The following is a 72,089-nucleotide window of genomic DNA, read 5'->3' as shown; positions in this document are numbered from 1 at the left end:
TTGCTGGGCAGCTCTCCCAGCTCTTCTTTACCCTGGGATGTCTTCCTTCTTCTTCATCCCTCGCTGACTGCCCCGCATGCTTAGTGCACAGCTGCTTATATCCCCTTCTGGGGCTCTGCCCCCAGATCAAAAATGAACCAGTTAAGGGGGCTGCAATTTCAGTTCCCAGTTAAGTCCGCTCCTGCCCCACACTTTGGAGTAGAGGGGGAGTGGACTCTCCTCCTGGCTCCTCCCCTGCCCATCTCTGATTGGTGGGTTTTTACTATATACCAACACCAGGTTTTAAGTAAAGACCTTTAGGTGATTATCTGAGTAGAAATATGAATAGGAAGTAGAGGTTCAATAATATTAATATTCTATGTATACTACATATTTCCTTTTCCATTTTTCTTAGTCTCTGTCTCTCTTTCTTACCTGAAACCCAGAAAGGAAACACTTCAAAGGTAGTGGTGAATAATTTTTGTTTGTTTGCTGCTTTTAGTGAACACTATCTTTTGAATAAAAATCTTTTGTGTTTGAACCCCATCCCCCCAGAATAATGAACCTGAAATTACACCAAAAATGCTATCAGAAGTATAGAATCTCCTGAAGTAAAGTGGTGAATATTGCAGAGACTAATTTAAGAGTTATCACCTTTCCTGAAAAAAGCTCTAATGAGAAACAAAGTAAAAGCACGATGACAGACAAAAACCATCATGGACTTGATCCAACAGTTCTTAAAGCAGTCTTTCAATGGAAATCTGCTTTATTGGGCCCAGACTGGCATAAACAAGAAATTAGGGCTTTGATCTCATGGCATATAGTATCAATAGAACTCCTACTTAGATAGAAACTTAAAATCCTGTTGCATGCCTGGTGACCATTTAGTCCTGTCTTCCCCTCCCCTTCCCTCCTCCCCGAATATAATATATATTTGTTGAAAAATCTCAGGGTCAGCCAAGCATGAAAGTTTTCAGGTATGCATGAAAGGTATGTAAGATTACCCACTGTTCAGTGGCCTCCTGACAGAAGACCATATGTGCATCTTTCTCACAATGGGGCTGTGGTAAGGAGGCTGTGGCAATTTCCTTGCTTTAGAAGGACTGTGTCAGAATTTGACGGTCTTGGTGCACTTGCATGTTAATTTTTGTTGTGTTCATCAGCATGCTGCCACTGAGTTGGCACTGAAATGAGTTCAAATGATGTATGTATGTATTTCTACTGTGCTCACACATTGTGTCCATACACTGAGCACCTTCAGAGCTTTCCCATTTTTTTTTTTTTTTTACTTGGATACCATCCTGGAGTGGATGGGGGCTTTGTGTCTTTGTAAATATTTAGAAAAAGTGAGCACTATTCAGAGCATGTCTTTTATTTTTCCATCCTAAAATAAACACTCTCCCAGTACAATTAAAATTTTAATTCATTTTTATTTGTTTGTTCTTATTTTTCCAACTCTGACTGAAATGAGGAGTTAGTTCGAAAAAACAATTCAGTGACGTTAGGGGGCCGGGCCTGAGAAGCACTACATACCTGATACTCCTGCTTCATTTTCCCTTTCAACAAAACTTCACAAACAGTTATATTACTGCTAAGCTCTGTAGCAACTTTCACCTGATTAATTAAAAGCACTACATTATCCTTGAGAATAGGCAGTGTTTCTCAGATATACAGAAAGAGGTCTACATGTATAGAATGTGGCACAAAAGTGACGGACTTTAACTTGGGGGTATCTTGTGGGAAGTTGTAAGGAAAAACTATCTGAGAATGACTGATTGGGATCGTTCCACATCCCAACATTCCCAGCACGCACATCTTACCACCCTTGCCTCACTCTGTGAAAATGGAATGTTACAGACACGCTGTAGGGGTATGTTGATCATAAAATTCCTTAATAAATCCTTTATTTCTAACAAAATAGTTTTGGTATAATCACTAATTTGACAGAACATTTTTAAATGATTTATAATTAAGAGCTAATGCCCATGGAATAGAACATTGTCACAGGTTAATGGTCTCCTGCTGCTGCATAAATGCAGAAACGTTTATTTTCCAAGCAGGAGGCGTTGATCCTCTGACAGTGTTCTGTTACAATGACATTATTTCTATTATAGAAAATGACTAGTGCAGATTTAACCATTTTATCTGATAGATGTCAGTGAAGCAGAGTGACAGTTACTAGCTGTACCGCATTTGACCTACCACACTGATGATGAGCTCAGGTACTTGAGCAAAAGGGCCTTGATAAGTACCTAGATAAATTACTAACATAGAAAACTGATCCTTTTATATACTTCAGCCAACTAGGAAACAGCTCCACCTTCCCTAAAAAGCATTAAAAAATATAACCACTCTTTTGAAAAGAGTTCCATAAAATCAAAAGGGATTCATTTGGATTCTTGTGAAACAAATTGGGGAAAAAAATAACAGGAAAATAAGGCGAAAACTCTGGCCAAAAGTTAATACAATTTTAAGGAGCAAAAATAATCAGAAGGGTAGTCTCTAAAATAGATTGAATGTATAATTTTTTTATTTTGTGCTGCCAAGAGGACTTACCCTACATTGGAACCTAGTTGTTCTAGGTGTTGTACAGGCACACAGAAGGAGGCAGTGCTTGGCCAAAAAAGCATGCCATCTAAATGAGAATACCAAGGATAGAAGCGTAGAGGTAAATTGTCTGCGACCAACAGAATAGCCATAGAGCCCAAATACCCTTGACTCAGTACAGATGTTACACTTATCACATGATAAGTGTTCAGGAAGTGCTCTACAGGCATAACTAACCAGATGTTCATGGCACATAGAGAACTTTAAAAATGGTGGATCCTACTCTTAAGTTAACCCTAGATGCATGTGACATCAAACAAAAGTGCTTTAGGTTAGAATGCTTTATTGAACATCTGTACCACATCCCATCACGAGTCAAGGTAGCTCGCATTCTGCCGGATCCCAGGGACCAATTGCTGGGTGGCTTGCTAGGCTTGGCTGATGCTTACTGGCTCTGGGTGAGCACTGGCCCAGCTTCACCCCCAGGCTATCACACAGAGGAGGCAGAAAAGTCTCTGTCTCTATCTCTTCCCTCCATGGCCTTGCAGAGGTGTGAGGGAATGGAGCTCCCTGCCACACAGACCACCCCTCCAACTTGCTGGCTTGGGTTTTCAGGGGCTGGCCAGATCCATGAAGTAGGAGTGCTCCATTCCCCGCCCCCACACCTAGTTCCCAGTATGGTGAAAAGTGATGCAGCCCCAGGCTGTCAGGCCTAGGGGAATGGAGCCCTTCTGCCACTCAGAACTGGCCCAGCCCCTCCCCCCACAAAGACCTAAGCCAGCAAGCTGTGGGGGGGGAGGGCATTGTGGTGAAAAGCAGTGCAGCCCCGAGCTGCAGTTCCTGGCTACAGCTGAAGGAATAGAGCCCCCCTGCTCTGCAGACCTGCCCCAGCCTACTTCAAAACTCAAACCAGCCAGCAAGCTGCGGGGGAGGGAGTACCACGCAGCAGGAGGGCTCCGTTCTCTGGCTGTCTCCAGCTGCTGGTGTGATAAAAAGCAGCACACTCCTGAGCTGCAGCTCCTGGCTGCTGCTGCTGGGGGAATAGAGACCCCTGCTGCATGGATCCTGCCAGCCTCCTCCCTCCCCCACCCCTGCAAAACCAGAGTCAGCAAGCTGGCAGGGGCCCATGCAGCAATGGGGCTTTATTTCCCCCTCCCATGCCCCCAGACACTGCTGACAGCCAGAAGTTGGCTGAGAGGGGCCACTCCCGCAGGCGCACACCCAACCTACTGGCCTCATTAGTGCAGGTTCATTCCTGCGCTAATCTAGGGCACTTTGAGTAAAGCGTGATACTTGCTTGGAGCGCTTCTGCCTCAGGCTTCTTGAATGTTTGTATTTAGCCCTAGTTTCTAGTCTACTACCCTATCTTCTTGGTCACATTGTCATACAAGTGATACTAGTGAACAGCTTAATGGATTCAGTCTAAATAGGGGTTTTAAAATGTCATTCTAATTTGTACAAGTGTATATAAGTACTTGTGCTGGTGGGGTAGGCCATGAAAAGCATAGTGTGTTTGGCATGGCAAGCATAAACAGAGAGGAAGGTATACATGCATTCTAATGTTATCTCTGTCACATTCATAAAAAAAAAAATCTGTGTTCAGAGGTTACCCACCGGAAAAGATTGATGCTGTTATAAAAACTCCCTGAAGGCAGAATCTCTAGCATACCCTATATAGTGAAATTCTTTGTCAAGTTATCCAGAAAAGATCAATGGACTAATGTCCTGATGACATTAGTCATCCAATACATTACTAACCTGCTGTTAGTATTGTAAATCCATATCCCAGGGAGATTTACTTTTTGGTGGGTAGTGATGGGTATGAAGCATTGTTCTAGAATGCACAAGTTCACTAGGAATAAGGAACTTCCTTTGTACTAAATTATTATTTTATTGTGCATATTATTTTATTGTCCTCCCAAGGAGTGCAATTTGATGTAGTGGAGAGGCTTGTATGCTACCACTGACCTCAAGAGCAATGCTATTTGGAATTTTATAGTCCTGGTAGGGTCACTGATGGTGAAATTTCCAGACTAACAGCTCCAAGGTTAAAAGAGGTTTCCAGACGTATAGCAATCCAAAAATAAAAATAAAAGTCCTCAATGGAAGAGCAAGCAGATGAAAAGAGAATACTTCACAATGTCTGCATAGTTAGATAAAGGCAGCAGCAGACTAGAAAATTTCAGTCATCTAGGTTTTGCTTGCCATTGAATTAAGATTTTCCTCCTGAGAAGTATTGTGTGCTTGCTGATGTGCATCGGCATACTCATATTAAAAGAAGACATGCAGGTATATTCCTTCAATAGCAAGTCCTATGGGGTGGATGGGTGAGTGGCGACAGGAGTAGGTACTAGTGATTACTGGAAGCCCGTAATCGTGGACCTGCATGATGGTAATGATTGTATGATATTTGTTTTGTACTTGGAATTAAGGCAGGTGTGCAATTCAGCAGCTGAAATCATGACTGAGCAGACCTATTTAGGATCCGCTCTGCTCTTCCCATATGGGGAGAAGGCTAGAAAAGGTGCCTTAAACATAGTCTGTCTCATTTCACCTGACTGGAAAAATGCATTGAGTGGGATCACTCTATCTATGGTCTAAATCAAGTAATGAAATGAGCACTACTGGAATGCACCCTGATGGACAACTCTAACGGTGACCAGCCAGAGTGAAGGACAGCAGTTGTAGCCAGAAAAATTGCATGATTTGATATTACAGATGATTAGGAGAGGGGAAGCTCACAGAGCATGATGGTGGTCACAACATTTTTGCAAATGAAAAGACAAAAAAAGAACAAACACATCAACAATGCTGCGTTTGGAGTCGAGACCAAGATTGTTACTTAGATACTGGAATGTCCAGCTGGTATCAGTGAGTTTCGCTTGACCCTTCATCTTCAATTGACCAACAGACAGTGTACAACAGTTATCAGTGTGTATGCCTTGACCCTTGATGTGGATGATGAACCAAAAAAAGAATTCTATTCTAAACTTGAGCAAGTCCTGTTATACATCCTGAAAGAAGATAAGATAATTATTCTTGTGATTTCAGTGCTAGAGTGAGCAGAGGCTCTGATGTATGGAAAGAAACACTTGGAAAGGAAGAAGTGGGGAAAGTCAATTCAAATAGAATTCTTCTCCAGAGCAAGTGTTCAGAACCTGACTTCATCATACACTCCTTATTCTGCCAAAACAACAAATGGAAGACATCATGGATACACTCCCACTCAAAACACTGGCACCTGACTCACTGTATCATAGTGCATACCCAGGACCATTGCAGTATCACCAGCATTATGATCAGCACATGTTTAATGAATCATTGTTTGACATGTTCCATCATGTCCATCTGTATTGCCCCAAAATGACATAACCAAAAGAAGCAACTAGGAAGAGGTTCAATATCAAGTACTTGAAAGACCTGCTAAAAGTGATTATCTCTGCAGTGCCTCAGTGAGAAACTCCCCGACTTCCCCAATGATCTTGACACCACTGATCACTGGGACAGCCTCAAGAAAGGCATCCCTGGGGTCTATGAAGACTCTTTAAGCTTCTCAACAAAGAAACATCAGGACTAGTTTGATAAGAATGATAGGGAAATTCAAGTCCTCATTGAAAAAATGGCAAAATGAAATGAACTCAAAACAGGAACAAAACATTTATCACTGCATTAATGCCAAAGCCCAGAGGAAAATTTGAGAGAAAAATAACAAGGGGTAGGAGGGCAAAGCAAAGAAGATTCAAAAGGTTGCCAACAGCCATAACATGAAGTTTCTTCTGTGCAGCCAAAGCTATATATGGGGAAGCACACAAGGAGCCATTTGTCTGCTATCCAAGGATGGAACAACACTCTTTAAAGACAACTCCACTATCACCACCCATTGGAAGGAACCTTTTCAAGAGCTCCTAGACCAATATTCTAATATTGAAGACAATACCATCAAAGCCATTCCATTATACCCCATTAAGGACTAACTTGCAGATCTACCAACCTATCAAGAGGCTTTGAAAGCCATTGAGCAGGTGAAGAACAAAGCATGTGGTCTTGATAGAACACCAGCTAAAATGTCTGAGCAAGATCAAAGAAACATTCTCATTAACTACTTATTGTTATTATGAAAATCTGGAAACATGACAAGATTCCTGGTGGCTTGAGAGATGCCAGGAATATTACCATATTCAAGAATGGAGATAGAGTGGGCTGCAGCAATTATGGTATTTTTACTGTTGCCCATAGCTGGGAAGATTTTTGCCTGCATTCTCCTCAATAGATTCAGTTTTCTCACTGAGGAGATTCTATCCAAGTCCCAGTGTGGTTTCAGACCACTCACAGGTACAATAGATATGATCTTTGTAACTAGAGCAGTACAGGAGAAGTGCTGTGAGCAACACTGAAATCTTTATGTGACTTTCATTGACCTACTAAGGCCTTTGATTCAATCAACAGAAGCCCTATGGAAGATCCTCATGAGATCTGGGTGCCTGCCAAAATTTGTTACTATTATCAGGCTTCTTCACAATGACACAACAGCAGCTGTTTTAAGCAATGGCTCGTGAGTGGACCCCCTCACCATTGGAACTAGAGTCAAGTAAGGATGCATGACTGCACTAACACCCTTTTCCATTTATATTGCAGCTATTCTGCATCTTATAGCTAACAGACTTCTTTCTGGATTCAGCATCCAGTATTGTATGGACATGGATCTCTTTAACATCAATTGGTTACATTCTAAATAAAAGATAACCCACACTTTCATTACTGATCTTCAGTATTCTGATGACTGTTGTGGAAGAGCTCCAGGTCACTCTTGATTTGCTTCTGTGAAGCATATAAAATGCTTGAAATTGCTGTCAGTTTCATTAAATGAAGACACTTTAGCACGTTAACCCCAATCAACCAGTTGCTCCTCCACATACTACAATTAGAGTGCAATCCTTGAAGAGTGTTAAGTATTTTTCCTACCTGGTAGTCACATTTCCCCAAAATTAAGGACCACTGGATTTCACTGGAACTACACTGAGTGGCTACTCTTTTAATCTTCCAGTTTCCCCTATGCACCCTCACCACTGCTGGTTGGTGGAGGGACCACATTGGTCCCTCTACTCATTCGTGGTAGCCAAGAGGTAAAAACTGTAGTTTTAAATGTGCTGTGTTTTTTGCCTCCCATCTGGTCAGCAGCAAACAGTGGGGCTGTCAGGACCTCTTTGCCAATTGGGGGGGGGGCACAAAAGGGAAACTGCAAGATTAAAGGAGCTGCTGTGCAGTGCATTTCTGATGCAAATTCCAGTGGTCCCTAGCAATGATATTCCACACCAGATAAAATCTGCTAGTGTTGCCTTTGGACCTCTCCAAAATTGTGTCTTTGAGCATGACATCAGGACGCAAACCAAACTTCTTTTCTACCAAGCTGTTATCATCTCTACCCTGTTGTATGTGTGTAAAACCTGGATGACGTAGTGAAAACCCCAGAAAGCCTTGGAATGTTCATAAATAAAGCACTTGACTTATGTATTTCCTTGTATGTTGCATGCACAAATCAATTAGTTTGATCTTTTGGTATGATGCATGGAAGTCCAGGTACAAATAACACATTTACAATTTTTCTTTAAAGGTCAGATTTCTAAATAACAAGAAGAAAATAGTCCATCTGACTTGGTGTCCTTGTCATGTCTTGCAACTGCTGCTACTCTTGCCCCTGAGAACATTTTGCTGTTCCTGTGGTCAGCTCCATAAACTGCTGTTGCTTCAGGCTTTTCCTAGCTTTTTTACATTTAGCATCCTGCATTAAACTCATCTTCCGCCTGATTTAGCCCCCCTTTTTAGGTCTTCCACACGAATTCTCAGCTGCTTAACCTCAGCCTCATGTTGTTTGACTAACTTGTTTGTATGCATCAGTTCTACCACTTTATCTTGATACTGCTTGCTTAGCTTGTTGTGAGCATGTTGCAGATCAAGGATCTCCTCCGTATTGTCTCCAGAGCAGCAGCTCCACTGGGAGATGTTCCTTCCTCTGTGCCAGACAGCACCCATCAGCAATGCTGTTACCATCAGCAATGTCTTTAGAAAATCACCCATATCAATTGGAAGGACAGACGAATGAACACGAGCATTCTGGCTCAAGCAAACACCACTAGCATTGAATCCCTGTTTATACAGCATCATGTCCATTGGACAGGGCACATTATAAAGATGTCTGCCAACCAGCTTCCAAAACAGGTCCTATACTCCAAACTCACTGATGGTCATTGCTACTGAGATGGGAAAGAGAAGAGATACAAGGACACAATGAAAGCCAATCTAAGAAAAGTGATATTAATATTAATACCTGGGCAACTAGAGCATGAAATCATCCCCAGTGATGCTGTGATTTATGACAAGACATTGATCATTTTAAGGAAACTCACCTCACTGTGGAGGTGGATAGATGAGAGAGACACAGGGAAAAAGCTGTGACCTGACATCACCAGAATCTAATCCTTCCTGGAACTGTTTGCCATATTTGCAGTTGAACATGCCAGTCTTGGTTTGGTCTCCTCAGTCATCTACAGATTCATCAATGACCTCCCCATTTACTGGAAAACTGTCATCCTCATATCAATGGACTGCTGCCACCACTGATTTTATTGTGCAATTAAGTGAACTAGATGCTCTCAGGCAAAGAGAAAAGACAGTGTCTCAGCTGGAAGAGTTAAACCATAGTTTTGCCTTAATGAACTTTCAATCCTTGACCTGATCTAACAAACACTCAAACATGTGTAACTTCTCTCACATTAGGAACTATACTTCAGTGGGACCATTAGCTGGAGCAAAGTTAAGTACAAAAAGAAGATTTGAGAAGGGAAAAGAAATGAGAAGAGGAAACAGGAGTATAAAGAGTGAAAATTGGGGTTACCATTGCAAGCTAATGTGGTTATTTGAGAGGAAACATGCTAACAAGTTGCATGCAGTTCTGGGCGTGTCTACATGTGCAGTTACGTTGTCTGAATAAACTATGGCACCTGCATAAACTGCCATTTGAACGTGTGTTTGGGAGCAATTTACTCCAGAGCAATAAGCACCACAGTTTATTCATATGTAGCATGTGGAGCTGGGGCAGAGCAGCTGCAGCTGGCAGGGAGCTCTGTGGGTCAGCCTGCCAACCCAGGGCTGCTTCCCACTGCTCAACATGCTGCAGTGGGGCACGGGGTTGGCTGGGGCACTTGTATTTACAAGTCCTGTCCTGCTGTGGAGTAAATTTGTTTATTCCACCTTAATAGGAACACACATTTAGACATCGAGACATTTACTGCAAAGCTAATTAATCAACTGCAGTAAACATCTCATGTAGATGCGCCCACTATGAACTTAGTTATACCATTCCAGAAGTGTAGTGGGAGTAACTGAACCATCTGAACCATCCCAGCTAACTGTCTGCTAGGATCATAGAAAAGCAGAGCTGAAAGGGACTCATGAGGTTATCATGAGTGTTGCCATGAAGTCTTGTTAAATGCCCATGTTATGAATAGTTCTAGTGCTGAATATCCTACCAGATGCAAGTGTCTAATGAATCCGCCTAGAACTGCTGGACATAAAGCACCTTCTCAGGCTCTGTTTGCTAGGAGACAATCTGTACATAAGTGCTGCTAGAACATACATCCATTTGTGTAGAATAGAAGTTAAATAACAGAGTGGGTCAGCTGAGTATAGTTTTTTATCTAGCTTTTTATCTCGATATAAGCAATATATTATTCCCATTGATATGAAGTGTAATCACCCTGCACCAAATTAATTGAAGTATGTCTCTACTAGAGGGAATAAGTGTGAAAAGAGCTTATGAGAGAGAGAGCAGGAAATGATCTTTACACTTCAGTCTCTCTGAGGGAATAACCAAATACCAAGATTGCTGACCAAGCTGCAGCTATAACAAGGTTTTATTAACTTTTCTGCTAATGTTCCCATTCTTTGTCTGCTAAGATCCCCTTCCTTCTTGCTACAGCAGCATTCCCAGGTGGGTGACAATGCAGTAAAGAGTGGTTTCTGCTCAACTAATAAATGTGGAAATAAGGAAAAGTGTTTCTTGAAGCTTAACAGTGGTGTCAGGAAATACACCCCTTGCAGGCTGTATGCATAATATCTATGGGAATGCTATAGAACTCAGGTTCACACCTGTCGTTATTCAAGTATATATTAAAGAAGAGAAAGGGGCTAGTTCATTCACAGGAGACCACAGTTCACAAGTAGAGATGTTGCCCCCTTTGTCTTCTGTAATTGCACACTGGAAGAGCTATAGTACAAGGGCTATACGCTCCATTTGATAACACACTGGTTTTTGATAACTCCAATTGATAACACACTCTTGATATATCCCAGTGGAACTGGAAGTACAATGCTCACTTTCAGTTTCTGAACTTTCAAGGGAGTTAGTCTGGGTCAGATCCAGAGAGGGCGCAATGTTTTTGTTGCATCTTCCTTTTGAACAGCATCACGGGAGCAGCAGCTAGGTACTTTTTTAATGTCCCCGAAGCAGGTAAGACTTCTTCACCCTTACCTTCCATGCTCAGTGGCATGTGCCCTTTTCTCTCATTTTCCCCTTCCCCTACCTGCTGCTGCTGCTGTTCCTGGTGTTTCTAGCTGCCCTCGGGTGGGGTGAGCTCCAGAGTTGTTCCTATCCTACTCCAGCTGGACTGCGCTGGGAGCTGGTTTCACCAAGGACAGCGGCAGTGGGTGGGTTCCTTCTCATTGCCCCATTGCCCTAGGTGTCCCTGATAAGCCCAAGAGTAGGTGCAGAGCCCTTTTGGCTGCTGCCATCATTGCTCATGGCAGAGCCTTATGCAGCCATTTCCCACAGTCCTGGCTGGAAATCCTTTCTCCCCGCACTCCAGCATATTCTGGGGACAGTGGCACCACAGGTGAGGAGGGGTGAATGGGAGGGAAGGGGACATGCTGCTTAGCATAGAGGGGAAGAAAGGAGGTGCCAAGGGAAGCCTGGTGTGGGAGAAAATCCTTACTTTAACAAAAAATCCTTCACTATTGTTGCTCCCAGTGTGGTCCAACCTAGTCGGTGAGAGGGAGGCTGTGAGCCGGGGTACCACAACCCCTGGAGCAGTAGTTGCTGCTCCTGCACCCCCACCTTTCAAAAATCCTAGATCCACCCATGGATTTAGACACACAGCTTGGAGATAGATGCTATTGGATGTTATGGGACTGAATCCTGGGCAAATGTGGGAGTTAGTTTATGCCTAGAAATATTATAGGTCCTATAGAAGAACAGCTTGCCGAGCTTAGATTGTATGTGCTGTGTTGCAGGCTGTGTGTGTGTGGGGCGGGGGGTTATATTTCATTCACTATATTTTAAATTACAGGAAAAATTTATCCTAGTCACTAGCACCAAATAATTGTCCATTAACACTTCACAACAGGAGATGAGCAAGTTCCAGGAGATAATGGATGGCCATAGGAAAGATGCAAACTGTGAGGAAGAAGATCATGAAGGAGAGAGGCTGGAACTAGCTCAATGAGTAAATAAAACTGGACATAGACCTCACCATCAGGAAAAAGTTCTGTAGAGTTAAGTGCATGCTAGTTTAGTGCTCTGTGGGAGATTTTGCATACACATCTGGCACTTCCATAGCAGATAACCTAAGCTGACACTGACCTTGGCAGCATTACAGAAGTAATATTTTCACCAGGATAAACTGTTGTTCATCAACATCTCCAATGGATTACTCATGCTTCCCTTCAGCAGGCACATTTTCTTTTCCATCCCATATTTTGTCAGCACATAAGCAACCCAAAGTTATGAAAATATCCCTTCTATTACTCAGAGTTGTTCTGAGAACAGTTGCGTGGGTCAATGATGTAGCACTTCATCCTTTTCTTGCATCACTTTTCCAAAATGTATTGCCAATGGCAGCATTGAATGATGTTGCACACTAGCATCCTTACCATTTGTGGGAGAGGCTTCTGAGCATGAAAAGAGGCACCATGCCTTGCAGTCTTTCATCCTTAGCACAATGATCTTCCTGGTTAGTGGTGTATCTGTGGTGTGGCAAGCATGTCAGTGCTTTCCTTATTTTGTGGCCTCATAGTTCAATTACATAAGAGGTCTTGGACTAGATGCTGATTCCTTCTGGAATCTCAGTATGATCAAGTTTTATCAGTCACTTTACCACCATTTATATCCATTCATCTACAACATCACAAGTCTGTACTAACGTGACCCCCACAGAGTGTTTGAAATGATAAGCCATCATTCAACTGCTAACCTGCCTGTGAAACAAGTATCTAGGGAAATGGGAGGGCTGTTTTTACACTAACCTCTCTCTTCCCCAAAAAACATCAGTCAAATATGTTTTCTCTCTCTTTGCCTGAGAAACAGGAATTGTCAGGCTTCCTGAGCCTGTGGTATTTAAAATATAAACAAATTAAAACAAAAAACAATAGGTTTTTTTTTTTTTAAAAAAAGAGCTATTCATTTATGTTTATGCTAAAAATGATTTTCCTCTCATTTTTATTAATTCTTTCTCTGTAGAAGGCTAATGACAGATATTTTAAGACAGACATGGATGGGGGAATATCACAGACTTTTCATAGCTTAAGTATGAAAGCTGACTACTTTGGTTCTTAGTTAAACCAGTGTGAATCTGGCTGACTTCATTCTAGGGGCCGGGTTCTATCATCCGTATTTATTTTGACCACTGCTTTACTCTGTGGTTAGTGCAATTAAAATCAATGTGCGTGTGTGTGTAGTAAATTATTAATCACTGTGATAGGTGGCAGAATTTGGCCCTGTGCCACTGAAGTTACTCCAGATACATACTGCTATAACAGAGCAGCATTTTGCCCCTGTATATCACTAATATACAAGTGATTTGTATTTAAATTGATGCTAGAGATAAATTAGAACCTCTTTATCCAAATACACAAAAGCAGTCCGTGAATGGCACATATAACCAGGCATTCATATCCACAATGATTATCATCCGCTTAGTATAGCATAAATCTTAAAGCAGTAGTAACCAGTGGAATACACTTATTTTCATTCCTGGGGATGATGTGATGTAACTCATTTGAGGCTTTGTTCTGCTTCTTGTGGTCTCTGAGGTTATCCCTCAGTTATAAAAATAAAAATAAAAATGGTCCAGCATTATGTACTGTTACACTGTATCGTAAATGTAAATGGAGGACTAAGAAAGAAACTGGAACAGCTCCCATTTCTGTGCTTAGGTCTGATGGGCTGAATTTGTTAAATTTTGCTTTTTACAGGTTGTGAAAGACTAGCATGGAGAAGCGGAGTGACCTGTCTGGAATCACCCGCTAGAGTCAGGAACAGAATGGAGGGCTTCCGAGTTTCAAGCCAGTGCCTTAGCTGCCAGCAATCACTGCCTCTGACAGGGTAGAAAGCACCAGAGGTAAAGGGAGAGCCAGTAGGTAAGCTGGAGTAGCCCTAAAATGAAGACATTATTGGGAGAGCACGGGAAGATGGGGAAATGAGGATCTCTGCCCGGCTCTCTCATATCTAACAGAAAGGGCTGGGACCCATAGAGTAGCGTGAAGTGGAAAAAGGGTTTACTTAGCTTCCTCATTTCACCGGGAATTCTGAGGACAGAAATCTTTAAGGATTAAAAGCAAGCAAAAAATGTATTCAAAGCAAAAAATTTAAGCATCAAAAGTTTTATTAAGCTTCTTTCATCAAATAGTTGCCTACCAGAACATGCAAAATTAATACCTGTTTTCTTTTAAAAAGGTCATATCTCACACTGTTGAAACAGGCTCTACCATGGCACCCAAGGTGTAGCCAGTAACCTAGTAGAATACATGCCCTATCATGCCTTATTCCTTAATTACATGTCTGTCACAGCACACTGGGCAGTTTTCCATTCCACCCTCTGCTGAGCTCCAAACCACATAGTAAAAGGAAGCATCCATGGCACTTTGCATTAAAGGCTTTGAGAAAGACCACAATGTTATTAAACTATTGTGCTGGAGCTGCAGTAACAACTTGGCATGTGGTTTACCCATGCTTCACACTTGGGTTGCTTGTGTCAGAGAACAGGGCTAACTGCCAACATGTGAGTTGTGGATAGTGGCTAAATATACCATCTCATGGCTAGTATACAGAGTTCAGCCCTTTGCTACAAGACTGGAAGCAGGATGCTTAGCTAGACTTCCCCTTTGGCTGACTGGCTCTGGAGTGAGCCATGCTTTTTTTTTTTTTTGTCTTAAATGGAGGGAAGCTAATTAGGATACTAAGCTCTGGAAGCTGGAAAATCAGCTAAAGAAAAGAACCGAGTCATGAAGTGAACCCCTTTACCCCAAATCAGTGTAGACAGGGGAACAGTAGAACAGTTTGGGAATGCCCTGCTGAGAATACAGGACAGTTTATTTTGTGTGAAAGCCACATGGAAAATCTTCCTGACTCAGCTGGAGCATAAAAACAACTTACCAAAACATTAGCTCAAGCAGGAGGTTTCAACTAATTGGAACTGTAGTTATTAAGTTGTTATTGGCTGAAGTAGTTCCTGGAACCACAGAAAAGTGAAATGAATGTGTTGGGAACTATAAGACAGGGGAGGTGGATGCTGTCTTCACCTCAACTCAGGAGAAATCATAGTTTCATAGCTTAGCATCTGTGTGTTACTGGGTGCATACACATGGATGAAGAACCCTCCCTACACATACATGCTGTGTTTGTACATGTGCATAGGTGTACATACAAAAATTGATATATACTGTTAAACCAGTGATCACCATCTTTATGATTAAAAAATAAAACTTTGATTTTCTTTCTTTACATGTAGGCTTCCTTTCTGTGAGCCTGCTCTTATGGCTAGGGCATCCTGGACCTGGGCTGCTCCTGGAAGAAAAGGAACGGTGGTCAAGTGTACTTATTTGATGTGTATCAATGCCATATACCCTAGGGGAAGTAGCTTTGAGGTGCAAACCAGAAGCCCAGTAATCAACTGTATCGTTGTGCTGGTCCCCTTCAAACTTGTGTGCCCTTCAAACCTAACCAAGGCCTCATATTCTATACCTTAGTGGAGATGAATGATAGTCACCTTAACACAGGAGTTGTGAGTAGGACCTGGGCCTCTAATATTACAGTTTTAAATCGTATCCTGTCACAAATGAATAAGACTTTGGAACGTCCATTTCAGTGGTCCCTGGACTTGTTATATCATTCAGTGAAAGGGATTCAACCCTTCCATAGTGATCATATTGCAGCTTCTGAGATGTGTGCTCAAAACTATAGGCACTGGTGGAAAAGCCCAGGCATTAAGTTAGCAGCCCAAAGAATATGAGTGAAGGTAAAATTGTCCCTGAATGCATGAAGTCAATCGAACCTCATATATATCAATTATGCCTTTAGTAGTCCAGGAAACGGAACTGATTGCAACAAAATCCTTAAATAAGTATTCATAATGTGGCACTCAAAGGGCAGAGCAGGACTTTCCAATCAACTCTTTCATTTACCAGCTTATATGTGTATTTTCTGCAGTGGGATGGTGAACAACTGATTACTATTCAGATCTTTGAGATAGAAGACTTTTAGGCTGAGTCCAGATGTGCAGGGGTGTGCACTTGCAGTGGTTAAAATAGTAGCAGCACAAATGTGTGCAGTGCTTTGTTGAAGGACAAATTGTCCTGCTTTAGGCAAACAGCCCTTGGCCAGCTCCTTCCGGTTCCCGGCACGCTGGAGGAGCTGGACAACAACTAAAGGAGAGGAGATGCTCTGTGACTTCTGTTGTGTACGCTGCACTGCATTTTTTTTCTCAATGCCTATTTTGCCATCAGGATTTCTTGTTAGCAAATTTTGGCTCCATGCTACAAATTAGCAGTGCCAGTTTTAACGTTCCCTGCATGGTGTTTGTTGCACCACAAACCACATGCTCCTGCTCATCTGGACATGGCCTTAGAGTGAAAACATAAGGTGCTTAGTAATAGACTTAGCCAAACCCTATGCTTTCTGAGAAATCCTCAGGCCTATTCACAACTTCACTCTTCCATCTGGAAAGAAAGATAATTTCATTGTTTTGAAACTACTGCAGAGCAAATTACTTCAGGATCTATATGGTATTCATAATCCCTTGAAATATTTTTCCTATATTTGTCTACAGCTACTGAGTGTGGGGGCTTTTCAACTGATTTTTTCCTGCCACCGGATAATATGTATTGCATTGGCATACTGTTAAGCTATCTGCATATACTTATTTAGCTGATTTATTCAGAAACACCACTTGTTACAGTATAATCAGAACTGATGACTTCGTTGTTATCTGAGTGTGTTTCAAAGGTTAGGACAGGTAAGAGAAAAGGCAGCAATGTCAAATCATTTATTGCGGTGTTTGGGGAGAGGCCAAACAAAACTAATTTGGATGCATCAAGGAGAAAGAAAGCGGCAATGTGTGAGTAAAAAATAAATACCCTCCCCCAAAAAAGTTAATTCATGGGCTGGTAGGATGAGGTCCTTGGTTCTTTTCAGTGAATTGCTCATAGTTTGGGCAAGTGACCATGTATACCTCTTATTTATCACATTTGAAACAGTTACTAATCATGGGAACATGCAGAAGACGTTGTGAAAAAGAGGCCATAAAATAGTAGCCCAGGATGAGAAATGGGCTTGGTCCTCAGTTATTTTTCTCAAATTTGGTAAGTGTTTGTGGGATAAGAGAGATTTGTGCTCCATTGCCACCCAACATCAAGAAATGACTGGCACCCTAAGTTGCATGAACTGCCCTTCAGGAAGTTACCTAAATTCTGTTTCTTCCATTACACACAACTATTTTAAGTGGTTAATTTCCAGAAGTTCTGTTACTGTTCATTGCTGCTAGCCAGGTTGCACTCTTCTACGTTGTGAAGAAAATGGCCAGAAGGACTACTGTCAATTGTAAAGCTTGGTGAAATGACTGGAAAACAAAATGTTGGCATCCGCTATTTATGAATAGTACTGGTATACAAGAAAAGGCCATGCCTACCTGAGACAGAATGTTGATCAAACTGCATCATATTTGATTTGAGACTAACCTTTCTGCCAGGTCCAAGAGGTCTAGGAATGGATGACCTTTAAATGAGACAAAGATATATAAGCATCTAAAACAGTGAATGGCTTATATCTAAATGGACTAAAGCTGGATTGGAAATCTGTAGAATAGGATCTTTCATAGTATTTATAACCTTTTGATCTTACTAATATCTGGAAAATGAGAAGACAACCTGCTTTGCACTTCTTTTAGACTTCTGATTCCAGCCTGGAAACCTGGAGTGAAAACATTAGTTGAACTTGCTTACAAAAACTGGGCAAGTTGTGGGGCAAGTGGTAGTACATAACAAAATACTGTCTTTTCTCACATATAACACATACCCTCTCTTCCCCTCCCCCCAAATCAGTCCCTATGCATTAAGCAGGGAAGCTGATATTCTGCCTGCACCCTAATTTGGTTCCTGTTCTAAAGTGCAGCAGCTATGGGATTGCTGTTTAGGCAACTGAGAGAATGAATTAGCTTAACAGCCCATTGTTTTTAACTCCATAGGTGTTAGCTATTGCCTCTCTTTTTAATGGTATTGATACTTTATTAATCAGGCTTACCTTTCTTAGGGAAACTCTGCTGTCTTCAGTGTTTCTCAGTCCATGGGTTCCAACCCAAAAGTGGGTCTCAAGAATATATGAAAGTGTCATGAGCAAACTTTAAAAATGGATACTCCTTTAAAGGAGAAAAATGTGGCAAACCGTGGCTTTTCCCTTGCAGGCTGGCAGAGTTCCCCACACACACTCTCCCTACCCCGCACTGGAGCGCTAGAGCCCGTGGGCAGGGAGCAGTGGGTCAGGAGTGAAGGGCACTGGGTCAGGACTGGCCATAAATGTTTACAAATGGGTCCTGGTACAAAAAAGGTTGAGAACCATATGCTAGTTGCTGCTGTTTTGTTTTATACCTTCTTTAGCTCACTTCAAAATCCTAGATCTGCCCATGAAGACCAACCTTCAGCAGCAGCTAGGGATTCAGATTTAGTAATGCAGGAAAGGGCAGGTGAATCATCTGAAAACTAGGCTTTGCCTATGCTTTATGCATCTGTGGGGAAAAAAAAACTTCAGTCTTCCTTTTAAAAACAAGAGGTACACTATATCTGGGGCATGTTGTGTGTGAGAAAATATAGTAGTTGAGGTTTTGGGAACAATTGGTCTATCTGAAGTAGTCAGTACTTGTTTCTGAATTGTGAAGGATAGTTATGTAAACTAAAAGAAGTGCTGGTTGTTTTCCCATTAGTAGTCAGAGATATATTAGTACCCAGAGTGAAACTCCCTGTACCAAAAGCTAAACATGCCATGTAGTAACTGCACTCAGGAGGATATTAAGGCATTCTGTGGGTTAGAGCACCTTTCTCTTTCTGGGCCTGTAAACCTTTTTGAGGTTCCTTTGCATTACAAAGCAGCAGTTTGAATACCATTTTTTAGGCCATCAAACTCTATGAATAGGCTTGTACCAGGGGTTTACCAGGTGAAAAGTTGAAGGGTAAAGGAGGAAAGGGGGAAAGTGCATTTGGTAAAAGTAGTTAGATTTGTGCAGAGCTACTCAGAGACAGTCACAAGGCAGCTTGTGGAAAAAGTAGATTAACCTTATCTGGGCTTTCTTGAAGAGCATTTCCTAGGGGCAGTTGGCTGCCTCCCACCTTTGCCAAAAGTTGAGGAAAACAGGACCCATGTACATGCTGTAATATTGTAAATAGGCATGGTAGTCTAAGATAATGCTAATAAAATACACTACTGATATCTGCTCCAAATCAGAGGTTGATCGAAAACTCTGCTAATTCTATTATTCCCTGCAAAAGGACAATAGTTCCTCAACCAGTCTTACATGTATGAAGGGAATGTAAAGTGCAACTGTATTCTCTGCTCAGAGATGTGCCCGACACTGGGGCTACGTAAAGGAATTGAAGCCACTGAAAACCTCATTCTCTTTTTTTTCTAATTTGGTTAGTCATAGTATGTTGAACCTGCATACTCTAACAGTGTACCTCAATTAATGAAAACCTGTCAAATCATCTAGGCTCCAGGTTGTATATGATTATAGTGGATTAGGTATACATGTATTTGACTTTAACTGCCAGACTGTTTCTGCTGTACAAAAGGGAACATGATCCTACATTGGACGTGTTAAATGAGAAGGGAGTATTTTCATTAGAGAAACTCTGAAATCTGATTTATGACCCATTGGTTGCACTGTATTTAAGGCTGGGGAGGGAAAAAAAAACCATGAATAAAATTGCATAGGGTGAATTCGGTATACACTAAAAGGCTTTTAAAATAAATAGTCAGTGGACAATAAAATAAGGGTAGGCCTACCTGCCATTCCTTATTTTAACTGCTTGTTAACCCATTAGGGTCATCTAAAATTGACAGCTAAGGCTAAAAACATGCAGCCTGAATGGCAATTAACTTGAATTAGCCTTGATTGTCCCAGGGGCAAAGTGTTAATTCAGATACTTCACAGTTACTTAAAGTGGGACAATGAGCCTGTATATCTGTAGGATCACAGGATAAAATTCTTTGTCTCTGGATAATCAGCCCATCTGTTTTTAGCCTAAACCTCTCTGATTTTAGGGAGGAAGAGATCAGTGTAAGAAAGCAGTTTACCCTAAACCCTGCTTTCCAAATAAAATCCCCATTAGGACTACCTCTGTCCAGATTTTGTGTTCTGGATCATAAAATGCTCACTCAATGAATGATCACATATTGCAGGTACAAAAAATGACGTTAAATATAGAAAGTCTTATCTTTCTATATTTGATAATGGAAGCAAATTATCTTCATGAGGTATAACTTGGGATAGCATGAGAAAGGTACTGGAAGCAGATACAGTTGGTTACATAAAACACGGGGGAACTGGGGAAGTTTGAGGTATATACAAAACTGTATCTCGTCATCAAACGAGAAACAGTTAAGCAAATTTAGTAGGGTATACTATGGCTCCCTGTGATCATCAGTTTAGATATAAGCCCAAACCTTATAGATACATGTTTAGATATAGATGGAGTTCCATATACACCCAAACCCTGGGAGTAACCTTTCCTGCTGCTTTTATCTATATACTGGGCTGAACCAAAACCTCAGACCCAGCCACCTCAGCTTTGAGTAGGAGGGGAAAATGAGTTCTCTGGGAACAAACTGGATAGGTTTTTTGATGCAGCATTCCAGAAAACATAATCAATGGCACACGTCCAGTTCCCATTTAGTAACCAGAGAACTAGCTGCAGCTGTTTTTATGCCTAGTTGTGCCAGTTTGATAGTGTATAATCATATTTGCATAAAGATAAAAAGGAAGGTGTTATAGCACAGAGTTAAGCCTATGGTTTCACTATAAATTAAAGGTAATTTCAAACTAATTAGGTATAATTTGTTAAAGAATTCTTCCCAGCAATGATGACTCTGATTTTGTAATTACAGGACAATGCTTACTATGGCTTTCAAGGCAGGATAAAGCACACCCGAGGGGGTCATGTCCCACATGAGAGAGATCTAATGGTGCCACAAAAGACAGGTGTTTTGTCAGATTTCAGCCACACACTTTCACACCTGCAACACATTAACTATAGCAGTGATGTTAATGAAGACCAGGTGCTTGTTCCGCAGTCTAAATGAGGAACTGGCATGAGTTTTACAGTTTGCTACCTGGAGTCTCCCACATGTCTCTGCAGACAAGCTTTGAAGGCTGTCATAATTTTTCATCTCAAACTTTTGGTTCAGGAGGAAACCCAGGCACGTAAGGAAACTTTGTCTCACTTTCAGCCAAGTTACCCTTAGCGAAGCTTGTCAACCACTGCCTTTCACAACAGGTTTTTTCCTATTCTTTATTGAAACAAACCTGGTGAATAAGCCCTCTAGCAAGAAAAACGTTTTTCAGAAAGGGTCAGCTTCTATACCTACTGCTTTCATCCCAGGTACGAAGACCTGAGTGTCCATGGAACAGCTAGAAAAAAACACAGGGTAGATATCCAAAAAGTGCCATTATTCCAGCAGTTCCCAGATACTGTGCAACCAAAGATCCCTTAGTCCTTTCAAACTTGAAGGTTTGCCATTTAATTTGGAAATGAGTAATGGATGCCTTGAGCAAGATTTCTTTTTAATAAAACACAAGGTTTTCATTGCAACTTAGCCTACGTAGTTTTAATGTTCTGTTACGGAACATGAAAACTTTTAAAAAGACTTCTTTGCAGAAGGTGGTTTCCCTCCTCCCCTCCCCCCACACTTTCCTTGCATTTCCACATGTTAGATTTGAAGTTGTTCACTCTGCAATTTACAACAGTAAAGTAAAAGTTAATAACGGTTCCTGAAAAAAAAACAGCTATTGAAAGAGAAAAAAGAAAGGGGAAAAGGTCTACATTCTCAGCAGGAGCCTAGTTAATTATCTGACTCCTTCCCCGCCACTTCTGGCACATGACACTACCTCAACCAAACAATTAGACTTTCTACACTGGGGAGGGTGAGGTTGCGGGGGAGGGGCAGGGAGGGCCAAAAATCAGAATGTGACATGGTGCTTAACTCTAAAATCCTAATTAAGTTAGAGCAGAACTGAAGCACAGCAGATGTAATGTTTGTAGCTTTCAATCTGCTTTAAATATGACATCCCTTAACTAAAAATAAAAATGAGGGTGGAGGTGGGAAAGTTGTGGGGGACAGGATTTTGAAAGGCTCAGCTATGGTATTTAATGAACCTTGTTATGCCATGCAGTTAATGAAGCCCACTGTCCTGACCCCTAGTACATCAAATAAGTCGTGTCACCTGATGTAGTGCTTTCTTGTCATGTTCATTCATAACCCCAATGGTTCAGCCTTCTATAAACCATTTCAGATAAGTTTCTGCCACCATACAGGTCTCACACTTCACTCCACAAACGGAATCTAACTTCTTGGACTTCCTGGATCCATTTGTTTCCCTGTTCCTTTTTATCACTTCTTCTCTTGGTCCCCCAGGTGTCAGGCATCATTCTCCTCCCTGAAGAAGAGGAAAAGTCTTTAAATTTTGCTCAGTTAATTGGTAAGTGGAGAGCTAGCTGTTAAGTTTTGGGGAGTTCTTTAAGGAATTTATGGTCTGTGCTAAAATCTGTCCTTTTTCATTCCCTCTGAAATATTTTATCTCTTCCCTTTTTTTAATGTTTCAGTCATGGAAAGATCAGATAAAGGAGTGATCAGATCCATTAACTATAATAAAACCTTTCATTAAGCACCTTTCAAACAGCAAACAAGGGGTTCTTTACATGATCGTGAACTGATGTGATGCTATGGTATATATTTGTGTTTGTACTTAACATGAAAGTTCAACCACTTTAAATATGGAAAAAGCATATTTTACTTGCCCCCAGAACACAGGAAGAAGTATTTGGCTAAAACTGGAATTATATGAGCTATTTCAGGAATTTTGATTGCTTTAGTTTCTGAATTGTAATCAGTTAAAAATCAGTGTTCCAAAAATTTGCCTTTAACTTAACTACAGCATACTATAGAAACTTAACACATTGCTCCAGGTTTGGTTGGATCTTTGATGGACTTGAATCAGGTTAATAATCAAATTATCCAAATACAATAAACCAGTTCTTCCCAGAAAATGATTTAGCTTCCATCAACTCCTGCCCCAAACTTGAAAGTGTGTAACTTTCTAGAATAATTAAAAATATCTTGGAGGTAGAGAAGGAATTCAGATCTGTCTGTTTTCAGGTGATGAGGTAGGAGGAGGAAAATGGGTAAAATCTGAGGTTGGAAAAACACTTCTACTGGGGCAGGACTACAGTTGTGTCCTGTGCTATACAATGGCTGCAACAGTGGTGAACTGTGCACCTGTGGGTGCATCTACACATGCGTTAATGCACAGTAGTTACGGTGCATTTAGTTTAGTACTTGCTTAATGAAGTACTAACTAAATGCACTTTGGGTAAATGTGAAATCTTTTTATTAGATCAGCTAAATAATTGGAAAAAATTTTTTTAGAATTTGGACACAAACACCCTTCTTCAGCATAAGGAGAGTCTGCTGGTGTTATGTGTGCTGTCCTGGGTAGAATGGAAGCCAATATGCAAAAAACAGGTACATCTACAATCCTCTGACCACTACACAGAACTCCAAATATGCTTCACAATTATGCAAGAGAACTTCATAAAAACTTAGAAATCACTTCCTTCACAAAGCCTACTTCAAGAAGATATTAACTCAAGAAGGAAATCAAACACATACTACAACTTAAAAGAGATAAATCCGGATAACTTCCCAAACGCCATACAAAAAGACTACAAAAGATTTTTTACAACATCCATCCAACATAAAAAGAAGAAATGGGCACAATTATTACAGGATCAACTTTCCAAGCCACAAAACAACCATCAGAGAAACAACACCAATACTGTAGAACTTTTTAAACTTATACCCAATGAAACCGAAGGAACCAGTCAACTCTCAAATATTATCAAACTATCCAAGCACACTTACCAAAGCTGAAAAATCTGATCTCTCTAATGGCCTTAATTTCTGTCTGGATCAGAGGACATAACTAAATGTGCAGTACTTGTGCCACTAAATGCACAGTAGTGCCAGCACATGTGTTTTTTTTGTTATGCTTACTGCGCAGTAGCATATTAGCACAGTTTTTGACCAGCACGCTACTGCACAGTGTTCTTAGTAAGCATCCCATGTAGATGCACCCTGTATGTATTGCTGGTCACCTTCACTCTTCCTGTCCTTTGTTTTTGGATTTTGTGTGCCGTATCCTGTTTCTAGAACAACCTTAACTGATACATTACATAGTGTTCTTGTGCACATACACTAACTTAGACACAAACCCACAAAGTAAAAAAAAGTATGTGTTCCTCTTACCGGAGGGGAAACTAAGGAACAAATATGTCAAAGACTGATTTTTTAAAACTACTTAAACAGTCAAGTGCCCATCTGTATCTTTAGGTTCCCAATAGCTTTTAGCTACCTAGGTTATTTGAATATCCCATGAGGCATTTATCTTCATCTTTACATGCTTAAATGCCTTTAGGAATCTACTTATAAGTACTTATCCACAAGATCACCACAAGATCACAGTACAGGACATTGGTCACATGGTCATCATTCTAATGTCGAATCACCACTGTTTGCTGCAAATAGCTTTTGGAAGTCCTGGACTTCTATGAATTTTTGCAAATCATGATCATGTTTCTCTAACTGGACTGTAAGAATTGATGCACAGGAGCCAAAGGGCATGCAGTCCATGCTTTTGTCTTTGAGAATTTCCAAATACCTCACTGAAAACTATGAATTACTTCATGCACAAAAATATACCACGGCAATATGGTAGGAGACATTCCAATCAAATCTAATTATCCTGTTTTGTCCTGAGGCACCCCTCTCTGGCAAGGAACATAAACTGCGCTAGAGACTATTCCCAATTACTTAGTACATATAGTGCTTGCAAGAGATCTGCTTTATTCCTTGACTTGTTCTAACTGGTTATGCATAATAACAGCAAAAGCTTCATAGAACCATACCCAAACTGTATTAAAGGCAGCCATTAATAACACAAGGCCAAATCCCAATTCACCCATTAAGTGCCTAAATGTGATCCTACTCCATCTCACTGAAGTCCCTAAAAGACTGTTAATGCAACAGAGAGGGGGGAGGTCTTCATACTTGTTGATTTTTTGTAGCTTAGTGATAAGGCTTAGAAGATGGCATATTAAAGAAGTGGGTGTATTAACATTTTTAGGAACTTCAGTAAGGTAATAGAATTACATTTTAGGCCAAAGTCCACCGCAGCATCTAAAAAGTACAATAGGATCTGCCCCTCATTTTCCCCTTCTAAGGCAAGACTTAATAACAGAAACACTTAAAAATAATATATTAATGTAATGTAAGAATGTAACACACAATCTCAAATATTTATAATCTGTAATAACAAACTTTCAGCAGTCTTCATTTGGTTTTTGAGGCACCCTGTGCTGTCAACTGAGTCTGTGGGGTTCCCTTGTAAAACTGGCACTACAGATGTCAGTATTAAGTCTACTTGTTCTGGATATTTTATGTCCTGAGGCTCTCTTGTTTGAACAAGATGATATTCCCTTCCTGAGACCCACTAAGGGCACAGAACAGTGACGGCTTGCTGGTAGCTCACCTCTCCCTCTCCCTCTCCACTGCTGTGGGCAGGCTCTGCTGGGAAAAAAAAATGCAGCAAGGAGCCCAAGCCTTTTTTTTCTTTTTTGCAGAGCCTGCCCATCTCTTCTGTGGTCAGGAGATGAGCTGCCAGTGGCTCCTGAGCTTCAGGAATCCCTGGTTTTTCCCTCCCCAGGAGCAGGACCCCTTAAGGCTGCCCAAGTGGAGTGCTAGTTGTGCAGGTGCCACCCCAGCTTGCAGCGAGCACCCGCCAGCTCCAACTCTTCCCCAAGTCTGTGTGGGAAGCAGCGCCTGGGGGGCTTCCAGGATTCAGACTTGGGGAAGAATTGGATCTGAGGCAGCACCTGTGCAGCTAGTACCCCACCCACTTAGTCCCAGGGGATGCTGCCACCATGGAGGAAAGGACTGGGGCCCCCCGCAGCTCAGGGGCTTCCAGCAGCTTGCCCCCAATCATATGAGAGGCAGGCAGGTTCTACAAGAAAAAAAGAAGTATTAGGCCCTTGCTGCATTTTTTCTCTCTGCAGAGCCTGCCCACGTGAGCTGCCGCCAGGTCACGCAGTCCCTGAACTGCAGAGGGACCCAGTTCTTCCCTCCGTGCCAGTGGCACCCCCTCGGACTGCCCAGGTGGGGAGCTAGCTGCACAGGTGCTGCCCCAGCTTGCAGGCAGCACCTGGCCTGATCCAATGGTGCACGGGGTGCTGGAAGCCTGGGTGCACTCAGGGAAGCTTGGCTTGGTGGGCTTCCAGTGCCCTGTGCACTGTCCCCACCTGGGACTGCCCAGGAATGGGCTGGCTTGCCCCTGTGGCAGTGCATAAAAGTGGCAGGGGGCAGTTGGGTATGCTGGCAACTGGAGAAAGAAGCAGGGACAGTCCACAGGGCACTGGAAGCCCACCAAACTGGGCTTCTAATGCCCCATGAATGCTTTCTGCCACCTTCTCCTGTTGCCAGCATACTGAGTTGCCCTCCTGACACTTTACTGCACTGCCACAGGGGCAAGCCATCCCGTACCCGGGGCAGCATGGGGAGGTGGCAGGAGGCATCCTGTAGGGTTGTGCGAAACAGCACTGTTTCGTTTCAACTTCCGTTTTGCCATTTCGATGGGACAGTGTTTTGTTATGAGTTTCATTTTGTTTCAAAGCCACTGTTCTGTTTCATTTTGTCAAAGCCATTTCACTGTTTGGATGCTGTTTTGACATTTTGCCCATAGGCTATAATGGGGAAGCACAAAACTGCCTATAATGTTGTCATTTCTTGCCTGGTTTGGATGAAACTTGCAGGTACGGTATCTCCTTCTGAGGCTATGTAGCCTGCCAAGCTTCAAGGAGATATGTGCAGAAGTTTCTGGGAAACTGTACCTCAAAGTCTTGAAAGCAAAACTCATGTCATATGTATGTGTTAAGGCACAGTGGGGTGAAAACTGCAGGCATCGTAGCCCCTGCTAAGGCCTCAAAGCTTACCAAGTTTCAAGGAGATGGGCACAGGGGTTTCTGGGAAAATGAAGCTCAAGTTGCTGACAAGAAAAACTTGTGATGTGTGACTTTGTGTGTGTGTTAAGGTGCACCCTTACTGGCGCTGGGGCCTCTACATGACACGATAGTGTGCCCCAGCAAGGTCTCCTCGTCCCCTACAGCCTCAGTCTGGTCCACCACTTTAAATGACAACAGGTAAAATAATAAGTGAGCAGCAGCACAGTGGCATCAGCAGCATCTCAGGCGCCAAACTGTCACAGAGCCTTTCTTTTCTTTCCTGCAGGAGCGTCTTCTCCAGCAGCTGCCAGAGGACTCTCCCTGCCAGACCCAGCCCTGAGTCTTAGATGTACCCAGGGCCCTGCCTCCTTCCGGTCAGGTGCTAGGGGTGTTGGTCTAAGGACATGGCACTGGCAGACAAGGTCCTTTGGGTCAATCTAATTTGGTATCTTTTAGCAGGCCAACTGAATAGTTACAGAAATACATCTTAGCAAGGTTTTGGGTTGAAAAGCCCTTCGTCAGGCTGAGAAAGCACCTGCAGCTGTGGGGGGTGTGTGTGTGTGCGTGTATGTGCTGTTCCTAGATGGAAAGAATAGTAAAGAAGCCAGAGGATCGTGTGCAATGCAGGCAAGAAAGCCAGTCAGTGAAAATGGAAATGGAGGTGCCAGGGGGTGAGGGACAGGCTGGGGTGGGCGGGGAAGGGTGATGTAGCAGTGCAGGTAAAGGTGCAGAGGTACCTGGGAAGCCAGATGTCCGGCAGGTTGTAGTGTGTCAGAATTCCAATGTCTATATTGAGTCCATGAGCTTCTGTACCTGGGAGGTTGATGAAGTGCAGTTTATAGGCTTGTCTGTGAGAAGTGGTTTGTAAATTCTCTTTGATGATCAGGCCTGAGAGATTGGAGACAGGTGTTGTTCTGTTGTTGTCTTTGATGGGCGGGGACTTACACCTCCCCTCTACCCCCTCTCTCACCCCTCCCTGAAGGCTTGCCAGCTGACTTTCCACCACACTTCATGGTGCATTTCATAGTGTCTTGTCTTTATAAAAATATATAAATGTGCCTTTCTATATAAATTCTATAGTATAATATGCCACAAGATATAAATGTATTAAAATAAAAATATATAAATGTGTCTCCCTTCCTATATAAATTCTATAGTATAATATCCAATGTAATTATGAAATTGAAAAGAATAAATCAATGAATGTAATACGGAAATAAAAGTGTCTAGAAAGAAAGCAAAAGGAATTGTGGAATCCCACTTGCTAGGCAAGGAAGTAGGAAATCAAATCAATGGTAGTAGTAGCCTTTGTTGTCTAACACTCCTGAGCTGCTGGAAGATAGCTCAGTAACTGTCAGACCCCAAGGCAGAAAGCAGGCCAGTTCAAGCAATGCTGCCTTTTATGCTGTTTTTCCATCCGTCCCCCAGAGCACTGGGATTGGATGGGACCTCAGGGAAGGATCACAGTCACTGGCCAGCTACACACTCAAGATGAGAGCAGTCCTCCCCCTCTCTTTTCCCTCCCTCTCCTTATTTTTTGTTTCCTTGCAGGCAAGCCCAGCTTCAGCTTTGAAACTTGAAACATTTCAACTACCCCAGTTTTGTTTCTATTTCCCTGCTTCCAGCTCAAAATGAGTTGAAACAGTGTCAAAATAAAACAGCCAGTGAAATTTTGCACAGCCCTAGTGTCCTAGAAGCCTGGGAAGCTCAGGGATGGATATATCACTGCAATTTGTTATGTAGCAAACTAAAATACATCAGATGGATACAAAATCATTTAAATTTCAGTATGCCACCACATGTGTATAGTGTGACAAAATTGAATCATAATACACTGCTGCAGGTGTAAACTGTGATGCAATTTTGTCATGTGTAAAAGCGCCCTAACAGTGCAGGCATTCTTGTTTTCAGTTTTCTGTTGAAAGAAGTCACAGCGTGTGAAAACCCTTGTTTCATTATTGGTGTGTTTTAATTTTAACAACTACAGGTTAGAGTCTGACTCCACAGCCTTTTTTGGTAGACAGTTTTTTGGTACAGTTCCATCACCTCCCCACCCCTCCAACCCATTTGATCATAGATAATGCGGTTATGAGTTTTCACTTTTTACTGAAGACTGTTTGAACTCATTCCCATTAAATCATGATCCTTAGTCAGACATTATTTGATTTTGTATATCATATCAAATGAAAACTGATTTGATGTGCGCAATCACTTGTTTACTTCTGTTAAGGTTATATCAGAGATGTTTTAGACAGGCACATAGTGTCTTCCAGCCAATATAAACAAATCTATGTTTGCTTTGTTTTTAGAGAGCCAATTTATTGGGTGCATCTACATGAGATGCTTTACTGCCCAGTAGTATATTTTACTGCACAATAAGCATGTTTGTCTACATGTACATAAGCTTACTGCACAGTAAACCTCTCTAATCATAAGTAAAATTGCTACCTGCAAATGCAAGCAGCATATTTACTTGCAATTAGCTCCTGCAATGTAGCACTCGTGTAGACGCCTGACTGGGAGCAAATCTGCTCCCAGTCAGCCAGCCACCAGGGGGCAGGGCTTCTGCCTTGGGGAGCTCCATGGCCCCTGCTCCAAGATCATGATTAGGGAGTGGAGGCTGGGAGATCCTTTTCTCCACGATCCTTATCAATGGTGGATCAGGGTAGGGGGCTGGGACCTGCCCCTCCCCTGCAGCTCTTTCCAAGTCCCCTGCCTCTGATCAGGGACCTGGAGCCAGGAGTTTCCTCTCCTGGGGCAGGGGGACATTGCCCCTGCCCCAGCAGTAGGCAGGAGCCCTCCCCCCAACCAGCAGGGTGCAATGTACCAACTCCAGCCAGGAGGCAGGTGGTGCCAGGGGCCATTGCAGTGCCCCAGAAATTGGGAGCAGTTTGCTGCCATTAGCAGCAAATCTACTCCCACTTCCCTGTATGTGTGGACATCTGCCTGGGAGGGTTTATGCGTGACTAATTTACTCATGAGTAAACTGCTCCTAGATCTAATGCATCTGTAGACACGACCATTATGTAACAACAATATGGGATCTTTGCTTGATTTGACCTCTATTTCTTTCACAAGTTATCATCTTGTGATTACTTGAGGCCAATATAAAATATTTGTAGCCCTTCTGTTTTATTTTCTTAATCCCTAAATGAACTTCCTGTGTCCTTTTAACATTTCTCTGTAATGTCAAAATCATAAATCAGCCTTTACATTGATGTAGGTACTGGGAATATATTGTCTTGGCCACCTTATAGCTAATTGCTTTAAGTATGTTCTGGAAGTCCAATTGTAGTAGGCTGCACACCTCAAGTTGCATCCCAGCTTCAGGCAGGCAGAAACTAATTGTAAGCCTGTCTCAGAGGACTGAGCCACCTGAGAAGGATAGTTGGCACAGCGGGAGTGACAAAAAGGCTCCCAGAAACAGAGTGGAAAGTGGGGAGAGCTGAGAGACAGCAAGCAAGCACGTACAGGTGGGTTGGCTGCTAGATGAACCCTGAGCACCCTGCCAGGAGTGCCTCTCTCTTAGAATTTTGCAAGAGACCATGAGCGATGCTGAAAGACACAGAGAGACTGAGTTGCTGAAGGCAAGAGCGCAGGTTATCAGTAGGAAAACCAAGCCTGGGGACTCTCTTTGGGTCTGGGAAAAGTCCCCCTGTTATTCATATGTTTGTTTACTGTTCTGGATACAGAGACATTAAACAAACACTGAGAGTCTGTTTGAGCTAAGTAATTTTCTAACCCACTACACTCATCTTGAGGAGAAACTCTGGCAATCATAATTTATGCTTGACTGCACACTTTTGTTTAATCAGACTAATATGTACAAAAACTACTTTCCAGTTTCAGACATACTCTTATAAAAGTGTTTGTGAACAACTTAGCTTGTGGTTATAGTGCCATAAGACTGGGACTTCTTTTGCAAACTGAAGTAGTTAATTTCTTTATTAAGATTTGCATCTCACATCCATTATATGTCTTTCTGTAGTCAGGAAATTAGGTTATGCATAAACTTGTCTATATAGTACAACATTCAAAAGAATCTTTATAATTTTTCATTGTCTCTGGAGATGAATATGTTGGTGATGGCCTCAGCCTTGTTAGTAGTTTTATAGGCTTGTTAGTTGTACTACATAGCATTTATATTTTTGTTTTGTTCGCTTTAGCCTGGCAGCTCTTTTTCTTTTCCAAAGCTGCTTGGAACTCTGCTCATGCTCTTTTGCTAGTTTTCCTAATATCAAAAGGTTAATTATATACACTATTGCACCTTCTATGCCAGGGCGGGCAATTATTTCAGGTGGAGGGCCGCTTACCAAGTTTTGGCAAACTGTCAAGGGCCGTATGGGTAGCCACACCCCTTAACAGGTGCCTGGCCCCCTGGTTGCCAACTTGTGACCACAAGTCCCACCCCCTAACCTCTGACCTTTACCACCAGAAGTCCCTCCCCTTGCCCCTGTAAATACTCCTTTCAGCAAGGGGTTTTGCCATCTCAGAACCAGAAAAATACTAAATTATATTCTAAAAAGTGATCAACTACAACATTCATTAATTTGATTTCAAAAAATATTTTTGTCTTGATTTACATGCATTTGTGTAGTGTATACAGAGGTGACTGCACAATAGCTTAAAGTGAGGTCTTATTTTTGTATATTGTGAGGGGTGGGTATAGGTTTGTGGGGGTTGTGCGTGTGTGGGTATGTGGGTGGGTATGGGGGGAGGGTGGTTGGGGTTTGTGTATAGTAGTGCAAGTGGAAGTGTAGGTGCATGTGTATGGAGGGGTGTGCGTGTGGGACTCACCCTATGAACACACACACACACACACACACACACACACACACACACACACACACACTGCCCCATGCCCCTGCAGACATGCACATACTCTTCCCCTGTGCCTGTCGACAAGCGCATGCACACACATACACATCCCTATCAGCTCGGTCCCATACTCTGTGGTCTGGGGATGGAGCCGGGAGCCACAGCCACATGGTGCTGGAACAGGGCAGGAGCAGGAGAGCAGGGAACTGGCTGGGGGTGGGCAGGGCTGGGCTGCTCAAGCCTACAAGCCCACTGAGGGATCCCTCTGGGTCCTACTGCCCCTGGCTCCAGCCGTCTTTGACAGGGAGCCAGGGCAAATAAATATTAATTTACGAATTTTTTTAGGTGCTCTGTGGGCCAGATAGAATGGCTTGGTGGGCCAGATGTGGCCTGTGGGCCATATTTTGCCCACCTCTGCTCTATGCCATCATATTTTTGGTACTTTATGGTGAAAAATATTGGATGCTGACACAACCCAAATAGTCAGCAGAAGCAGGGTTTTACATAAGGGGAAGGTGCACGAACATGTAGGCTGTTTTTCTAAGGGTACCTGCCAGAACGCTTCTGACTCATTCAAGCAGAGAAAAATATTTGGAATCAGTCATCTTGTCAAAAGTCCTTTTTCATTTAATTCTTTTGATTAAATACATAAGCCAACATTTCCATATTTTTTCTACAATGACCAGCTGAATGTACCTGCTCTGGCAGTTTGTCTAATTGCTCTGTGATTTCCTAGAACAATAAGAGTCTATCCAGATCTTCTTTCAGCTTCTGCCTAGGGGCATGAATTGTTAGGCTGATGAGCTCCTTCAACTCTGTTCTTAACAGAGTAAAGAACAGAGCTAAAAACTCACCTGCCTCACAATGTTCTAGCTTTTCTATCCCTTGGGATATGTCCTCAGCCTCTTCCTACATAAGGGCAAAGTAGTGTGCAAGAAATTAAAAGTGAGAATTTACAGGATGTTAGATACACAATACTAATTTCCTGTGTGCATTAGAGTGTACTATGTGGTTTATAAACCCCATACACTAATAGATAGGGCCTCATGTGACATGCAAGGGGCGGTCCCTTTAAGTTCTAGCTCGTTGACTACTTCCAACTCTGCCCAATTTAGAGGTATAGAGACTGGGAACCAGGAAAGGAGACTTAATTCAGGTGGAGAAAGAGAAAGAGTAGAAGCTCTGTAGGTGTCATGTGATTTGCCATCTCCCACTGGAGAAGGAGCTTCCCAGGTGAAGGCAATACCAAAGGTGGGATGTAACAGAGATATAACTGTAGTGGACAAACACTGAGGGCACTGACAGAAATGACAATTTTCACCTGATCTGGCCACAGAAAGTGGTCTATAGCCATAACCAAACGCAAGTGCACAGCTGCAGACTGCTTCAAAAATAGCCAATTGGGTGAAAATCTGAACTATCATTGCATGAGGGATCAGAAACACAGTGTCTTCTGCAACTTCTGTCTCCCAGCCTGTTGCTGTTTTCAGAATGGGAGAGGGTAAAGGGAACAGAGGGAGTTTCGCTTGGGGTTTTTTCAGCCCCTGCTGGAGGGTGTAGTGGCTATATTGGAGCCCTCCTGAGGTGTGTGGGGGTCCAATTCATCCACCCCACCCTCAAGCGCTGGCTGGGGAACCCCTAAAGAGAGCTCCCTCTGCTCCATTCCCCCCTCCCACCCACTCTGAAACAGGGACAGACTGGGAGAGAGGAGAGGCCCTTGCTAAGGGAAACAGGATGTAGGCTTCCAGCCAGAAACTAGATCCCCCTACCCACTGGAACTAACAGTGAACTTCTGTTTGGTCTATGGGATTGTTGAAACTCAAAACACTTCCTGCAAAGTGTTCTCAGTTGCAGTCAGGACTTGAAGTAGCCTGTGGGCATGTCTATGCATCCATTAAAGCACTGTAATTACGGTGCATTAAGTTGAGTACCTGTAATGACAGGCACTAACTTTATGCACCATACTCAGCACTACTTTGCATTAGTGCATATGAATGGGTTTTTTGTGATGCTGCTGTGCATTAGGCTAAATCTACTGTGCATTGGCACAGTCTATGCCTGCAGCATTTATGAGCAGTAGAATTAGTCTTCTGCACATTAAGTGTCTCCTGTTGATGCAACCTGTGTTTCCACAACTTCAGTCCAATTTGCCCTAAAGGCAGATAATGACAATGCCATATAACAGCATAAAGAACAGTTACAAAATTCCATGCAACTCAGATAATACCTAGATTGAGCGATAGCCACAGGAGAAAGGACTGTATTGTATAGTCTTCCCAGAAAGAATTAGAAAGGTGCCTCAGTGCTCTAAGGAGTCAGATCCCTGTTTTGCCCCACAAAGTATCTTTGTGTAAAGTGACTTATTCCCCTTAAAAAGTGGAGTAAGCATCTTGCTGTTATTGTATACCAAGAGTAGGGAGGTAGCACTGAATACCTGGTACATTGTAAATTCACATTTTTAGCTTAGAACTCGCTCACTTCTTCACTTCCCTATGTAGACAAGCCCTCAACTTTCTTTTCCCTCCAAAAATTGTACTTTATTCATAAAAGCAGGAGCTTGACATGATTTTAATGGGTTCTCTTTTTCCCCTGATACTATTAATAATTGTAATTTTTCCCATTTGTTTTTATCACTAGTTTTCATTCATGTGCATCTTTCTTGCAGCTAACATCACCTGTAACCTGGGTGTACCAGAGTGTGTACTCCCCTCTTCAATAGAAGGGGATGTTCAGCAGGGCATACGTACTGGAGATGGAAACTGCAGCTTGCTCAGTTTCCCCTTCTCGGGTGTCTCTATAGCAGAGCAGGTCACAGTTGTTTAACTATATACATGGCTTATTCAGGTGCAGAATAAAAGGGGAAGGAATAGAATAACTGGATAGATGATAAAGATAGATATTTACATATAACATATTCAAGTCAGCAAATAATAGAACAGGTAAGTAAAGGAATCCCCAAGAGCCACAAGAGAAACCTTGTCTACAGAGCCTCAGACGATAAGTATGTCCCAACAATCAATGGGTATGCACCCCAAAATCTAAAGCACAACAAACAGTCAATAAACGTTCCAAAATATAAGACATAGCAAGCAATTAATAAACACTACAAAATATATGGGAATCCCAAATACCCACCTCCTCTAGAGGAGTCTCTTTTTCTCTAGCATAAACCCACTCTGTGTGGCTATCCACTGTGTCCCACCCTGGTAGGAAACCCCTAGCCCAAGAACTTACACTTCCCAGTGAGTAGGGGTCCAGCAAGGGTTCCCGGTGTTTCTTCCCCAGCTAGGCAAACGGCTCCTACAGTGGGTGCTCTGTCTCAGTCTCCTCATGGGGTGCATGGCTCATTCACACGCCCAGATGGCTCAGCCTTCTCAGCAGGTTGTGGGCCTGGGCCGCCTTGTGCATGCCCAGGACCGGGGCTTCCATACAGGCCCATTGCACTGTGGAGTCTGTGCTGCCCACGGGCCCTCGTGCCCGGTGGCGGGGAATGAGGCCTGAACCACCCCTTGCCTCATCCAAGGGCCCTTGGCCTGTCAATGACTCACCGTGCAGTAATGTTTACGCTGGTGCCAGCCTTGTGCTGGGGTTGGAGACCCAAGCTGCCTTGAGCAGCTCCCAAAGTCCCGGTCCCTCTTAAACCCTCCATGCAGTGACATCTGCACCAGCTCTCTGCACTTTCTTGCAGTGCTGAGGACGTCAGAGAGAGCACCCGTGTCCCCGGTATCCCCTGATCCTTGAGGCGGCGGCAGCAGCAGCAGCAGCAGCACCAGCAGCGATTGGCAGCTAAGGGACAGCTGTGGCAACAAGAAGGTAAGCCGGGGGAAAGAGCGAGTGGGGCCAGGTGCTGGTGATCGGGCAGGGGACTCTTTCCCCACCTGACCCTATTTAGCTGCACCGGGCAGGAAGCACACTCCCGAGCTGTGCAAACAGGGAGCGCAAACAGGCACACTCTTTAGGGGCGCACCAGAGTTTGGGCTGGGGTGGGAGAGGGCTAGGAGCTTGGAAGCCTGGGAGTCGACTTACCAGGGATCCCCTGGCGGGAGAAGCTCCTGTCCGATGAGTGGGGTTCCCACAGGGGGCAGGGCTGCAGGCAGACACAGCTGATTGACTGGCTCAGCTGGTTGTCTGATTGGTTCTGCTGATTGGCCAGGAAATTTGAACCTGGGCTAATCAGCCAGCCAAGAGCAGTCGGCTGAGGACGCCGGAGGGAGCACACGTGCCCCCAGTATCCCCCGACCCTTGAGGCAGCAGCAGCAGCAGCAGCAGCAGCGATTGGCAGCTAAGGGACAGCTGTGGCAACGAGAAGGTAAGCTGGGGGAAGGAGCGAGTGGGGCCAGGTGCTGGCGATCGGGCAGGGGACTCTTTCCCCTGCCTGACCCTATTTAGCTGCACCAGGCAGGAGCCTGAGTGCGAACAGGGAGCGCAAACAGGCATGCTCTTTAGGGGCGTGCCAGAGTTGTGCACCTGGGTTCATGCAGGGAGGCACGTGAGAGGCCGCAGGCAGCGGAAGAGCCAACGGTGGCAGCAGCAGCAGCAGCAGTTGTCTCCAGGTAAGTGAGTGGGGGTGAGAGCATGGGAGTTGTCATGGAGTGCAGCCAGGGCTCCTGCCCCATGGCTGCCTCCTGGCCTGGGGACCGGTGAGGCTTCCACGCAGGTGGGGCCACCTGCCTGTGGGGGCTGCCTGGCTTGGTCCCTGGGGCCTGGGGGGGGGGGGGGACATGGAGGCGGGGGCTTCTCTCACCTGTCCCACCTGTGCCAGGATTGTGGTGCTGGAGGGGCAGGTGAGAGAGCTCCAGGTGGAGGTGAGCAGGCTGTGGGGGATCAGGGCCATGGAGGATGAGATTGATGGGTACTTTCTCTCTCTGCAGGGCCCATCCCCTCAGGCTGTCACCACCCAGGAGTCTGCAGGAGGTGAATGGAGGATGGTCACCTCCAGGGCCAGGCGGCATTCAGGCAGCACGTAGCTGCATCAACTGTCACCCCAGTACAACTGGGGAACAGGTATGTGGCCCTGGCAGTGCTGGAGGAGACTGGGCATGAGGAAGAAGGAAGGGAGGAAGCCACGCTCTCATCCAGCAAGCCATCATCCGTACCAACTGAGCATCATCCAGTGACCCAGAGGAAGAGACATCGGGTCATCGTCATAGGGGACTCCCTCCTCAGAGGAACGGAGGGACCCATCCGCCGCATGGACCCCAATGTGAGAGAAGTGTACTGTCTCCCAGGAGCCAAGATTGGGGACATCACAGGGAAGATCACTGACCTCATCCAGCCTTCCGACTACTATCCTATGGTCCTCATCCATGTGGGAACCAATGATGCGGCCCGGAGTAGTCTGGACCAGATCATGGATGACTACATGGTTCTGGGGGCCAAGCTTAGAGAGTTGGGGGCCCAGGTGGTCTTTTCGTCCCTCCTCCCAGTTAGTGGAGGCCATCAGTGGCAGAGCGCCTGCATCCGTGAGGTGAACTGGCGCCTTGGAGTTGGTGTTGTCATGCCGGATTTGGCTTCCTGGACCATGACCTGCACTTCAGAGCAGAGGGCGTCCTGGGGCATGATGGTCTCCATCTCTCCCCCAAAGGTAAGAGTTTGTTTTCTTACAGGCTAGTTGACCTCCTCCAGTGGGCTTTAAACTAAGTTCATTGGGGGATGGGGATCCACAGGAGCAAGAGAAAACTCAACCAGGTGTAGGACCTGCCCAGGTAAGAGCTCAGGTATATACCAAGGGACCAGTTGTCTCTCAGGAAGGGGGGGGTGCCCAGGGCTCCCTCAGGGGGATTAAGGTGTCTCTTCACTAATGCAAGAAGCATGGGGAACAAGCAGGAGGAGCTTGCTCTCCTGCTTGCAAGTAGTAAAATCGACCTGGTTGGCCTAGTGGAGACATGGTGGGATGAAACTTTTGACTGGGCATTAGACATAGAGGGCTATAGGTTGTTTAGAAGAGATAGGAAGGGGAAAAAAGGTGGGGGGGTTGCGCTCTATGTTAGGGAACAGTATACCAGTTCTACCTTCCAAATGGGACCAGAGGAAGGCTTAACTGAGACCCTGTGGGTCAAACTTCAAGGAGGGCAGGGGGAGAGGGATCTGGTGGTAGGGGTTTACTACAGGCCACCACATCAGGAGGAAGAGCTGGATCTGGAATTCTCCAGGCAGCTGGGGGAGGCCGTGCGTGCAAAGGATGTTGTGGTCATGGGTGATATGAATTACCCTGACATCAACTGGGAGGAGCAGTCGGCCAGGTCTAGCCACTCATGAAGGTTCCTGATGTGCGTACAGGACCTACACCTCATGCAGGAGGTACTCGTCCCCACTAGGGAAAATGCCATACTGGATCTGGTGTTAGCCTCTGGGGATGACCTGGTGGGGGAGGTGCTAGTACAAGGGAGGCTAGGGGACAGTGATCATGAAATGATCCAGTTTGCTATTCAGAGAAAGGTGGGGAGGGTAACTAGCACAGCGCAAATGCTTGACTTTAGGAAAGCCAACTTCGATGTGCTCAGGGCAGTAGTCAGGGAGGCACTCGGAGCCCAGGGGGTAGCTAGTATGGGGGTCCAGGAAAGGTGGTCCTTCCTCAAGGAGGCTATCCTTGGGGCGCAGCAGGATGCAATTCCTCTGTGCAGGAAGGTGGGAAAAGGGTCCAAGAAACCTTCATGGCTGAGCGCGGATATCCAGGCTGGCCTGAGGGCAAAGAAAAAAGCATACTGGTGGTGGAAGCAGGGGGCAGGGACAAAGGAGGAGTACACCTCCCTGACCCGAGCTTGTAGGGATTTGGTAAGGAAGGCTAAAGCAGCACTGGAGCTTAGATTAGCTTCTGGGATTAAGGATAACAAAAAGTCCTTCTTCAAGTATATAGGTAGCAAGAAGAAGTCTCGGGGTAACATTGGACCCCTACGGGGCAGGGAGGGCAGGGCAGGGCAGTTGGTGACGGATGCGCGAGAGAAGGCAGAACTCTTCAACAAGTTCTTTGCCTCTGTGTTCCTGTCTGCTGACAATGGGGTGCTCTCGGGTGACAGCGTAGAGAGGCCCAGGAAGGATGCGAGTCCCCTGACTGTTAGTTCAGACCTAGTTAAGGATTACCTGGAGGGCTTAGATGTGTCCAAGTCGGCAGGCCCGGATGACCTTCATCCGCGGGTGCTGAGGGAATTGGCTGGTGTCATTGCGGAGCCATTGGCACGGCTGTTTGAGGACTCCTGGTGCTCAGGCCAAGTCCCTGAGGACTGGAAAAGGGCCAATGTGGTCCCTATTTTCAAGAAGGGGAGGAAGGAAGAGCCTGGCAACTACAGGCCAGTCAGCCTCACTTCTATCCTGGGGAAGGTCTTTGAAAAAATTATCAAGGGCCACATTTGTGAGAGCCCTGCAGGGGAAGTGATGTTGAGGGGTAACCAACATGGGTTTGTGCCAGGCTGATCCTGCCTGACTAACCTGGTCTCTTTCTATGACCAGGTAACAAAGAGCTTAGATGTGAAGGAGGAAGTCGATGTCATCTTCTTGGACTTCCAGAAGGCCTTCGACACAGTGTCCCACCCAATTCTGGTGGGCAAGCTGAGGGACTGCGGCATTGATGAATGCACAGTCACATGGGTGGCAAACTGGCTCCAGGGGTGCACCCAGAGGGTGGTGGTGGATGGGTCGATGTCGACCTGGGAGGGTGTGGGCAGTGGAGTCCCCCAGGGCTCGGTCCTTGGGCCGGTGCTGTTCAACATCTTCATTAGCGACCTGGACGAGGGTGTGGAGAGCACCCTGTTCAAGTTCGCTGATGACACCAAGCTGTGGGGTAAAGTGAATACACTGGCAGGCAGGGGACCACATCCAGGCAGACCTGGATAGGTTAGAGAAGTGGGCGGATCTGAACAGGATGCGGTTCAACAAGGACAAGTGCAGGGTGCTGCACCTGGGGAGAGGGAACCAGCATTATGGTTATAGGTTAGGGGCTGACCCTCTCGGCAGCACAGAGGCAGAGAGGGATCTTGGAGTCAGGATTGACTCCAGGATGAATATGAGTCGCCAATGCGACGAAGCAATAGGCAGAGCCAACCGCACCCTGTCATGCATCAACAGGGGCATCACTAACAGGTCCAGAGAGGTCTTGCTCCCCCTCTATGCGGCGCTGGTCAGGCCGCAGCTGGAGTACTGTGTCCAGTTCTGGGTGCTGCACTTCAAGAGGGACGTGGAGAACCTGGAGAGGGTCCAGAGGAGGCCACTCGTATGGTTGAGGGCCTCCATGGCCAGCCCTATGAGGAGAGGCTGAGGGACCTGAATCTCTTCAGTCTCTGCAAGAGGAGACTGAGGGGGGATCTTGTGGCTGCCTACAACCTTATCAGGGGCCAGCAGCAGGGACTCGGGGAAAGTCTGTTCACCAGGGCCCCCCTTGGAGTCACCAGGAACAATGGCCACAAGCTGAGGGAGGATAGGTTTAGGTTAGATATTAGGAAGAACTACTTCACTGTAAGGGTGGCCAGAGCCTGGAATAGGCTTCCCAGAGAGGTGGTGCTCTCACCTTCCCTGGAAATCTTCAAGAGGAGACTGGATAGGCACCTGGCTGGGGTCTTATGACCCCTGCCACCCCCAGTGCTCCTTCCTGCCCATGGCAGGGGGTCGGACTAGATGATCTGTCTAGGTCCCTTCCGACTCATTGATTCTATGATTCTACTGGAAGGGACCTCAATAGATCATTGAGTCTGACCCCCTGCATAGGCAGGAAAGAGTGCTGGGTTCAGATGACTCCAGCCAGATGCCTATCTAACCTCCTCTTGAAGACCCCCAGGGTAGGAGAAGAGTACTACCTCCCTTGGGAGCCCATTCCAGATTTTGGCCACTCTAACTGTGAAGAAGTTCTTCCTAATGTCCAGTCTAAATCTGCTCTCTGCTAGCTTATGGCCATTATTTCTTGTGACCCCCAGGGGCACCTTGGTGAGTAAAGCCTCACCAATTCCCTTCTGCACCCCAATGATGAATTTGTAGGCAGCCACAAGGTCGCCTCTCAACCTTTTCTTGTGGAGGCTGAAGAGGTCCAGGTGCCCTAGTCTCTCCTCATAGGGCTTGGCCTGCAAGCCCTTAACCATATGAGTTGCCCTTCTCTGGACCCTCTCCAGGTTTTCCACATCCCTCTTGAAGTGTGGCGCGCAAAACTGCACACAGTATTCCAACTCTGGTCTGACCAGTGCCCGATAGAGGGGAAGTATCACCTCCTTGGTTCTGTTTGTCTAACATGCTACTGCGCAGCATTATTAGGCTACTGTGCAGTACAGAGGCAGGCAAAATATGGCCCGTGGGCTGGATCCAGCCCCCTAGGTCATTCTATCTGGCCTGTGGGGCCCCTAAAAGGTTTAGAAGATTAATATTTATTTGATCCTCGCTGCCTGTCAAAGACGACAGGAGCCAGGGGCAGTAGGACCCAGGGGAAGCCATAACTCACCAGCAAGGCTAGCCTGGCCTGGTCCCCCCAGCCCCCTCCCACCTCTGCCCCCCCAACTGGAATTATCTGCCTGCTGCAGCTTTCACTGCATGTGGCTGGCTTCTCCAGCACCACATGGCCCTGGCTACATTGCCCAACTGCAGGGCTGCGCTGGTACCCTGAGGCCAGGAGCAGGAGGATATGTGTGTGTGTGTGTGCATGTTTGTGTGTAATGACAGAGGCATACAATGTGTGTGTGTGTGTGTGTGCGCGCGCGTGTGTGCATGCGTGTGAGCACTGAGGGAGGGAGAGACAGAGTGTGTGTCCCTGTAATGAGGAAGGAGGAGAGATAGAGAGAGCAATGAGGGAAGAAAAGTGAGTAGAGTGTGTGTGTGTGTGTGTGTGTGGTGAGAAAGGCATAGAATATATGTGTGCAATGAGGGAGGGAGGCAGAGGGAGACTGTGTGTGTATTTGTGTTCATAGGGCAAGTCCCACAAGCACACCCTGCCATACACATGCACCTACACCCCCCCTGCACTGCCATACATACAGACCTGCATACCCATACCCCCCACATACTGCAGCAACCCTTCCCTCCACACAGCCCCCCACAAACCCCATACCCACCCACATAACCACACACACCCCTACATGCTCCTTCATTCCACACCCTCCCCCACATACCCACAACATCTCCCATGCCCTGCACCCCCCCACAATATACAAGACTAAGATTTGATTTTAATCTGTTGTGCAATAACCTTTGTGTACACTACACAAACAAATGTAAATCAGGACAAAAATATTTTTTGAAATCAAATTAATGAATATTGTAGATGTTTGTTTTGTTAGAATAAAATTTGGTATTTTTCTGGTTCTGAAATGGCAAAAACCCTTTGCCGAAAGGAGTATTTTCAGGGGCCTGGTGGGGGGACTTCTGGTTACAAAGGTGGGGGCTAGGGGGTGGGACTTCCGGCCCCAAGATGGTGACCAGGGTGCGAGGCACCTGTGAAGAGGTAGGGTTACCCATGTAGCCCTTGACAGTGCTTCCCTCACTACACACACACACACACACACACACACACACACTCAATCATTCTCCTTCCTTCATTGCTGTTTCTATCTCTCTCTCCCCATCCTTCGTTGCAAGGACATACACACTGTCTCTCCCTCCCTCATTGTGCGCGCACACATGCCCATACACATATACATGCACACACATTGTGTGCCTCTCTCACTACACACACACACACCACCCCCACCTTCTGCTCCTGGCCCCAGGATACTGGCATGGCCCTATGGCCAGGCAATTCAGCCAGCGCCATGTAGTGCTGGAGAAGCCTGCCATGAAAGCTGCGACAGGCAGAGACTTCCAGTTCGGGGTGCAGGGGTGGGAGGGGGTGGGGATGCGGGGCCAGGCTGGCTTTGCTGGTGAGTCCTGGCTTCCCCTGGGTCTTACTGCCCCTGGCTCCTGTCATCTTTGACAGGCAGCAAGAAGCAGATAACTATTAATCTTCTAAACGTTTTAGGGGCCCTGCAGGTCAGATAGAATGGCCTGGTGGGCTGGATCTGGCCTGCGGGTCGTATTTTGCCTGCCCCGATATAAGAGATGGTAGAGACTGGAGCACCAAATACCTGATGGTGTGGTTTGCTGTCAACCTTTTTTTGGGTATCTTTTCTTTTCTCCCACCATCTTTTCTTTTTTGCTTACCAAGGCATGGCAGGTAAGCAAAAAAAAGGGGCAATAGTGAGTTGATTGGCATCCGCTCACAAAGGCATTAATCATTTTGAGCAAACTTATCTCACTATGGAGGTGGATAGATGAGAGAGACAAAGGGAAAGAGGATCCACTCCTTCCTCCTAGAACTGCTTGCCATGTCTGCATTCAAATATGCAGAACTTGAACTGGCCTCTTCAGTCATCTCTGGACTCACCAGTGACTTCCCTATTTATTGGAAGACTCTCATCTTTGTATTGAGAGACTGCTATGCTTGAGTTAACTATTAATCTGGTTAACATGTCAAGTTCTTCAGAACTGACTATCATTACAAAAATAAGACCACTTTTCAACTGTTTTCCTTTTGTGTTGGCACCCATATTTTGAAGAGGCAGAATGAAGTGCTGTTTGAGCCCTTTTTAGTTGTCATTCACATTTCCAGAAAGTGTCAGCTTTTGCTACTTCATTCTTCCCACAGGTTTTTTTTTTTTTCCTTTTTATTCCTAGTACTAGATAGCATTCTGATTGCTCACTGGTAGCAAGAGATGTGTCTCATGGTGACTGGTTTCATCTAACCTCTGTGTGTGTGTGTGTGTGTGTGTGTGTGTGTGTGTACACACACACACACACACATATATATATATATAAGCTTCACAGTCTCTAGCTGAGAAGGTTAGCTTTGACAAGTACAGCCCTTGCACCACCCAGTGTGGAAGAGGAAATGTAACTGTACTGTCTAAAAGACTTGGATCCGAATCCTTGGCACTTAAACCGGTCACCATCTCCATCTTTAATATGTGGGTAACGCCTACGGAGATGATAAATTCTGGCAAGCCACTGTCTACTATGGTGCGAGAAACCGGAAGAACTGAATTCTGACACCTGTAGTCTCCTAGATCATGCTTCTATACTAAAAATGAAGATGGCTGAAGTGTGCTGTATTTAACGTAATTTGGGTGTGGCCATCAGGCCTGCACAGTGAATTGGAAGTGTTATCTTTCCAAGTTCACAATTGTTTTTTAATTATCCTACTACTGAAGCTGAACAGAAAGTCATTCAGGTCACACTATACAACATAGCTTTTAAGTTTTATGAGCCATGTTGTATAGCAAAACAGGGTGTGCAGCCACCTTTCACAAAGCAGCTAGCTATCCATCAGCTCAATGTTGCTTTTACTGGTGATACTCCTGACTTGGTACATGTGCTTTTGCAAGACTGCCATTTAAGTTTGATATTTACTACTATTTTTAGCGCTGAACTCAACAAAAAACTCTTATTAACGTGAATCTATGCTGAATTTCAGGCAGATGGTGACACTAGTTTCTCCTGATGTGCATACTCTGTGTCTTTCCAAACAGTGCTAAAACTGCCCGTGAAAACAAGAGGAAACCCTGAGAGGATCTACTCTCTGTTCTCTTATCATTCTGCTACTGGAAAAAAGGACAAGGTTGTGCTGGAAGCTCTTGATGAAGGCTCAAAACATTTATGTTCAGTTCCCAGTGACCTACCTCTACCTTATTGCATGACCTTGAAAAAAATCACCACAGGTTAGACTCTATTCCACCTATTAGCCACCTAAGGAGACTTAGATATCTAAGTGTGATTTGGCTCCACTCTGCTCAGGCCTCCAGAAAATCTATTTATCTATCTACTTTTGTAGCACACCATGGATTTCCTTTAAGATGAAGTCTCAAAAAAAACAGGGAGGAGGAGGATATGCCTACCTTTTCATTAATGGTTTTTCAGGGACCCAAGCTGGGTGGAACAGAATTCCATCTAAGTCCATTTACATGCAAATAGGTGGAATAGACTCTTGCCCCTAATTTCTTCAGTTTCCCTATCTCTAATATGAGGCTCATAATACTTTCTCCTACCTGTTGTTTGTTTAGTTTATGCATATTTTAAGCTCTTCAATGCAGTTCTGTACTCCATGTTTGTAAAACACCTAGTGTAATCATGCATTGTTCTTGTTTTATGCCTCCAGGCATAACCTTAGCCATGCTCCGTATGTGTAACTGTTGTAGAAATTTTTATAACAAGAAATGAGAAACAAATGCTCACAGCATTATAGCAACTATCTTCTTTTCTAAACTTCCCATACAAATGCAGATTTCTCAGTATCTTAGTGAAATTCTTTGACAGTGAAATTTCTTCAGCAGCCTGAGTATTAATATTCTACCAGCTGGGAGGAGGAAGAAAAAAAGACTCATTTCAATATTTGCGTTCCTGTCCTCTGCCTCTCAGTTGAAGGCTAATAGCTAAGTAGTAACTATTTATATCAGGTTAGTTTCTAGAGCCCCCAGCTGAGATCCGGCCTATTGTACTAGGCACTGTACATACTCATAATAAGTGACGGTACCTGCCCCACAGGTTAGAACATAAATAGACAAGACAGAGAAAGGATAAGCCAGGGCTGAGGAGCAGGAAGAATTGGGGAAGAGAGATGTAGCGGTGAAGAGCATTAAATGAATGTGTCACTGGGAGTATTGCCTGCTGTTTAAAACTAGAAAAAGGATAAGGTAATTGCATAAAGAATGCTGCACTGATCAGGGGGTGTAAGCCAGGGGGAGTGTGTGCATGGGGGTGGAGAAAGACTGTTTCAGACAAATCAGTAAATACAGAGTGCAGCAGGATCCTGACCTTTTACTGTAACCAGTGTCAGCTGCAAGTTGTAACCTCATGCCATTAATTATAACCTAACATACCTCTGGAGTGTTTCTGGTGTGTTTCTCCTGTTGGCATTAGAATTTCCTCTTGTCTTCCTCTCCCTCCTGCTCCACTCCAGTCCCTACCCCCAGCCACAGGATCAGGTTTCACACTGCACTTTGAGATTAAATAAAAAAAACCCTCTCCCTGCAAGGGAAGCAGTCATTTGTACCTCTGTATTTTGTAGTGAAATGTAGTGAAGGGGCCTCATCTGGAACTCCCAACGGGAGCCACCTTTAGCAGGGGGTAGTGTCTTTGAATACATGTTTTATGCCTTGACGTACTCTGTGGTGGTGTAGTTTTGCAGAAAGGCTTTTTTAATTCCTATACATTGTACAAAATGAAGAACAGTCTTAGTAGTTCTTCAGTAATTTGAATCACATATCTCAATCAGTAATGGATCAAATGATTTGGATACAAGAAGAACCAACCTGCATGTTCATCCTTCTTTGGAATCAAATCCAGGAATTTCTCAGTTTGGGATCATCAGAGATATGCCTAGACCAAACCACAAATTATAAATAATACCACTTTTTAGAGGCATTGTAGATCTGGAGCTGAACTTTGGGGCTTGGACTCATCTCTAGTTTGGGGTCTTGTATTGTCATTTTGATTTGCTGAAGATGTTAAGGGACTTTTAGTACAGTTAGACAAGACCTTTTAAAAGCAGACTATTTTGTGGCACCTGTAAGAGCAAATCAGCAGCAGGTATATTTTTGCTTTCATCTATTCCTATGATCCATAGCATTTCTGGGAAATTGGTAGGAATTGTCTTTTATTGGGAGTACTTAGGGACAAATTTTAAGAGCATAGCAGTAGATAAGCATTCACTTCTGTGCTAAATATTTGGTCTTCCAATTAAACTTTTATATGCACCGTTTGGTTAACAGAAATAGGATGTGTGTAAGTCTGTTCTACATCCTGCTGAGAGGGAGAGGAATTTTGATTTTAATGAATTTAACTACTGTGTATTTGCCAACATCCTCTCACAAATAGTAGTATGATGAAAATTAACATAAATGCAGACACAAATTATTAGAAACATATTCCTTACCATTTTATCATTAAACTGTAACAAACCCCACTGTGTAGGAGACCATGCTATACACTATGCTATCATGTTTCCATTAGCATTCCTATTGTCTTCAACACGATGCCAAATTATAAGAGAATAGAGAATAATGGGAGCATCTGTTTCTTTGCAGTATCTGCACCATGCTAATTTATTGCTGTTGCAGGATTGGGCCTCAGGGGTGGCCCTGACCCTCTCTGGTGGCCTTGTAATTCCTGTCTTGTTCTGACTTCCTAGGTACACTCCCTCTTTTACCCTCTCACCTGTCATGCCTCACTGGGAGAAAGGGTCCCAGAGCAAGCTTCCAAATATTAGGTGGGCCCTCTTGGCTCATCCATACCTCAGGGCACTAATCATCTTAATGGCTAATTTCACGGTCTCTGACTTTCCCTACAGCCGTGCCTATGCCTTGCAGGTGTTACCAATCATCATGTAAGTATGTACTTTGCCCCAAAACAACCAGGCCACTTCAGGCCTCTGCTCCCTTGTCAGGACCCCAGCCTCTGCCCCTCTGCTCTGGCTGGGGCCTTCTTAGCCTGAACCTACTGTTCTGGGTTTGGCTTCTTAGGTTCCAGCCTAAGTCTCGCCTTGCTAGGCTCTGGCTTAGCTTCTCTTGGGCCTTGTGTCCCTGGCTCTGGTTTTTGCCCCTCCTGGGCCCTGGGTCCCCTAGCTATTGTCTAGGCTGTAAATTTCTGCCTGCCAGCACCATAAGCTCAGCCCCTGACAAGGCTCAAAATAGCTATATGCCCACTGGGCACTGCTGGGACCTCCACCTCTCCGTTAGTCTCAATCCAGTTCACTAGTATAAATAATTACAAAAGCATTACCTGTAACTCAAAGCTCTAAGCATGTTGGTGGCATGGCAAAGCATTTCACATCTGGGGCCAAGTTTCTTATAAGTTCTCAACCCCTTACTCTCAGTGCCTGTAGTCACAGGATCTTAATCCATGACTGGGGTTACAGCTATCTCAGGACAGAGCTCCTTCTCTAGGAGCCTGCCCAGTCAGACTGACCTCCTGGTTTAGCCTTTGAGCTTATATCTCTCTCTAGGCCCACCCTCATCAGCCCTGTCTCTGATTGGGCTTGCTGGCTGGCTAGCCTGCCATGGTAGCCTATTTTTGCTGGCCAGTTTATTTCCCTATTAGGGCTTGTCTCAGCTGCCTGTAGCTCTGGGGTTTCTGCTGCTTATGGCTCTTCAACTGTTCCCATGGTAAGTTACTCCCCAGAACAGTCACTATTTGTGTAGCTACAAGTCTGCCTGATGGTTGCTGCCTGGTCTGTTAGCAACTAGTTCAAATAATAGCTACTTGCGTGCCTGGAGCCAGCTCAGATTACTGCAGCTTCTCAAAGTAATAGGAGCCCTCTGGCTCCCTATTACAATTGCACTCAGCCTGAGTAAGTTTTTCAGAATATTGTTACTGAGTCCAAGTTTTCAGAGGTTTATACCAAGGATTTGGAACGCTTCAGTTTAAAGGGAACATGGTGCGAAATCTTTTAGCCCTTATTTTTAACAGAAGTGTTGAGTGTCTATTTGCTGTATTGATTACATGTGGAATTATGGGAGATCAGATGTGGAGAAAACCCATCCCAAACTATCTCAGATTGGGCCCCTTAAAACTAGAGAAATTAGTGGCCACTTTTGAAACTGTTCAGTTAATTAAGATAAAAATAACTCCCAAATGCAGAGATGTCAGGATCGTTTCAACAATGCTGTAGTGATGGGCTTAGAAACTTAGTAATAATTTTTTTTTCTTCTACGAGATTGTTTGTTCTTAGGAATCAAAACTAAGTCCATCAGCAAGTTTTCACAGCTAATTTTTCATCAGAAAATGAGAAACATGGAAGTAAAAGCAGAAACAAATAAAAAATAGAACTATATTCTGTGAAACTGTCTGAGACAGATTCAGGGGAATCTGAATCAGATAATCTAAAATGTGGTTTGTTGCTGAACTGGACTGTTTTGTTCAACCATTTGGTCCAGGGTTCCTTTTAATGCACAACAGTAACTCTCTTATTTCATATAAAATCCTCCTCTGACTCCAGAAGAAGTAGTAGATGGGTCATCTGGGAAACCTAACCAGTCGAAAGGGCCAACATGCAGTTGTCTTCTGGGAATAGGAATAGATTTGGTATGGCAACTGGTGGCACCTCCATTTTGTGCTGCCTGCTGACATTTAGTAAGGCAACATATAGATATCCTTTTGGGTCCCTTTCTGGTTCAGTTAAATATGTGGGGTTGGGGTAGGGATGTTTTGAATGGCAGAATTTCAGATGGGAAGGAAATCATGTGGTAGCCAAACATTGGCAACTTGGCAATTACCATAGGAACCTTCCCCCCACCCCTACCTCCACCCCCCTCAACCCACACCCTGCACAAAACTGACATGGTGCTGCCTCATACAAGTCTTACTTGAAGAATTAAAATAGCCTGTTGTTGTTAATGTTTCTAGGGATACAAATTTCTTTTCCATGCTCTAAACTCAAGCTAAAAGTAACAGCAGACAATGATGTAAGTGTTCATTTTAGGTAGATTGGAGTCCCTCCTGACCACCTCAAATAATTTCCTGTTCTGGGCTTTAAAAAAAAATCTGAAACTTTCTGCCTACATTTGAAACACTGTATCCAAACACTTACTGAAAAGACATATTTACAAAAAGGTTACACCTGCTGTTTAGATATGCCTTTTATACCTACCTACTGTAAAGATGACATCTGTATATTAGGGCTAGTTGTGAATATCATCCTAAAGAACTGGTTTCAGTCCTTGTTACTGTATATGGTAACATTATTCTAGGGCTACTCCATTTTTTACTCATTTTTACTTCCCGATGCCTAACAAACCAAACGCTGTACTTTTACATATATACCCTTGAGACTTAGTGCATCGTAAATAAACAGGTTCTATTTACATAGGGCTGTATTGAGAGAGAAATCCTGTATACACATTCACATTCACTGGGTTGTGTAATCTTTTTCCAAGCCAACAATACAAAATCAGATTTGTTTTCATTGCTAAACATTTTGCTGCTGTTGATCCCTGGCTCTGAACTAGTGCACAGCTTTGCAGATTGTTAAGGAGAAATTTTCAGATGCAAATACATTTTTATAACCCCCCAAAACGAAACAAAACAAAACAAAACAAAAAACCAACAACTGCTGACATGTCTTAAGAAGCCACCAAAACAATAAGCTGAAAAGAGTTTGCTGCTGCTGTAGATCTGGCTTGCAAAGAATTCACTGCCATCAGCTTCTAGTTTCAGGGAAGTTTGAAAAACCGCTTGCTTCTTGCTTTGCTGCTGTAGAAGTGGAAACAGGAATGCTGAAGCTAATTGGGCTTCTTGCTGTGCTTATCTGTATGTCATTTTCTGGAAGGCCCTTCCACATCTCATTTTGCTGTAGTGTAGTTAAGCTGTTTGGATTCTGGAAACACCCAGAAATTTTCTGGACAGGTTTGGAATGTACTATATACTGCATTGTACATTGCCAGCAAGCTGATATTGATGGAAGTAGGCATAGCTCTCACATAGGTCCTTTATTATATTTAAATAAAAATAAATATGAAGAAGTATGAGTGAATGGCTGAAGTCACTAAGCCCAAACCTACTAAATCTAAAAGAAAAGCAAGGATATTACCAGCCATTTAGGCTAAGACCCAAGATTTTACTTTCCTTTTTCCATGCTACAATATGTGCACATTTATTAATCTGTTTATATTGAAGTGCTTTTACTGTGTTCTTAATAATTTCACTTTAAGTACTTTTTTTAAGGACACTATTAGGAAGATATATAGTCTTCTGGCTACAAACCAGGCTTTAGACTATCAATTAATACTAACTGCAATTGATCAAGCTGGTTAAACCACTAAGCATTCAAACAAGTGAAATCCAAATTGATTCACTTCCAAAGGAATACCTGAACCAGACGTTCCTCAGCATTCTGTGTACTCACTCAGTAGCAAACCTGCTAGAGGTGGTCAACATTTTTAAGGTGGAACAGTCTTCCTTGTGAAAATGCTATTTATGAAGTTCAAACATTTCTTGGGGATAGGTTAGTTTCAATAGAGATTTTCATGAAACTTGCCAAAAATGAATTGCTTAGGGTTTCGTGTGAGGTATCTTAATGCATGAGCTGAAATCTGCACATGGGAATCTAGGCTTAATTTCCATTTATTGAATCTGTCCATGGTAACTAATTCCTACTTCTTTTATGTTAAAAATATATGCCATGCTGACCAGCATGGTAGCCCTCTTAACTACACCAGTGGCCTGAGTCATTTTATATATGACTACATTTGCATGTATACAATATGTCCCATTCTTGTTTCATGTTAACTTTAGTTTTTACATTGTATTACAGTTCTATAACATAACGATTCAACAGTTTAGAAAGTAATCTTTCATATTTTTGAATTAAGATTTTTAGAATGTTCTTCTACCTTAAATTTTAAAAAAATCTGATTTGGAATGGAAATGATTATTGAAGTGTTAAGATTTTCTGTGGAATGGAAATTCTGCTTTCTAATCTGCTCTCCTGCAAATGCAGGAGCTAAAACAGGCCAGCTGGCATACCTTCACTTTCAGATGATCTAGTTTTTACAGTGAATGGCTTGGATCAGTCACAAGCCTAAGTGTTGCTTTGCTTCCTCATGTGATCTTACAGCTACAGAATTTTCCCCCCTCTGAAATCTGTTGAATTCTTTGGAAGATTTAACTGGAATGAGCCCAATTTCGATGTCCAAGCGTACCAAGTAAATTACAGCTGTTCTTGGAAAGTAAATTTTGATGAACACACACACCCACCCATCAAAATTTATAATACATAATATAATATATTACCCAGAGATCATCTACACAGAAGCAACAAAAGATTTCATTTTACTGAAGGAAGTCCCCAGATTTTCAGGTGAGGTTATATCCAGATAGAAAGAGAGGTATGGTCTCAAAATGGCTCACCTCTTTCTCTCTCTCAATTTATGAACTTTGTGGTTTCTTGAAATAGTTTTGTTATTGTTATCATGCCAGGTTTAGTAAAATGCTTTTGTTATAGACTTTTCAAACCCCATACAGTCCTGACCCTCATGTTCAATGGGCTCTCAATCAACATATACACATGTAATGAAGCAGCAGACACCAGCAGGGTTGATTCAGGGATAATGTACTGGTACGCATTCACTCCCATTTGATTCCTGCTCACCCAAAGTTTAAAACCAACTGCCTGGCAGTGGCAGCAGCATTTCTAGTCAGACAGTGCTGAGGGAGTCATTTGATTTCATTGCTTCTTATAATCTACCTGAGCAATTCTGAACGCTTCATTGCACAAGTGTTAATGACACTCCTGCCTTTTTAATGGTCATGATATTCCACCAATCAAGTCAATTTTGGTCCTGAAATTCTGCTGTCTGTTCCTGGTAATGAAGCTCTTATTTCAAAACTCTGCAAATTGTTCTTCACTCATTCCAATGGAGTTATATTTGTTTTTCCTTCATTCTTAAACTAGCTAATATAGCCTGAGGCCCCTAGCATATTAGTAAAGCTTCTAGTTCATTTTCAACTGTGTAAAATTTCATTTCATATGTGATAATACACCTCACCATCTTCACCCCCCTCCCTTTTCAAAATGTTAGATCCACCCACGGACACTGGGGTGAAAATCCATTCAAATAACCTTGGTACAAAGTCTTAGAGTCTATCTACATGTTCAGTTAGCAGGAATGATTGTCACACAGGGCTTAGCACCTGAGTCAGCTTTGTCTGAATTGAAGCATTCCTGCAGCAGTTGTCTACCCTCTACAGCATTTCTTCAGTGTTTTTGTACTTCCTCATGTGTATCTGGGGGCATAACCCATAGTTCTTTGTGCTGAAATTAAGTATGATTCTTTCGGAGTGAGTTTGAGTTTTGTCAGTTTTGGTGACCCTTTCTGTCCTTGACAAGGAAAATGTAGAAGGAGAAACTGTGAAAGGAAAGGAAAGGAAACTATGTGGGAAAAAAATCTCAGTTTTTTGGTCTTACTAGTACATCCAGGAGCAGTTACAAGACAACTTCTATTTCCAGCGCTGTTTGGTCTGGTCTGGATATCTTCAAGACTATACCCCTATAGGGGATATTGATCTTGGAGCTTAGACTTGGGTTTTAACTCAAGTCATGTTAAGGTCTAGGGACAGGTCCAGCGGGTAGGTGTATGGAAGAGTCTAAGAAGAAGCTCTACACTGAACTAGGGCAAAAAATTTGAATTACCTTTTCTTATTCCAGTATGATTTTAGTTTTGTTATAGCTATGATGGCCTGGGGAGAAGCAAATTTGTCTGTAATAACTGATTTAATAATATATTGTATGATATTACATCTTATGATATGATATTACATTTTCTATAGAGATATCTAAGATATCTGATCACATCTTAGACATCTCTCTATATAAGATGTAATACTGTGTGTGTATAAATAATATATCACCAACCCTATTTCAGTAATATTTTAGTAATGTCTTCTTTGCCAGACTTGAGAAAGGGCACCTGGTGCCTGAAAACGTGTCTGACATTTCATTGACTTTATCACTGAAACAGTAAAAGATATTACCAAACAAACCTTGCTTCTCTCCCTTATTCTGAACACATTTCTTGTTCAGAGTTTAAAGAAATTTCTTCTGTGATTTTTTTTTTTTCTTTATGTTTGTCTCATGATATAGCTAACATTCTTTTGGAAACTTTATTTCTTGCCATGTAGCTTTGTTATTGATCATGGGTCCTCTGCTCTAAGCTTTTGCCTTCAGGTAAGAGTTGGACCACAAATTTGTTAGCTCTCTTCCCAGATGCACAGCTCCTAAAATCTGTGTATGAGTTTATTTTATCTTAAACCTTCCTTGGCTAAATTAAATGGATCAGTTCTCATTTGTCTGCTTTCTTTTAAACTAAGAATTGCTTGTCAGTATAATTAGCCCCAATTAAAAGGCTGGTTCAGCCTTTACAGTCCTCCTTTTTGTTTCCTTCCTTCTCTCTTTCTTGTAGCCATAAGAAAATAAGAATTGTCATTTACTGGGTAAAATCATAGGTCCATCTTGCCAGTCTCTTGTATCACACAGTGGCAGAGAGTGGATGTTGAAAGGAAATGTGAACTGGGTATGACTAGGGTTTTTTTCCGCTGTTCCTCTCTTACTTGCAGCCTCCAGCATTTAAGGTCTAGGAAGTTCTAATTCAGAGACTGTTCCCCTAATTCCCATGCTCAGTAGCTACTGATGCCTCTTTCCTCCAAGAATTTGTACAATCTAAACTGTCAGCTTCCACAATATCTAGTGGCAATGAGTTTCACACTTTAATTACACAATGGGCGCATCTACATGAGATACTTCCTATACAGTAGCTGAATAATAAAGCAGAGCCGCACATCACAGTACCAAGGGTGCTAATACAGTACTGTCCAGTATTATTAGGCTACTGTGCAATAGTGTCACTAAAAAGGCTTTTCCCAGTGTTACCACGCAGTAACTTCAGTTTCTGTACATTTATTTAGTACTTGATTATACAATAAGATAGAAATGTCTTGGAAGACCCCCACTAATAAAGAGAAGTGATTATACAAGTACAAAATAAATGCACAGTAACCACTGCACAGTAGTGTTTCATGTAGAGAGCCCATTGTGTGAAAAAGAACATAATTTTGTTTGTTTTAAACTTACTACCTACTAGTTTCATTTTATGACCCCTAGTATGAGAGACAGTAAACCATAAATCCCTACTTACTTTCTCTTTTCCATTTAGTATTTTGTAAACCCTTACCATGCATCTCTTTTCTAAACTGAATAGGCCTATCCTCTTTAATCTCTCCTCAGGTGGAAGCCTTACAATACCCCTAATCATCCTTGTTGTCTTGACCATGGATTTATAAGGGGGCACAGTGATTTCATAGATTTCATAGACATTAGGGCTGAAAGGGACCTTGTAAGATCATCAGGTCCAGCCCCATTAAAATAGCCCAGAGTAGGTGCTTGTGCCGCCTCTGGAGGGAGTCTATTCCAGGGGGCTTGGACAGGAATGAAGTTTTATCTTATGTCCAGTCTAAAATGGTCTTGGAGGAGTTTATGACCTTTGGAACTTGTTATCCATTTGAGCGCTTTGGTGAACAAATCCTGATGCACACCCCTTATATACTTATAAGCTTCCACCAGGTCACTCCTGAGCCTCTGCTTCTCCAGACTGAAGAATCCCATAGCTCACAGCCTTTCTTCATAAGGCCTGTTCTCTTGCCCCCTGATTTCATAGATTTCATAGACATTAGGGCTGGAAGGAACCTTGGAAGATCATCGAGTCCAGCCCCCAATCATGCGTGTGGCTCTCCTCTGGACTCTTTCAAGCTTTTCCATGTCCTTCTTGAATTGTGGAGCCCAGAATGGGATGCAGTACTCCAGCTGCGGCCTCACAAAGGCTGAGTACAGCAGAAGGATGACATCCTGGGTCTTGCTCAAGACACATCCATAGATGCAAGCCAGAGTTTTGTCTGTTTTGCCAGCTGCAGTATCACATTGGTGGTCATATTCATCTGGTGGTCAATCATAACCCCCAAGTCTTTTTCAGACATGGTGCTAGCAAGTGTAGCATTGCCAAGCCTGTAAGTGTGATGCGGGTTCTTATTCCTGAGGTGAGGCACCTTGCATTTCTTCATATTGAATGCCATCAGGTTTTTATCTGCTCACCTTGCAATCCTATCAAGGTCGGCCTTGATCACCAGCCTATCCTCAAGTGTGGAGACTCTTTCTCAATGTTTGTTATCATCAGCGAACTTCGAACTTGGCCAGTCTACTTTTGACTCCAGTGTCCAGATCATTTATGAAGACATTAAAGTGTACAGGTCTGAGAACAGAGCCTTGGGGGAGACCACTAGTCACCGAGTGCCATGTTGTTTCAGTTCCACCAACTACCATTTTCTCGGTCTGACCTCAGAGCCAGTTCCCAAGCCATCCGACTGTGGAGTATTCGAGGCCACAGTTGCCCAATCCCTCAGAATGCTGCCTTCTATTAGCCTATCAAGAATGGTTTCTTTGATATTTTTTTCCAAAATCTTCCCAGGGATGGAGGTCAAACTGATTGTCCTGTAACAGCAGACAATGATGCTTCTTTCCTCCCTTTCTTGAAGATAGGGACCACATTGGCCGTCTTCCAATATTCAGGTACTTTGCCCGAGTGCCACGAGTTCTCGAATAACCTTGCCAGTGTCTGTGCTATGTCTGACAGTTCCTTTAGCAGTCTTGGGTGCAACCTATCTGGACCAGCTGATTTATGGGTGTCCAGTGTCTCAAGATGCTCCCTCATAAGATCCACACCAATATATTCATCTTCACCCCAGTCATCCTGCATCATGTTAGGTGGGGTGGTCCCTTTGGGCTGGTGAAAAACCGACGCAAAGTAATCATTAAGCAGACTGGCTTTTTTCTGGGTGTTGGTATTCAGCTGGTTTAGCAGGGCTCCAACGTAGCCCTTGTTTTTCTTTTGACTCCCCACATATCTGAAGAAGGACTTTCTTTGTCCTCGATTCATGTAGCCAGATGGAGTTCAGTTGCAACTGTGGCTTTTCTAGTTCACTCCCTGCAGGTGCGGACCAGTGCAGCATACTCTTCCTTAGTGGTGTTTCTTATCTTCCATCCATTATATATCTATCTTTTTAGACGTAAGAGGTCCATGATTTCTCTGTTGAGCCAAGGGGGTTGTTGAGCCCTTTTACCATCTTTTGTATGGGTGTGGATGGATTCCCCTTGTGCTTCTAGGATCGCTTCCTTAAGGAGCAACCACCCATCATGAACTCCCCTCCCTGTGAAATCATGGCCTCTCAGGGCCTCAAGAATAAGCCTACTGAGCTTGAGTGATACTTTCTGTTTTGTTTACAGCTCCGTTCTTAATAAACCCTAGCATTTTTTTTACTTTTTTGATGCCTGCTGAGCTGATGTTTTTTAGCGATCTGCCCCAGTGACTCCCAGATCTCTCTCCTGTGTGGTAACAGTTAATGTAGAGCCCATAGTGTAGGCATAATTGCAGAGCCCTTTCAGTTTGGATTTGGCTTTCCCAATATTAGTTTTACTATCTACTGGGAAGCTTCCAGTGATGGTGGCTCTTACGGTAGTGTTAACCTTACTGCTTTTTTCCCTCTCTTTTCAGCGTGGATGTAGTTGTACTGCAGTTACTACAGCTACTATTCAAACTGTAGTGCAGCAGTTTGGGTACCTGTAGCAGTATAGCCACAACAGCACAGAGCTCAGTGTGGGCTCAGTCATCCTCCTATAATTACTTCTGTAACTGCACTGTAGACATACCTTGGGGTACGTGACCTAGCCTGGAGGAGGGATTTTGTCTGTCTTTTCTAGGTCTCACAGAAAGGAAATGTTTCTGGAACAAACTTTTATTGCTTAGTCTGTGCCAGTGCATCATATTAAGAAACACACTGGCATACAAGCTGGTTTATAACTGGGGCCATGATTTCCCTCTCTCCCAAACATAGTGTTATATAGATTTTGAAAATGTACTTAGAATTATAAAAGATAGAGACATGGGTGTTCTTTCAGAAAGTTAATGATAGAAGATAAGAAGGCAACACAGATTGGGAAGCTCACAGATGTTTATTTGGAATGGCCAATATATGTACCTTTCTATCCCGCAAGTGTTTAGGTATTTGAGTAATATGGGTTAGAGTTTCTGGGTCACATGGTAGAAATAAGACTTTGGGGATGGTTTGAGTGAAGAGAGATGGCCTAGTTCTCCCAAAAAGGTGCCCTGGTCTCTTCCAAATATAGTCTGATTTCTTGATGGCAAATGATGACTTACAGAAATGGCATGTGAACACAAGGAATTGGTTACAGATATGATAAAAAGTAAGGTACGCTGATAAGAAAATGGAGTGTTATACATTAGTTACTTAAAGGGAGCATCTACATGTAACCATATGGTGACACTGCTATGGCACCATGCTGCGGCACAAAACATGGTGCAGTGTGGGTGGTTACTGTGCTGTGCACGTGGCACAGGGTTAGATTTTGCTGCTACTTCGCCATAGTGGTGCGCTATAGGCCTGTGCAAATAGGGAAGTATTCGATTTGGATTCAGCTGATTTGGAGGTCAGTGATTCAATTCAGAGATTTGGATCCTGGTCCCAAATTGATTTGGCTGAATTGGCTTCAGAAGATTCAGCACCGATTCGGAGAGATTTAGTGATTCAGCCACAGACAATGGAGAATCACTGAAATACCTATAACTGTAATTTTTGGCAGATTTGGATGAAAACAGCAGGGATGGTAGCCCCTTTTGAAGGCACGAAGCCTACCAAATTTCAAGGAGATAACTGCAGTTTCTGGGAAACTGCACCTCAAACTGCTGAAAGCAAAACTCGTGTCACTTTTGTGTCCTAAGGCAGATATGGATGAAAACAGGGATGGTAGCCTGTAACAGGGGGCCTTCCCAGTGCCATTTAGATCTCCACCCACTTACCTGTTTCTGGGCCAGCTGCCCACCTCTTTTGCTCAAACAGAAACAGCTCACAAAAAGGACAGAAAAGCTGCAGACAGAGGCTTATATGCCGTTTCTTTGAGCACTGTGATTGGAAAGGGACTCGGGGAAAGATCACAGTCACTGGCCAGCTACAGATGTCAGTCTTTCCCTGCCTGTTTCCCCTCCCTCTTCTCAGTTTCTGTTCTCCTGAAAGACTGCTTTCCAAATCTCCAAATATTTTTCTGAATCTTTTTCCGAATTGATTTGGAGGCTTTTTTTGGTTTCCTGATTTGATTTGGATTCAGTGATTCAGCCTCTAAATTGGATTGAATCTTCTCCAAATCAAATCGGTGACTGAAGCTTCATATCCCCCTAGTGCGCTATATCAGGGGAGTGTGCCACTGGCAATTACATGTAGCTGGCAATTACATGTAGACCCACGTGATCACTACATCGCCATAACATGCTGTATGGCAACATAGCATGTTGCGACTTTACCATAGGGCAACATATAGATGCACCCAAAGTTACTCAACTATAAATGGAAAACAGCTGCAGAAAACAGTTTTAGCTAAATGTCCCCTTTATTGATGGGACACAGAAGGAATTTGGCTGAAATGTTTTTGTACTGAAAATTAAAACAAATACTTCAACTCATAACATAGGATGGGAAGCCCTGGAAAAGTAGGTGAGTAATAGATCTTCAGTGGGGGAATTGAAGTTTTATTTCATATTCCGGTAACAATGGAATTTTCAGCCTCACGAATTACTCTCCAAAATACAATGAGAGGAAACTGTTATTTCCTATAGTTATATATAATTAAATCTGACAAAAACCTTTCCGTTGTGAGATATGCACTCCTGCCTTTGACTATGACAGTGACTGCAAGAAATAGGATTTTCAAAATAATGAGTAAGTTAGGACCAGCTGAAAGACAAAAATTAGGAAATTAGAACCTATGGAATCAACAGAGAGTCTGGGTATGGAATCTCCAGGGTCCACAAGAGGGAGTCAAAGGAATTTGGCTCATTACATTTTCTATTTATGGTCCTGTATTCCCAGTGCCATATTTGAAAATCTTTTCCATGCTCTATTGTCTAGTATTTTTTTTAATTAAACGTTTGTTTCTTTTGCTAATCCTCTGTTTCTGATGCAGCTTTCCCCTCCTGCCACTTGCTTGGACTGTATCTTGGGTATACTAGTTTTACCCTTCATTATTCTCCTTATTAGTGGAGGTCTTCCAAGACATTAATTCTATGCATTATTCTATTCTAGGCATCTTTAGAAATGCAGCTGTGCAGCTCTTTTGACCAGTCCTCTGCCCCTACAGCTGTGTGAGCTTTCACTTCTCATCTAGCCCCAAGTTAGACTTTCCCCCCTTGTAACCTAGGAATGCAGTAACAGCCAAACTTTTCCCTTCATCCCTTTTGTTTCCTTTTTGGTCAAAGGGCTGGTCAAAACAACTCCATAGCTACATTTCCAAAGATGAATAGAATAATGACCTTATTAATGTCTTGGAAGGCCTCTACTAATAAAGAGACTAATGAAGGATAAAACTAAAATACCCAAGATGTGGTCCATGCAAGTGAACTGCTCCATTTGCAGTCTTTCTGCATCTCTCACTTCTCTTGAACTGGCCCATCCTGCCATTGGACTGCAATCTACCTACCTGGAGCTTTGTGTATTATAGAGTCTACTCATGGATTACTGTTTAAAGGAAGCTGCCTTCTAGTGAGGTGACACTTTCTATCCTTTGTATATTTGGGTAATAGCAAAGCATCACTGACATTTATGGAGGGCTTGGTTATATCCATCAACATTCCCATACCTTTGTGGTCATTTTCATGATCTTCTAGATCAGGAGAGGGCAATTATTTTAGCTGAAGGGCCACTTAACAAGTTTGGTGAGCTGTTGAGGGCTCCAAGGGTGCACCCCTTGTCAAACTACTAATCCCCACTTCTTCGCAGGTGACCGCCCCCTAGCCACCATCTTGGGGCCAGACATCCTGACCTCTAACTTTTACTACCAGAAGCCTACCCTCTTGCCCTGGAAGTATTCCTTTGGAGGTGGGGGGAGGGGCGTTCTTTTGGAACAGGAAGGCCCACCCACCCAACACCAAACCTTGCCCCACTCCCCGCATTGTTGGTCCCAGAATCTTCTGCCCCCATCACATGGTCCCCCACCTCAGAGGGTTCACCCCTTGACTGGGAAACGCTGCCCTTCCACAGGGTGTGCCATCATGGTGCATGAACTGGTCCCCAGAAGTTCTGCCCTCCAGGCCACAAGGCACAGTATCAGGTAGGGAGCAGTTGTGACCCCTCCAACAACATGCCCTGTCAACCAAGTGGTGAGGTTTCCAGGGGCATTATACCTGCATGAGAATGGTGCCAAACTAAGTGAGCTGAGGGATGCCCACATAAAAACTTTCAGAAGAAATAATTTTAAAAGTATAGATAAAAAGCAGCTGTGGAGCAACAGAAGCCGCACAGCCGCTTTTACTGTGAGTGAGACCGGTGCCCCGCCAGCCAGTGCGATTGGTTGCCGGGGGACCCCCTCCCCCCCCACTGTCAAGAGGCACCAGATACCCATGGGAAGCTCCCTCCCCTTCAGAGTCCTGCTGCTCCTCTGTCTCTGTCTGGAGTTGGGGCTTCACATAGTGCCAACAGGTCACCTGACTCCTCCAATTCTGCCCTGGGTTTTCCCTGTACCCATCCCTTTGTCCATGTCATGACCAGAGCCCGCCTAGCCCACATCTCCCACAGCTCCCAGCCCAAGTCACAAGAGCATGGCTGAGTCATTGTGCCAGCTGCCTACAGTGGGGCTGGGTGAAGCTCCTGGCTCCAGTTCCCAGTGGGTAGGAGCTGAACATGGTGGCACAGAGTGGGTCACCTGCCACTCCCCATGGGTCCTGGTTGGAGTCCTGGGAGATGCATATGATAGCAGAGGATGGGGCTGAGTGAATCTGCCTGCATTGCATGTGGCTTCCTTGTAGATTCTGCCTGGAGTCCCAGGAACCACACATGGCAGCCAAGAGAGCTTCCAGGCTGGCCTGACTGCATCATTGGCAGCTCCCCTTGACTCCCGGTGCGAGTCCAAGGAGCATGGCAGCCACACATAGTGGCACAGAGTGGAGTGATTGCCTGTGGCTCCTGGCCCCATTTCTCCCAACTTTTCCTCCAACTGGAGACCCTGGTCCACAGCCCAGTGGGGCCCTTACCTGATCTTCCACTTTTGCATGGGGAAGGGAAACAGCCACAGGGTTCTTGGGCAGAAGCCTCTGCTAAGCAGAAGCTTCCTGTCTCTGGCCCCCCCTACCTTGGGGCTGTGGGCAAGGCAGGTCAGGCCAGGCTCAGGTGGGGTCTGGTTGCCTACAACCAGAGCCAGAGGTGCAGCTGTGGCTGGCACTGGCTTTTGGAGGAGCAGCTTTTGAACCAGATCATATCCAACCTGTGGGCTATATTTTGCCTGCCCGTTTTAGATGCTGTAGACCAAATGATTTCTTGATTTCAAAGATGACATTTTGTCATGATGATATTTAGTTCCCACTTAGAATCAGCAGTCAGGAAAAGAACATGGCTGATCCCTTTCAAAATCCCCCAACTCTGAATATTCTTGTTATTGTACCTATTATGGTAGGAGTTGGAAGCAGCAGCTTCCCATCTTTTCCCTAAGAAGTGCCTCACACTAATTATGGGAAAATATATGAGTAGAATTTTCGAAGTCACCTTGAAATTCCATTAGTTTTAAGCAGCTTTTACAATATTCAATCTTTGTTTATATTGTGATTTTTCATTCTGTGGGAATGCTTTGCTATTACTGCTGGTTCAGTATACTTGGCCCTCATAGGACAGGCCCTTTCTATGTATAGGAGTACTGTGTTGATACCACCAGTGGGGTATAAGGTAGCTATCTGCCATTCCATAATATACTTCACAATAGTTAAGGGAAGGAAATGCTTTTCTTTGACCAAACATACTCACATAAAGTGTTGTGAGATTGTTTAAATGTCTCTGGAGGCTAGCTAGCACCTAAATTTGTAAAATCTTGTCTGGTAGGATTGGTAAACTCTGTAACTCAGTTTCTGTCCTGGAAGATGGAAATGCTAAATCAACTCATCTGTAATTTGAAGACAGTTGAAGACAGCCTAAGTAATGACAACCTGACCCTTACACCATAGAACAGTGGTGCTTGATTTTTTGGCTCTGTGGGCCACATGAGTGGCATATGACCAGTCCGCAGGCTGGATCAGACCTCTTGTGCCATGACTGGACCTGTATGTGTGATTAGGCCTCAGACAGCCTTGGCTGGACTCCATGCACTGGGATTGGGCTCCTGTTCCAGTATCATTAGTGTCCCATTTACTCCTGGCAGACAAGGTTCTTTGGGTGAATCTGGTATCTTTTATTAGACCAACTTAAATAGTTGACAAGCAATTATTAAGCAAGCTTTCAGGTTCAAAAACCTTTCAGGCTAAGGAAGTTTCAGCAGTTGGTGTGTGCTCTTCCTGGATGGAATGAAAAGTAAAGAAGTAAGGAAGAGCTGGAACTTCCTTAGCCTGACGAAGGGTTTTTGAACCCGAACGCTTGTTTAATAATTGTTTTTCAACTATTTAAGTTGTTGCAATAAAAGATATCAGATTCACTCAAAGAACCTTGTCTGCCTACGTCCTTAGATCGACACGGCTACAACCTGACAGTCAGGTTAACACCCCCATTTACTCCTGACAGTCAGGTTGCCAATGCCTCTTGGGGTTTCATAGTTTCATAGTTGGTTGGGTTGGAAGGGACCTGAGCAGATCATCAAGTCCAACCCCCTGCCATGGCAGGAAAGAGTACTGGGGTCAAATGACCCCAGCAAGGTGTTCATCCAGCCTTCTCTTAAAGACCCCCCAGGGTAGGATCCAGCACCACTTCTCTTGGAAGTTGGTTCCAGATCCTAGCTGCCCTGACAGTGAAGTAGTACCTCCTGATATCTAGCCTGAATCTACCTTCTGCCAGCTTATGACCGTTATTTCTTGTCCCTCCTGGTAGTGCTTGGGGGAACAGGGACTCCCCCAATGCCTGCTGGTCCCCCCTGACTAGTTTGTCCATTAGATCCTCCATCAGCCTTCTGTTGTAGAGGCTGAACAGGTTCAGGTCCCTTAACTTCTCCTTGTAGGGCCTGCCCTGCTGACTCCTGATTATGTGGGTAGTCCTCCTCTGGACCCCCTCCATGTTGTCCACATCCCTCTTGAAGTGCGGTGCCCAGAACTGGATGCAGTACTCCAACTGTGGCCTGACCAGTGTCACACAGAGGTGAACGATCACCTCCTTGGACCTGCCTGAGATGCATCTGTGGGTGCATGACAAGGTGTGGTTGGCCTTCCTGACCACTTCCCCACACTGTCGGCTCATGTTCATTTTGGCATCAATAATGACTCCAAGATCCCTTTCTGCCTCTTCACTGATGAGAAGGGAGTTCCCCAACCTGTAGGTATGCTGCTGGTTCTTCCTCCCCAGGTGCAGTACCTTGCACTTGTCAGTGTTGAAACCCATCCTGTTCTCATCTGCCCGCCCCTGTAACCTGTCCAGATCTGATTGCAGTCTATTCCTCCCTTCTAGCATGCCCACTCTCCCCGCATCTTAGTGTTGTCTACAAATTTGAACTGGGTGCTTTTTACCCCCTCACACAAGTCAGTGATGAAGATGTTGAACAGTGTGGGCCCAAGGACTGAGCCCTGTGGAACCCCACTGCCCACATCCCTCTAGGTCAAAAATGACCCATCCACCACCACGCTCTTGGTGCAGTCCTCCAGCCAACTAGTGACCCATTTGACTGTAGGTGTTGACGTCACAGTCCCCTAGTTTTTTAATGAGAATGGGATGAGAGACAGCGTTGAAGGCCTTCCTAAACTCCAGAAAGACTACATCCACTGCTACACCTTCATCTAAGGGTTTTGTGACCTGGTCATAGAAAGCCACCAGGTGGGTCTGACAGGACCTGCCTCTAATGAACCCATGTTGGTTGCCCCTAAGCATAATCTCCCCTGCTGGCCCCTCATGGACATGCGCCAGGATAACTCTCTCAAAAAGCTTACCCAGGATCAAGGTAAGACTGGCTGGCCTATAGTTTCCTGGCTCCTCCTTCCTCCCTTTTTTGAAATGGATTTGTCTACATAGTAAAATTAAGATACAGGTAGGTATACCCTCCTAGTGTTTGCCCTACTATCTTGTGTAACAGTAGCAGTGAAGATGGGGCAGCATGGGGTAGCAAACAGAACAAGACACCTGGAAAGCTAGTTCTCTGTATGTGTGTAAGCCCAGGCCTTCACTACTTTTGTTATCCATACGAGATGCATTATATTGAGTCAAGATCTGCATTCTATTTTGCTGTGTAGACATAGCCTTAGGGTATTGGACAACATTTTAAAGTTGTGGCTATGCTCAGGCTATTGCTCTGGTTGTTCTATAGAACTCCGCGGTCTCGTAATAACTCCTAGCTGAACTCAAGCTGCTTTTATGCTCACTGCTCTGTTAGCTCTAATCTCAGCTTGCTTTCACAAATTAAGTTCATTTCATTCATCTCACATGTGCCCCTTCCACAAATAGTATACAGTCAGAAGTAATGTAAAATCTGTGACTCTTTTAAACAAAATACATCTTTGTTCAAGCTTTGTTGATGAGATTTTGGGTAATCTTGTAGTTGGTGATTGGTGGCCCACAAAACAAGGATGGAAGATTTAACTGTCTTATGCTTTCTGCACTGTCCATTCTGTAATCCTCTTTCTCTGCACCACACAAACAGTAATAGAGAATCATAAAGAAGTAGGTCTAGAAGGGGCCTCCAGAGGTCATCTAGTCCAACCCCCTGCCTGAGGTAGAATTGTCCCTATCCAAACCAGCTTGTACACCGATGGCCTATAAGCAGTTCAGACCTTACAGACCCCATCCTACAGTCACGGACTGTTGTGGCTAGTGTTGGAAACTTTGTATACGTATATCCCTGCATAAGATGTGCAACAGTGTCTTACAAAGAATCCATTTAGTGGTGCAGATGTGTGCAGACATAGTTTAATGAGTTTCACCGATTGCCGCACTTCTGCGGGGTGTGTGTGGCAGGGGTGAAGTCAGCTTTTTTCTCTCTCCTGAGCTGTTAAATTGCAACAGTTAATATTGAACCATATTACTGCATGTATCTGAAATCCTTGTAATTGGCCTGAATATGATTAAAGAAATCCCTCACCCTTGAGGCTTTTGAATGAGTTCAGTTCATTTTGCTGACTGATAAGGGTTGTCATGTTTGATCTAACATCAAAAGTGTGGAGAGGAAAAGCAAACCAAACTTGAATTTTTTTGAGGTTGAGTAGAAAATGTGTAACTTATGTGAGACCAAACAATTATGCCTTTTCACACTGAACTTGATGAGATGTGTCAATGGTTTTATTCTTGGGGGATTTTGAACAAACAGTTGCAATGGGGGAGGGGGGAGGGAGGGTTGCTGCAAGGGGTAGCCCAATTCCATGAAAGCCCATAAGTAAAACTGAAGCGAGCAAATGTGTTCAGTGATTTATCTTAATTACAAGATACATCCATTTTCCCAACTTGGCTGTGTTTAACACTTATTTCTAAGCACTATAGATAATGGATCCAGACGTATCTTTAGAAGGCTGCAAACAGAAATTAGGGATTTTATCCTCCTGCACTTTCAAGAAAAGTACAGCATTCTGCTTGCTTTCTCCTTGAAGTCACTATTTGTTATGTGTAGGAAGGGATGATGGGGAGAATACAGATATTAAAAACTCATGGTCCCATCACTCCATGCTAGTTTTTCATGTTGAAGGATCTGGCCCCATGGTATTAAAAACAATTAAAGAGGCAAGAGTTTTGGTTCAGGATGCAACATAATATTTTGGAAACCAACTTTGAGGCCTAATCTAAAAACAACTCAGTCTCTTCATCATTGCTTTTCCCTCCATAAAGTCAGAACAAAGCAATTAACTAAAAATCTATATATTAGAAAGAAATCTTACAGAAAAAATATACAGGGCAGACACACAAATGTCAGCAGGAGAAGACTTTTCACAGAACAGTCACTCCCTTTCTGACATAACAATTCTTGTGCTCAAAGGGAATTATAAAACATGTTTAGAAGATAGACCTGGAAACAGAAATTCATATCCCTACTGGACACTAGGGCTAGGTACAGACATTCAAAAAGCTTGAGGTGGAATTGATCAAACCTTTGTGTGCTTCTCTAAGCTGCATAGAATGGATCAAATGCAAACACAGAACATATTTCTCCCTTTGTGGGGAGGGAGGGAGGCACTGGCCAAGGCCATCAGTTTGGGGATGCTCTCGCAGGTCTCCCAATGTGCTGGAGACTGTTGAAGGCAGCCAAATGCAGCTGAGCGGCAGGCCACCCCTGATTGGCTGCCAGGCACATGGCCCTAACCCCAATGGTGGCAGCGAGGGGTGGAGGAAGGACAGGCCCCTGTTGCACAGATGTGGCTCCCCCAGACCCAGCCAAAACAGGTGGGAAGGGCAACAGAGTGGGGGCCCCTGCTTCCTCCACCTCCCTCCCCTAGCATTGACAGCTTGTGGGGCACAATGCTGGACCAGGCAGCAGAGGAGAGGGGAAGTCCCCACCATGCATCCCCAGCAGCTGTGTTGGTAGGGGTGCCAGGGTGGAGGCTGCAGCTCTCCCCTCTCCTCCCAGAGCCCAGCTCAGCTGACAGGTGCAGGCAGGACATAGGGCTGGGGAACAGAGGCTTTGCTGCCTCAACTCTATGATAGTCCTAGGGTGGGGCCAGCCTAGTATTTGGCAAGAGCAGACAAGCACAGGCTGAGGCTAGCCTACCTGCTCTGTGTGGAGAGGGTTAGCAGGGAGCCACAAAGCAGCCTGGGATGCTACGGCACTGCAGTCTAACTTGAGCCAGAAGGGGTTCTGGTAGAAAAATGTTGTAGACTGTTCTAACCTAAACTGATTAAATCTGATACTACATCTATCCAGGCCTATCTTAGACTGGGTTCCACCATTTTTATACCAGTGTATGTGCACTGAACTTCTGTTCCGTTGCAGGTTTAGACCAGTTTCCGATCCCTTATACTATTTAATGTGCAATGTCTGTACCTAGCCTAAAATATATGGACTAAACTTAGATAAGAGTGTCATGGCTTATTACGGTTTACCAGCTACTACTAGTAATCTCCCTGCACTCCACAGGTAACAATGACCCTTTTCCGTGTTTATTGGTTTTTCTTTTCCGCTAATTAGATTGCCTATTCTACTGAACTTTTTTGTCTTGTACCTTTCTTTATAACATCTCTTCACCCCAAGTTTACAGCCCTTTTCTATTTTTTCAAACAGACCGTTCTATTTGTCTGTGCTTTTGTTCTATCTGCTGTTTAGCCAAAGCTGTATCTGCTTCTCCCTGACACTTGAGGAAGGGCAGATTTTGTTCAAAGATTTGACTAATTTCTCTTTTAACTATAGTTGGTTCAAGAAAAGATATCACAAAAGTGCCTTTTTTGTAGCACAGTTGGACAACACAGCTACAGCAAGATAACAGCACACACCTTGGTAGGGGGAGGGATTAGTCTGAAAAATATACTGATAACAGATGCCAGATTGATGCCAAGAGTTTTTGGGGAGAGGATGGTGCTTATATAGGAAAGGGTAAACTGTGGAAAAAATACCTGAGGGAAGATGGAATAAAGACAGTAAGGGCAGGTATATAGAGTATTGATAGTTGGAACAAAAAGAAATCAGTACAAGTAAATAAAGAATCCAGGGAAAACCATGAAACATTCTCCACGGTCTTAAGATCCTTCAAGTGACTATTTCTGCAGCTGCTCTTTCCTGCTAGAGTCTCTGGCTGGCTCCTTTCAGTAGTTTTTTCCCATTTGGTGTGGTGGAAAGCAGATACCATCTGTTGTGGTGAAAAACAGGTACCACCCAGGTCCTAGCAGGTACTACCTTGGTTGTCATCTGAACTAAGATGACCTAAAAATAGCTGTTGCCAGCAGTAGAGAACTGGAGGTAACTTCACATGCACATTTGGGGACCTATTTTTTGGTCTTAGTAGTGCTACCAATGCTGTAAGCTTCTGGGTAGACCAAACATTAGTGTCACTATTCAGTATACACTACCCAAGTATTTTAGTACGCATGGAATTGTGCACATAAGCACAAAAAATCAAAAAAAGGTCTTAATGTCAGCTGTGTGAGTATTCCCGATGACCTCATGCCATTACCCCAGTGCTTAAGGTTAAATGCTTATTAAGCATCAGGACTTCAGGGACTTCAAAATTTTCCTGATAGAGAAAGCCTATGGCAAGAAAGCTAGAAAATCTTAACTAGTCTATAAGCTTCATTTTTATACTCCCATGATGTAATTTATCATATGAAATCTATTACAGCATCTCTGCTGTATCATTACTTTCACATCTTTAAGCAAATCTAGATTAAGATTTCAAAGACCTCACCTGGCAATGAGTTTCAGCATTTAGTCCTTCCACTTTGATCCCCCTTGCCAATAACTCCCATTCACATGGTCTATATAAGAGGCAAATTCCTTTGCTAGTTGTACCTTCCTCTCTGAGCTGAAATTAAAAAAGGAGAAACCACACACAAAGTAATGAGGGAACTAGTGTGAAATGGAAAATTCTCAGGGGAGTTCCATTTCCTTTTACATGGAATTCTGGCACTTGCTGTTTTCCCAGATTCACCCAAGATGAGAACACCTGCCAAACTCAGAAAGGTGATCAAGTGAGTCTGGCCTGCTACACCAAATTATTTGATCAATTATTTCTTAAAAGATGCACAATCTCCCTCTCTCTCTTTTTTTGTAGTGAATGTCATGCTTACAAAATCTGCCAGATTGAGAGCCCTGGAGACTGAAGTGTCAGTTATTATCAAAATTGATTCAGCATTTTTCACTTCATCAGCAACGTACCTTAACCTTCATGTGCAGGGATCGCGTCTGGGGTGAGAGGTTAGTTCATTCTCAGTATCCATTTGATCTTTGGCTTTTCTGCAGAGACTGCTGATGAAGTTGTCAAGTGTGGCATATTTTTAAACATGATGCATCCTGTATTAGAAACAGAAACCCCTAATTTAGGCCAACAGACCAGTCACGTGATGGAGAGGTGAAAGTTCTGTATCACATTGCTCATTTTAAGCTATATAATGCAAACTGCTGTCACAGAAGTGGAAAAAAAAAGATGAACACAGAAAAAATTTTAACATTAAAACTGTAGGTTGGAGATGATTTGTAATTGTACAATTCTGTACACATCATTCTCCCATGATATGAAATAATCAACCAACACGTTTAAAATTTTGTCTTAATACATTAAATTACCTTTTTTCCTGGTTAAAAAGAAAGAGAAATTAAACTCTCAGTAAAGCTTAGACTTCTTCCCATCCCCAAAACCAAACTTCTGAGCTTCTGGAGGGTTTATTAGCCTCTGAATAACCCTAGACCTTATCTCAGTGTATCTTTTATTCACTTCCTACCCTGAATCATAACAGTGGTTATAAGAGGAAATTTTTACATGTGAAAAACTTCAAGCTCCTATTAAGTTTTATCAAGTATGTCAGTTTACTCATCATAAACCACATGCTTAGTTGACTAATCCTTAAAATGTGTGTGTTTATTATGCAGCATAACCATGACTTCTGAGCTGGAAACTAGCGATGCTTTAATAAGAAATGCTTCAGTAACCTCAAAAAGAGATAGACTTAAGCCCTGTGAACTCTGTAGTTTAGTTGATATGGTGCCAACAGTCTTTAATTTTCTGGGATCATGATGCACATTTATCACTTGTGGTCTCCACAGCACAAAGAATATCCCCCAAATATAGAGGATACTAGTATAAAAAAAATCCAGGAAGTATCTGCTTGCAGGGTTTATTGTCTGTCCCCTTCAAGTTGTTGACTACGGGTCACTAGTAGGGCTGTGTGAAGATTCAGTAGCCAACTGGATTTGGAGGAGATTCAGCCTGATTCGGCAGTTGAAGCTCCAAATCCAAATTGAATTGAGAGACTCATTAAAAGCTCTGAATTGAATTGAAGCCTCTGAATTGATTTGGAAAAGATTCAGAGATTCGGAAGGCAGACATGCAGGAAACAGAAACTGAGAAGAGGGATGGGGAGGAGGTAGGGGAAAAACCTCTGATATTGACATCTGTAGCCGCCCAGTGACTGTGGTCTTTCTCTGAGTTCCCTTCCAATCACAGTGCTCTGGGGGAAGGATGTAGTAACAACATATAAGGCTGTGTGAGAACTCATCTGTGTGCCTTTTGTGAGCTGTCTGTCTGTCTCTCTGCAGCAGCAGTGTCTGAAGTGCTCTGACTTGGTAGTAGGTAGTCTACCATCAAGTTCTAGCCAGTCTTTTCCTATTTACCCTTGCCTACAATCCATATTGTTATCCATTCCTTTCAGCTTATTATTCTCTAGAGGTAGGTCTCCTTCTCTGGAAGGCACCTCAGAGAAGGTTGTGGGAGCAGGTGGTCCTCCTGTTGTTGCGCCTCTGCCTGCTGAGGAGGGGAATAAGGCAGGATCTCCAGCCTCAAGCCAGACGCAGGTGGGTAGTATAGTGTGAGATCGTTTTGAGGTGGCAGATGATCCCAGGTTTGCTATCTGCCAGCACTGCCAAAAGCAGATCAGCTGGGGCAAGGAGGTGAAACACTTTACCACCATGGCCACCCTGGACCAGTGGGGGAAAGGTGGGGCTCATTCCCAAGGTGAGTGAGGTTACCCAAAGCACTGGGGAGATGCTTGCTCTGGATGGCCAACCGTTCTCCTTTGAGTGTCCAGGATTCAGGTGGCTCATGGTGCTCGTGGCCCTATCCTACCAAGTGCCGGCACGTACCACCTTTAGTAGAACGGTGGTGCCCTCCCTGTATGAGGCATGCAGCGAGTACTTGAGGGAGGAGCTGTGGAAGGCAGGACCACAGATAGCCTTTCACTTCACCTTGGACATCTGGAGCAGTTGGGGTAGAGATCATGCCTACCTCTGCCTCACAGGGCACTGGTGTGATCAGTCAGGGCATCGATGGGCTCTCGTTCAAGTAGAGGTGATGGATGAGTCCCACATGGCAACAGAGATCATGGTGGCCATGAACCACATAGTGCAGGGGTGACTCATTGCGTGGGGTGAGCTCACCCATGGGTTCATGGTCACCGACAACGGGGTCAATATGGTGAAGGCGGTGCATGATGACAACTTTCTTGGCATCTGCTATGTGGCACACAAGTTCTACCGCATAGTCAGAGATACCTTAGAGGGGAACAGGGCTCCCAGTGACATCATCACCACTACCACGACCAGCCAGCTTATTTTGAAATGCAGGAAGGTGGCAGGCTGCTTCCACAGGAGCATCACAAGGAGAAAGATGCTGCAGGAGAAAAAGGCAGAGCTGAGCAACCTGCAGCACAAAATCATGCAGGATGTGGAGACTTGGTGGAACGCCACATACCTGATGCTCAAAAGGCTGGTCAAACAAGAGAAGACCACTTGCTCGGGGAGATTGGGATCAGCAGTCCCCTTAACAAAACTGAGTGGCATACCATCTCCCAGATCTTGGTGGTCCTAACGCTGTTCCTTGAGGCCAATGAGAGCCTCAGTGCTGGCAATGCCTTCCCTAGCCAGGTGATCCTGGCTTGAGAATGAAATGGAGAAGTTCCAGGGGATCAAGGTTCCTGGCTGGGACAAAGTGCTTTCACCAGAGGTGCAGGGATTGGTGAAGTGGTTGAATGAGGGCATCAAAAAATGGCTGGATCCACTGCGGTCTTGTATGGTTCACGTGCTGGCAGGAACGTGT

At 44.0% G+C, this 72,089-nt stretch overlaps 1 long non-coding RNA gene across 2 annotated transcripts; it reads right to left on the bottom strand.

Annotated features, from left to right (window-relative positions):
- Window positions 1–14,216: 14,216 nt before the first annotated feature.
- Window positions 14,217–45,786, bottom strand: LOC149868492 (uncharacterized). 2 transcript variants are annotated; one of them, XR_016440994.1, is made up of 4 exons: window positions 27,846–28,104; window positions 22,281–22,493; window positions 17,481–17,566; window positions 14,217–15,361 (listed from the first exon to the last, which is right to left on the bottom strand). It is a non-coding gene; the product is annotated as an uncharacterized LOC149868492 (long non-coding RNA). The 2 variants fall into 2 exon arrangements; XR_016440993.1 differs by lacking the exons at window positions 22,281–22,493; window positions 27,846–28,104 and adding an exon at window positions 45,747–45,786.
- Between the last annotated feature and the right edge of the window lie 26,303 nt (window positions 45,787–72,089).

Source organism: Crocodylus siamensis, chromosome 3, assembly GCF_052110815.1.
Source record: "Crocodylus siamensis isolate JL-2025a chromosome 3, ASM5211081v1, whole genome shotgun sequence".
NCBI classification, from domain to species: Eukaryota; Metazoa; Chordata; order Crocodylia; family Crocodylidae; genus Crocodylus; species Crocodylus siamensis.
This window is presented reverse-complemented; position numbering and strand designations above follow the sequence as displayed.